Below are 63,084 nucleotides of genomic sequence, written 5' to 3'. Positions count from 1 at the left end.
TACTACGATACTTCTGGATCGTAGACTGTGAATCAATATGAAAAAAAACGAAAAAAATAGAATAAAAAAATACAAGAAATAAAATTATCACCTCTCATGGTTGCTATACCTTTCTAGAGAGGGCAGAGAGACTATCGTGCTGATAACGTGTTATAAACTATTTCTAGAGAATAACTAGAATAGAGAAGAAGAAGAGAAAGGGAGAAGAGAAAGGAATAGACTATTGTATTGTTCTATTCAAGGTGTGTGTTTTACATTGTGAGATAGTCATATATATAGGAGATTACATGGGCCAAGAATATGGGGCTAGACAAATCTCCTTTCTATCCTTTTTCTTTCTTTTCTTTTCTTGACACATATTTAAACTAGCCGATTACCCGTGCGATGCACAGGTTTTATGCATTGTTTTATACTATAACATAAAAAGATTATTTGTATAGGTAGTAAATCTAAAATCAAAAAATAAGTATTATCAAAATAATAGTAACAATAGAAGTTATCTAAATGTGATATAGATATTAAATATGTGTTTATACATTTAAAAAAAATTATTTATACACTACATTTGAAGTCACCTTGGTATATTCTTCATTAACATTAATTAGCAATATCTTTAATTCATTATTTAAAATAACTCTAGAAATACCAACATATAATTGACCATTGAAAAAAAATTGATGTTGGAACATAATAAGTTTTTTTTGTATTATAAATTTCATTGGAGGATTCCAAGTTGGATAAACTACTTCATTATCAAATCGGTCATTTATATTTATTGGAAACTTATTGACGCAAAGATAAACCAACTTAACCGCATATTCAAAATTGAATATGATAAAAATCATGAACAGCATACAAACCATCAGTAAATTTTATTTTATCTTTTTTTATTTATTAACACTTCAAATTGATTTTTATTTGGATCAACCAACAAAAGAATGTGACGATGAATTTGCGTACCAAAATCATTCGTAAATAGTCTTGACAATCGACCAACTAATTATATACACAAAGATTGAACAAAAGATTATTAGTAAAAGCATTACCTATTATGAACCAAAAATAATAAAATACACAAAATAATAAAATGAAGAAAAAAAATTAAAATGCATAGTAACCCAAAAGAATAATAATAATAATAATAATAATAATAATAATAATAATAATAATAATAATAATAATAATAAAAATAATAACATTTAGTACAACACATTAAATGAATGTAAGTGGGTGATATGGCTAAATGAAAGGTTTTCATTGGTTTAAGTGGGTGATGTGGATTAGGGTTTAGATAGTCAATTGGACAACTATCTAGGATTTATATATACTAGTCTCACACCCGTGCGATGCACAGGTGTTATGTGGTATTTTATATTATAATGTTGAAAAATTATTCGTATAAATTGTATCAATAAGTATTGTGAAAATGAAAATAATAATAATAATAATAATAATAAAAGTGATGTACTTATCACTTCCTCCAACCAATATATTTTCAACCTTATATGTTGATCCTTTCAACCAATTTTTTTATCTTTGAAACCAAACTCTTTCCCATAGTAGCAAGAATCTTATCACACCGGATGATCAAAGTAAAAAAAGGGAAAAAGTCAATAATAAAAAAACATCAATAGAGATTTTGTGAAAATGTGAGAAGTATATCAAGATAGTACACCACTTTTTCATCAATAAACAACATATTCATAGACGTAACCTCAGTTTGGTTTGTATTTGTCCGTTATATTCCACACATGAACTATTCGAACTTGCAACTTTAAATTTGCTTTTCCAGCTACTATAGCAGACACATGAGGGTAGATAGGAGCTATGGTTTGAAAGAGTGATTTTTTTTTAACTAAAAACTAAACTCAATAGAAATGTATGCATGGATAAAGAAGTAACCCTTATACTAATTATATATACCTATATGTATAGAGAATGAGTAGAGACCATCAAAATTGAATGAAATATGATAATGATAATGGTTATATATTTCAATCTCATAACCTAACTTTTGTCATAACCTTCACTCTTCTCTACAATTATAATGTAATTAAGTCAATAATGTATACACACTTCGTATTTTTTTGTGTGACAAAATTATAAACTCTTTGTTGTTTCTATGAAAACGGTTGACATTTAAATGGAATAAATGTTAAAAGAGAATTCAACTATGCTCATCTTCATTGTCACTAAGGAATGTTATAATCTATATATAATGTGTGGTACTAATTATTATTATATTTTGGATTATTATTTTTATTATTGTTGTTGTTGTTGTTTTGGGTTATTATCCATTTTAATTTTTTTTTTTTTTATTTTGTGTATTTTATTGTTTTTTGTTCACAATAGTTAATGTTTTTGCTAATAATCTTTTGTCCATTCTTTATTTTATTGTTTTTTGTTAATCAAAACTATAACATCTTGTGACATCAATTTTTGGATAATTAGAGAAGCATAATTCTTTATTATTTATTATGAGATTGATATAATATAAAAAAAAATATAGATGAGAATGATATAATATAAGGAAGTGATGTGGCATTATTGTGGGATTTAATTGGATGTAAGTGGGTGATGTGGATTAGGGTTAAGATGGATAGTAGGAGAACTATCTAGGAATTATATATATATAGATATAGATAGATAGATTAGGGTCAATTTTGTCTTTTTAAAACAAATTCTAATAAAATAAAAATAATATATTATTACATGAGTAAAAATTATATTATTACAATTTTTACTCATATATCCCCTTCCTACCCTTTTTAATTTTTTTGACACATAATTAAATTAGGGTCATTTTTGTCTTTTTAAACCAAATTCTAATAAAATAATATTATTATAATTTTTACTCATATTTATTTAAGAGGTTGATCTTTTAAATAAATGTATTTTTATATACACGTCTATGGAGTTTGACCTCTCTCACCAAATATTTTTCATATGCACTGATAAATAATCGAATTTTGAACCAAATAGTTAAGGGATAATTACACTCGCCTCCTTTTAGGTCATTGTAAATATAACTCACACCCTTCTATTTGCCTACTCAACACTAACCTCCCTTGTAGTTAATAGTGTTTATTTTTCGTTAAATATTAAGTTTATTAAAAAAAAAAAAAAATCCAAAAGACCGTAAGTTATCTCTTTCGTTCTGTCTGCTTGTTAATTTTGTGTCGCCTACTCATTATTGGTGATAGGTACAATCTGTTTTGGCACAAATGTGTATCTCTCCTTTTCGCTGTATTTTTTCGTTCTTGTAAGAGGGACAATGGAATTATTTTTCTTTGCTTACAATGACACTGAATTATTTGATATTGTCTTTCGATCATGACAATTTGGTATTGCTAATTCAAATTCTCAAATATTCACTTTCGTATTGCCAGATACATGATTAAGGTGTACAAGCTTACAACAATGGTCGGAGTCCAGTGATGGCTTAATGGAGCAAGATAGTGTGCATCGATGAAAACACGGCGACTTTTGAATTTTAACAGAAAACAAACGGTGTTAAGTAAAGAGGGGAAGTGTTATTTATTTTAAGAGAATTTAGGGGAGGTTAGTGTCTATTATTATAAAACTAGAGGGGGTGTTTGTGTTATTTTAAAAGACCTCAAGGGAGGTCAATGTAATTTTCTCAATAGTTAAAGAACAAAAATACCTATATTAATTATGCCACATATTAGTAAAATATTTTGACTTGTGAATTTGTGATTTTTATGTTTCAAATTTAAATATATTTAATATTTGATTTTTTTTTTTTATAATTGTGTTACAATCATAACATTGATATTTTTTGAAGAACATAACATTAATATTTTTTTTCAAGAGTTTCATCACAAGTTGTTAATGATGTCCATCAAAGTAGGCTTAATTAGTAGGCAAAATATTAAGAGGTCTCCAAAGATCATATGAAACAAGAGAGAAAAAAAAAATGTAAACTGGTATTAGTGCTTGGTGTGCAGACCATGTGTAGTGGTGTTGAATGAGGGGTGTTGAATGAAGGTTTTGATGTTGAAACCATTGGAGGAGGGGTGTTTAATTTGATGTGGAGGAGGGAGATGATGAATGAATTCAACATGTTGAATCTGCATAAAGGGGGACGCGTGCCGCTTCTTCATTTGCGCAGCCAGACGCGTGCGTCACACGCGCGGACAGGGCGCGTGTGTGGCAGAGGGCAGAGAGAGAATTTGTTTTTTAAGATAAAGGGTGCCACTTGTCAGTTGCTGATTGGTTCGCTGGATTTTTATGATTTTGATCCTTTGAACTCAATTATCTCATTGCAAATTAATTTTTAATTTTTTAATTTTTTTACCAAAATTCGTGATTTTTTTCTCTCTACAAATAGAGACTTGGTTCATTTCATTTGGACACAGAAAAAAATAACCAAGTTTTTCACTATCTTAATCTATTATTATCTTTCTAATTAGTCTTTCTTTTGAAGTTTTAATCTTTTTCTAGTGAAATGGATCCCAACAATTCTTCTAATTATCCCAACAATTCTCAAAATCCCAACAATTCTCAAAATCCCAACAATTATCAAAACTCCAAAAATTATCAAAATCCCAACAATTATCAAAATTCAAATCAATTTTTTAACCAACATCCTCAAAACATACCTAATTTTGGTTTAACACCAAATTTCAACCAATCATCCTTTGTTCCAAACTTTCATCCATATTATGGATCTATGCTGAGAAATCCATCTCAAACACCCCCGTTTAATGGTTACATGCCGATGGTTAATGAAAATTTTCCGAGTGGTGGTACAACTAACTTTCCCGAATTCTCAACACAAATAACTATTGCTAATTGTTCTGGTAAAAACTAAAGGGGGATATATTATTGATTAAATGGTGTGATTACACTTGGTTCAATCCCAACAACCCTGGGAGTTTTATAAGTCAGATGAAGAACCTCCTCTTACAAATGAAAGTATGAAGCTATTTATAGACCGCTTAGTCTTCTTCTCCAAGCTAAGACTCCTAAAAATCCGGTCTTTAACGTCTTCTTCGGTGATGCAGCGTAAAAGCAGGGATGGTAACTTTGGTCTCCAAGCTATGGCGGTTGCGGGAAGTTGGTTTCTTCCTTCTTAAGTCAGCTGTTAACGCAGGGAAGGAGAAGATATTTATAATAATACAGAGTCCAACCTCCGGGCGTTGTCACGTGATTGTTGATCACGCCTTGGCTATGTGTCGCCTAGTGGATGTTTTAGGGCTTACTGGATTTGGGCCTATCTTCCTTCTTATATTAATTGGGCTTGCTGGATATGTCTCTAAGCCCATTGCCCGGTCCACAGCCCCCCAAGCACGAAGTCCGTAGGAGTGAAGTGCTTGAATATGATTCAAATTTTCCCTCTAAAACTTGTGGCGCGAGATAAATCTCGTCACGTTCTTTCCCACTTTTCTGGTGCACGTTCTTATATATCTATCAACCGTCTCTCCACTTGTTGCTGCCACGATGAGATTTTCCTCTATAAAATGAAGCATTCGATGATAGGATTAACTCATCATTTCTCACCTGCTCACTTAAAAAGTCTTCTTTCTACAGTATGTCTCCCAAAAATCCTCCCTTTGAATGTGGTCAGTCCCCCGCTTCTCCCGTTATTAAGCGACTCCGGCGTATGCTGACCCTAAGTACGGAGGACCTAATGGACGATTTTGGTGAGTTCTCAGAATTCGTCAAAGAGCTGAATGATTATTTCTGGAGGTTGACCAAGGAGGAGAAGCGTTTTCTTGACAGTGTGTTGCGTCTGGAGAAAGAGTTGAAGGATAATGCATCCTTTGTGATTGTTGTGGAAAACGTCAAGGAGTGTCATACCGAAGTTACTGAAGCTGTTGATAGCCAGATAGAGATCACGAAGGAAACCATGGGCGTGCAGGAGGAGATCCTGGGAATATGCTTTAATCAGGAACGCAGAGTGGAAGATCGTTTGGCGATGCTGAACAAGGAAATGAAGCCGCTCTTGAAGAGAAAGAGGGCTCTTCAGGGTGAAATTAGGGATGATGTTACTAAGCTGATTTCCAGGTGTCACTCTTTGGTGGACCTTTTGGATAAACAGTGCGAGCTGAGAGAAGATTTGAAGCCTATCGAAGAAAACATGGTGAAGGCGAAGAGGGTGAAATGGGCATTGGAGGAAATGCACCGTATCGCTGTCGCCGATGCTGGTGAATTGGGGAGTTCTACCATGCCGTGAAGTCTTTGATTGTTCGCCTTTCCATTTATGTCTTTTTTTCCTATGCTTGTAATTTGCTTCCGTATTTTGGGACCTTCGTTGTTTTCATTTCGTACTTTTGCTTCCTTTGTATTTCCTTTACAAAATTTGAATTTTAAGCAATTTTCTTCCCTTATGTGCTGTTTTTTCGTTTCTTTTAGTATCGCCTCCCTTTGCAGTCTTCAATAACTAAAATGGGTCAAATTTTGACTCCTTGGAAACATAAGAACGACGCTTTTCGAGACAGTCAAACCAAAGTGGTTGCGACCGTCCAAGCATTAATTAGGACCATTAAAAACGATGCTAGGGTTGAACATAATCGGCTATAAATACCAAACGTTAAACTTACCCATTCGTCAACTTGTTCTGAGTCCTTACGATGGAAAGGAAAAATACGAAGAAGCCCATCGCTGAGAAGTCTCACTCTCAGCGAAGGAAGACAAAGGTGGAAATAACCACTTCGAATTCCACCCGTTCCCGAAGGGCTAAAGGGGTCAAAAAGGTGGAGATTATCGTTCTTTCCTCTGATACTTCTGATTCTGACAGCGCTGATGGGGATTACGTTTCGTTTCTGGAGACGTATGTTCCTCCCGAGCTTTCTTCTCGTGCTTCTTCGTCGGGTGAAGAAGATGGATCCCGGATCACCGTGGAATCCAAGGTGACGCTTCCTGAACCTGTGCAGAAGGATTCGGAATCTGAGTGATAGGACTTTAGGACTAGTTTTTTTTTTTTGTAACTTGGTTTCCCATCGTTGTACTTTAATTTTCCGCCATTAATAAAGATTCCTTTTCCTGTTCGGAACTGACTGTGTTGTTTCTATATTTCGCTTTTGCCTTGGCCTTGAATTCTCCCCTTTGGGCGCTGCCCCTGTTATCTTTGTTCCGCCTTAAAAGGCGAGTTTAACTTACTTTTGGCGAGATACTTGTTCCTGGCGAGACCGTTCCTTTAAAGGCGTTATTATTGATTATCTGACGATAAATCTTCTATAATTTATTCTCGAGATACGCGCTTTTGACACGTATGTGATCCGACGACGCGTGTGATATTACTTGTTCCAACTTTACAACTTCAACTTAAACTACTAGAACTTTATAAGTAGGACTTCTATTCCTTCTTTCTTCTTTATTTCTTCTGCCAAATCTTCTACTCTCGTTACGCTTTCTTCTCCATCTTTCTGACGAATCTCCTCAACAATTTTTATTTGGGACGACTCCAATTCCTTGCTCGAAGTCTTCGTCAGTTTCTTAAGGTATTTCATCTCGTACCTTTCTTCTTTTCACTAATTAGGTCTGTCTTGAGTAGGAACCCTAATTTTCTGATTAGGTTTAGAAAGATGGTTATTTTGAGGGAGTTAGATGACAATGAGGGGAGGGTTCCTGTTTCTTCTCCTAGTTATCTCGAATGGGCGCAACAAGTTCGCGCCCACTATACTAGGGCTAACGGCGTTCTTAATAGCCGAGGGTTTTACTCGGAATTATGGGGTTTTCATGTTGGGAGTAGTAGTAGTGATAGTGATAGTGATAGTAGTGATAGTGGTAATGACAGTGATTGCGTCATAATCTCCCCTTCCTCTTTCACAGGAAAGCGGAAGAATCGTTGTCGAGATCTGGTTGTTGCTGGTTATACTCCCGTCACCATGGAAGTTTCTTCAAAGTATACCAGTGTGGAAATGGTGAGGAGCTTTAGGAAAGCCGTCAAGCTTTCTGACCCCTCTCATGAAGACTACATTATAACTGAGCCGGTCAGGGAGGACGAGTTTGTATTCTCTAAAAACGACACCCCGCCAGATTATTTCTACCTTTATACTGGCGTGATCCAACCCCTCAACATTTGGCTGCCTTTTACCTCCTTTGAGGCGGAGATGTTGAAGGTTCTTAACGTCGCCCCTACCTAACTTCATCCCAATAGTTGGGCCTTTATCAAAGCCTTCGAGGTAATGTGCTTAGGTTTTGAACTGAAGCCCTCAATTGGCGTCGTTTTCTCTTTCTACCACATAAAAAACTTGAAACCTCAAACTTTGGTCTCCCTTAGCAGTCAACCTAATTGTCGTCTCCTAAGTCTATATGCCTCCAACTTCAAGAACTTTAAGAACTCTTTCTTTCGGGTTCGCTGTGGCGATCAGCTCCCGGATTTGATGTATGATGAAGTAGAAGATCCTCTATTTCCCTTCTACTGGACCGATAACCCTAGGCTTATCAAGGGAGCCGTCTTTGAGGCCTTGAGTGATTTTGAACAAGATACCGTCAACTTCCTTGATTCCTATGCTCTCATGGATACCGCTGACATTCTTAGGTGTGAGGGTAATAGTGAGGCCTTGGAAGAGTATTTGCGTAAGTAATAAATTCGTATTTTTCTTCATTTGTTTAATGTTGATCTCGCCTTATTGCTAACTTGTGTTTCTCTGCCTGCCTTGTTTTTGTAGAGAGAATGAGAACTATCTCGAATGAGGAGAGACTAGCATTTTTGGCTAAAGCTCGCCAGCAGAAAGCCAACCCCGTCGTTGCTGTGAGCAACCCGTTGAAGCAGCTACAAGTGGAGGAAGCTGTTGCAAAAGAGGGGCGAAGTAAAAAGAAACAAGATGGGCGGATCCATGTCGAGATCCCAGGGAAAACAGCTTCTGGAGCAAAGGAAACCGAGGGTGTAGCTCCTCCTTCTCCCAAAAAGCAGAAGGTTGAGAGTGCCACTCAAACTGCCAAGGATGCTACCAAAGGCAAAGGCGTGGCTTCCAGTTCTTCTCAACCTTCCTCCCAAGACGCCGATGCCGCCGCTTCCCTTTCTTGGAGCTCTTTTGATCCTCTGGAGTTTATTGAGAGAGGAGTGACCATGGTGGGTGACATGACTCGCTTCACCAACACCTCAACAGAAGACTTGAGGAAGAAGGCTCTGGAGTACGAAGTCAAAGGTACTCTTCTCAATTATTTGCTGACAAACCGCCAGGAGCAAGAGGTTCTAGAGGCGAGGCGCAAAGTGAAGACGGTTGATGATAACCTTGCTGATATTGAGAAGAGGTATTCTGAGACCAAAGCGAAGCTGGAGGATGACATTCTAAAGCTGAAAAAAGAACAGGAGGGCGAGGCAGAAAGGTTGAAGAAGGATTATGAGGAGAAATTGGCGAAAGTTAAAGAAGGTTATGTCGCCTCCGAGGCCAAGCTCAAGGAGAATGCCGCTGCTCAAGATGAGAAGATTTCTAAACTTTCCAAAGAGAGGGATGCGGCGGTATTTTCTGCAGGGACCTTGGGCGAGGAAAAGGCCAGGTTGGAGAGTGATGTCACAGAGCTTCAACTCTATGCCGCCGGCCAATATGATGAAGGCTTTTCTTTTGCCATTGAGCAGGTCAAGCTTCTTTTCCCCGATCTCGATGCTAAGCGCCTAGGCGAAGCTGATGCGATGAATCAGATTGTTGATGGGAAACTCGTCCCTTACGTTCCTCCTCAGTGAATGCTTTACTCTTTGTTGTAATGGATTTAAACTTGCCCTTCTGTGGCTTTTGTAACTATTTTGTATGCCCTTTTGTGGCCTGAACATCTTGCCCTTTATTGGGACTTTTATTAATTTCTTCATTTGTCTGATTTTCTTTCTTCATGCTTTTGCGGATGATTTTGATATTATGTTATGAGGTAAAGCCTTCTATCATTCTTGCCTTGGAAACTCTCGCCCTTACACCTGCGATGTCTTAGACACTTTAAAATTGATTATGAATTGTTTGAGAATAACTTTATACCTGTTGCCTTTTTGGCGATTGTAGCTGGTATGGCGATATGTCGCCTTGTTTCGCTGCATGACGAGCGATTTGGTTGTGTCCTTCTTGCTTTTAGAATCTTATGACTTGACGTTATGGTGAATCGCCTTGTTTTGACTGTGTGTAAGCTTTTCCTGTTGATGGTGTTGATAATCCTGCCTTTCTTCGCTGTATATTTTCTTTTTCTGGCGCCCCCTACTCGGAAGGTTTACAGGTAGCGCCAGGGCCTTTCAACCTTGTTTTATTTTCTGTTTTTGACGTACCCTACTCGTAAGGTTTACAGGTAGCGCCAGGGCCTTTCAACCTTGTTTTATTTTCTGTTTTTGACGTACCCTACTCGTAAGGTTTACAGGTAGCGCCAGGGCCTTTCAACCTTGTTTTATTTTCTGTTTTTGACGTACCCTACGGGTGACGCCAAGGCCTCTCAACCCTGATTTATTTTCTGCTTCTGACGCCCCCTACGGGTGACGCCAAGGCCTCTCAACCCTGATTTATTTTCTGTTTCTGACGCCCCCTACGGGTGACGCCAAGGCTCTTAACCTTGTTTTATTTTCTGTTTTTGACGTACCCTACTCGTAAGGTTTACAGGTAACGCCAGGGCCTTTCAACCTTGTTTTATTTTCTGTTTTTGACGTACCCTACTCGTAAGGTTTACAGGTAATGCCAGGGCCTTTCAACCTTATTTTATTTTCTGTTTCTGACGTCCCCTACTCGTAAGGTTTACAGGTAACGCCAGGGCCTTTCAACCTTGTTTTATTTTCTGTTTTTGACGTACCCTACTCGTAAGGTTTACAGGTAACGCCAGGGCCTTTCAACCTTGTTTTATTTTCTGTTTTTGACGTACCCTACTCGTAAGGTTTACAGGTAACGCTAGGGCCTTTCAACCTTGTTTTATTTTCTTTTTCTTCAGAGCCCGTAACTTAATCAGGTTGACCTTTATTCCATCACCGGTTAGCCTTTATTGGTTTAGAGACGGCTGGCTTCATTATGGTTCAGAGCCCGCAATTTAATCATGATTGCTGCAAATAAGCTTTGATACATTAAAGGTTCAACGATAATAATATATGAAAAATAAAACAAACGAAAATGATACCGCCATGGGCGGTTTGTTGCGGCGCTCCTCGCCTAGCAAGAAAAGCAATTATGTTTTGGTGTGGCGAGATCGAGTTTCATTGCGGTAGTTATCGCGGAATATGCTTCAACCTGAAATATTAGTTGGCGACTTCTATCTCGCCGAGTGGCATTAATGACCAATTGCTTGTGTTTTATGATCACCTCTTGAAAAAGTGTTGCTGTCAAAGTACTTTGAACATATGTAAGAAAGACACAAACAACATTATGAAAAATGGAGTTAGAGATAGTTCAGTATCAAGTAATATAACTGCTAAATTATATGTCAATTTATCTTTAGAATGACGGAATAAAAATGTGGTCACCCGAGAAGAATCATATAGAAATGAAGGTGAAAGGTACTTGTCATCATTAAATATATTGGTTAAATTAAAACATGACAACAAGAAAATCAACCTTATCATGGTGGAAGAATTTAATTTATAGTGGATCATGGATTTAGGCAAAGGGTTCTTAGACCATTATTTATGCTCAGAAACTAAAAGAGTTATAATGAGTATTGTTCTCACTTTTTGAACATAACACATAGTCAGGGCGATATTGATGTTATAATGACAATCACCAATAGTTACAGTCTCATTAATGTTTACTCATAATCGAGAAAAGTGGACCAAATAAAAGTGGAAAGTTTAACCTGATTCCAAGCATAGTCTCTGAGACCTGAGTTGTCCATTCCGCCATGGAACAATGAAGAAGTCGACCAACTTGTTTCTTGACTCGATTAGCAGCATGACACGCCTTAGACATCGGTCTTGATCTGATTTGAAATGTCTTACGGTTGCTCGTTGATAGCTTTTTCCTTCTTAACAGCATCCACCTCAAGATGATCATTGGTAACGGGGCACTCCACCCTTAACATAGTGCTTTGTACTGGACTATGGTTATTCAAGCTTAACAAATGATCCGATAATGTTTGTGTGCTTGGTTTCATGACTTTGACGGCAATGATGTCGACGTTTGAAATGGTTACATGAGTGATTTCCTCGTAAGCATACATATTTCGTCAAATGTCAATGAATATGTAAACAAATAAATATGTAGATTCAAATATATCTAATTTCAAATAAAATTGGGGATGTACATATGAATTAACTAAATGTGCTATTCATTCATTGAAATAGGTAAGCACTATATCTTTAGTCTTGAGTTTTTAAACTGAACACTACTTAGGTGCTCTATCACCTAAGATTATCTTTCAATTGTTACCTTAAATATAAATATTATCTCACACCGCCAATTATTAGTAAAGCGAAAAAGAGAGGTTACAATCTTTTACATAATTTTATTGCTCTTGATGTATAAGCTACTGAAACAGTTCTGCTATACAGATCAAGTATTATATGAAGTGTCTTTTGCTATCACTCAAAAGTCAGCTATGATTTATACAAAAATATTCTTTCTATACACTCTTACATGCCTTGCTCACAATATGCTAGCACCAGGAAAAATGATTATTGCTATCAACCAACGATACTGAAAACTCAATTTATTGAGAAGCACAAAAACAGTTTATAAATATAAACAGAATGATGAAAAACAGGCATGCCTCTTAAACATAAATAAAATGCCCTTGATTGCTTTATGTGCTAACAACCTTTATTTATCCATTTTAACGAAAGACTATTTTCCAATTAACAAAATTGTATTGATGACTAAGCCTGATTTAGCAAAACTAAGCAAAACTTGCAAGTAGTAAAATACTATCAACTCAGTAGCACGACTGAGCCTGATTTAGCAATATAGAAATTAATAAAAGAAAGCTAGCACCTGATTCATCCATCCTCAAGGACGGCGTCTCCGATTCAGCCGGCGAAGCCTTCCACCTGCCCGATTAACACCCTGGCTGACTCAGGTGTCGCTGTCGCCGAGTCGCTTTCCTTTCTCTCTGCATCGCTAACACTGATTTACTCTTTTCCGCAGCATATTTTCTTTTCTTTTCCGCGTGTTCTTTCAGCCTCAATGGCCGCGATCTGAGTCTGCAAACGCCGTATTTCCACGACGGCCACTTGCAAAGTACTGACACTAGAATTATCGTTATTTCCGTGTTCTCCAGCCATGTGGAGATGTTTAATTTCTGTCTAGTTTGATGTGGTAGGCTGGGATCAAATGTTTTTACCGCAGCCCCACGGTGGGCGCCAAAATGTTCTGGTAAAAACTAAAGGGGGATATATTATTGATTAAATGGTGTGATTACACTTGGTTCAATCCCAACAACCCTGGGAGTTTTATAAGTCAGATGAAGAACCTCCTCTTACAAATGAAAGTATGAAGCTATTTATAGACCGCTTAGTCTTCTTCTCCAAGCTAAGACTCCTAAAAATCCGGTCTTTAACGTCTTCTTCGGTGATGTAGCGTAAAAGCAGGGATGGTAACCTTGGTCTCCAAGCTATGGCGGTTGCGGGAAGTTGGTTTCTTCCTTCTCAAGTCAGCTGTTAACGCAGGGAAGGAGAAGATATTTATAATAATACAGAGTCCAACCTCCGGGCGTTGTCACGTGATTGTTGATCACGCCTTGGCTATGTGTCGCCTAGTGGATGTTTTAGGGCTTACTGGATTTGGGCCTATCTTCCTTCTTATATTAATTGGGCTTACTGGATATGTCTCTAAGCCCATTGCCCGGTCCACTAATGAAGATTCAACTCCTAAGAGCAAGAAAAACCAGCAACCATCATGGAGCACTGAACAAAATTTGGTGCTAATTAGTGGGTGGATCAAATTTGGAACAAGCAGTGTTGTCGGGAGAAACCAGAAAGGTGAAACATATTGGGGTCAAATTGCTGACTATTGTAATGAGCATTGCTCATTCGATCCTTCGCGTGATGGAGTTGCATGCCGAAACCGTTTTAATTATATGAACAAAATACTGGGTAAATGGATTGGCGCTTATGATGGTGCTAAGCGTTAAGTGTTAAGTGTTAATTATTTTAATTTAATTTTAATCGATAATTGTAATTTTATGTAATCATAAAAACAAAAATATAAATTTAAATAAGAATATGAAATAAAAAGTGGTGGGGTAGAGAAAGTGGTGGGGTATGATGTTGAATAGAAAAACCATTGGAGAGGGTAAAAGTTGAATGTGTGTTGAATGATTAGGTGGAAGAAAGAGAAAATGATGTGGAGTGAAAAAGTGGGTGTTGAATGTATTTTGGTGTTGAGACCATTGTACATGGTCTTAGGTGAAAATGAAGTTTGCACTGTTTGGCCATGTGACAAGAATCAGATATAACATTTTTATTGGTTAAAATATAGGGAAAATATTTGCATATTTGTTGTAAAACAGAAATTCAGGATGCGTTTAGCATGGTCAAAAACTTGAATTTGTCCATACTAGACCCATGAAAATGACTGGCTATAGCAAGTTTGATCCGGTAAGAATATTTCCTAAGATTCTCTTCCACAATACACAATGCAACATCATAGCTTTTACAATTAATAATTTTTTCCTAAGAAAGATGAACGAACCCTAACCTCACCATTGTTTCTCTTCTCTCGAATCAACGGTCACCGTCGCCGTCTCTTCTCTTCACCACCGTCTCTCTCGTTTCTTGTCTCATATCAACACTTAATCGGTAAGAAATTTCTCACCCTCTTCTCCATTTCATGAAATTTCTCGACCCCTTTATCTATTAAACTGGGAATTTGTCACTTTTAGTTGTCCTTGACTATGTATATATCTTGTTAGTTATCACTTCACACTGTTATTTTTACTCTATTATGCAGTCTTATTTACCCACTTTATATGTATATGTAGTTCACACTTCCTTTTATTATTATGTCATGTTGTTGTTTAGATTCAATTGCTCTATATGATTTAGTAACTAGGGTGGAATCAGGATGAGTGGTTGAAATGATGTTTGAACATGTTGTTTTTTAATTCTTTCATTTGTCTTGAAACATATTTGGTATTTAGGCCATGGACGTGCCTGCAAATAGAGAATGGATGTATAATAGGGTTCTACCTGATGGAGTGGGACTAACAAATACCTTTTATGAGGGTGTTGAATTTTTTATTTTGCATGCTTGTGGATTAGATCAATTTAAGAATGAAGGAACAATTAGATGCCCATGTTTGATATGTGATTGTAGAAGAAGTAAAACTCCAAATGAAGTGATGAATCACTTATATAAGAAAGGATTTAGGAAAAATTATTTTTATTGGACATCACATGGGGAAGAAAGACCTGCATCGATTCCTATAACACATCCTCCACCATCTGTTTATGGGCGAAGTGGTTGTGGAGAAAACTTAAGATCATATGAGAGGATGGTAATGGATGCAGCAGGTCCAAGTTTTGCTGACAATCATGAACAAAGTATGGAGGAGACACCTAATGACAAGACTCAAGCTTTCTTTGACCTTTTGTCTGCAGCTCAATCACCTTTGTTTGAGGGGTGCACTAGTCACTCGGAGTTGTCTGCTTCGTTACAATTGCTTACGATTAAAGCGGAGCATAATATATCTCAAGAAGCTTTTAATAAAATTGTAGATTTTTGTAAGGAAGCTTTGCCCTCTGATAATTGTATGCCACCAAATTATTATAGACAAAAGAAGATGGTTGAAAGATTGAGTTTGAATTATGAAAAAATTGATTGTTGTGTGAACGGGTGTATGTTATTTTACAATCATGACATTAATGAGAAAAGTTGTAGATTTTGTAAAGAAGAACGATATACGTTGAAGAAAACTAGTTGTAATAAGGTGAAGGAGGTGGCAAGGAAACGAATGTGGTACTTGCCTCTTGCACCGAGGTTGCAAAGATTGAATGCTTCTCCAGCCACATCTAGTAATATGAGATGGCATGCAGAAAATGTTCCTGAGGATGGTGTCTTAATTCATCCATCTGATGGCGAAGCATGGAAACATTTTGATCGAACATATCCAAACTTTGCTGCAGAAACACGAAATGTAAGACTTGGTTTATGTTCAGATGGATTTAGTCCATTCAATATTTCAGGTAAGCCTTATTCATGTTGGCCTGTGATTGTTACTCCTTACAACTTGCCTCCTTCAATGTGTATGAAAGAAGAGTATCTATTTTTGACGTTGATCATTCCTGGGCCTAAGAATCCTAAGGGAAAAATAGACGTCTTCTTGCAACCATTGATAGATGAGCTTAAACTGTTGTGGCATACGGGTGTAACCACATATGATGTCTCGCTGTCCCAAAATTTCCAAATGAAAGCTGCCTTGATGTGGACCATCAATGATTTTCCAACTTATGGCATGTTGTCAGGATGGTCTACGGCGGGTAAGTTATCATGTCCTTACTGTATGGAACAAACAAAGGGTAAGATTCTTACTTATGGTAAAAAGGCATCATTTTTCGATTGTCATCGACGATTTTTGCCAATGGATCACCCATATAGAAGGAATAAGAATAACTTTACCAAAAATAAGCAAGAATATGCACCCCCACCACAATTTAGGTGTGGTGATGAAGTTTGGGAACGAGTATCTGTGATACCTAAGGCTCCTGAAAGTGAACTTAGACGCCCAGATGATTATGGAGAAAAACACCATTGGACCAAGCAAAGCATATTTTGGGATTTGCCATATTGGCGAACAAACCTCATCCGACACAATTTAGATGTCATGCATGTTGAGAAGAATGTCTTTGATAATGTGTTCTATACTGTTATGGACATAAAGGAAAAAACAAAAGATAATGTAAAAGCAAGAAGAGATATTCACGATCTTTGTAGGCGTCCAGAGTTGGAGCTTGTTGATTTGGGAAATGGTAAAGTCAAAAAGCCTACAGCGCTATACACTTTGAGTGCATCTCAAAGAAAATGTGTGTGTGAGTGGGTTTTGCAATTGAAATTTCCTGACGGCTATGCTTCAAACATTCGAAAATGTGTGGATTTAAGAACAGGAAAGCTACTCGGGATGAAGAGCCATGACTGTCACATTTTCATGGAGCGATTGCTTCTCGTTGCATTCAGCTCATTACCAGAAAAGATTTGGAATCCTCTAGTTGAGTTGAGCCATTTCTTTAGAGAGCTTTGTTCAACTACATTAAAGGCTGATCACTTGGAGCAAATGGAAAAAAAATATGCCAATCATATTGTGCAAGTTAGAACGAATATTTCCCCCGGGTTTCTTCAACTCAATGGAACACGTACCAATTCACTTAGCATTAGAAGCAAAACTGGGCGGGCCTGTGCACTATCGCTGGATGTATCCGTTTGAAAGGTAAAAAAATAAATTTAGTTTGTCATTATTTATATTTTAAAAATGTTTAATAAGCATGCTAACTTTAAATTCAATATTGTGTTGAAAAAGGTTCCTCCATACTTTAAAGGATAAAGTTGGAAATAAAGCACGTCCAGAAGGAAGCATTTGTGAAGCTTATATTTTACAAGAGACAGCTACATTTAGTTCATACTATTTTGAGTCTCATATTCGGTCAAGAAGAACTAGAGTGCCAAGAAATGATGAAGGTTGTGAAGATCAATTGGTTCAGCCTATATCCATTTTTAATCAACATGGCCGAGCAGCAGGGCTACAAAGGCGCAAAATTATTGAAGAGAAAGAAAAGAATGCAGCTCATTTGCATGTACTTTTAAATTGTGAAGAGGTTGAGCCATATCAAGAGTAAGGAAAAACTATTCTAGTAGCTTCATTATATTAACTTATGTTATAATATAACATATACATATTGTTTATTTTGCAGTTTATTTGTGGAAAATTTAAAGTTAGTTAGGCCAAACATTAGTGATGTAGATGTTGATCGGTATATTGAAAATGAATTTCCAGAGTGGTTCAAACATCATGTAAGTCTACTGTGATTCCAAATATTTTTTTTATTTTGTTTAGAGTATTGATGTACTTAAGTTAACCTTCACTTTTTATCAAATAGGTGCATCAATCAAACAACACAACTCATAGTCAATTTATACACGACATTGCTTGGGGGCCATTGAATATAGTTTACACATGGCCTATTTATTTTGTCAATGGCTTTAAGTTTCACACAACATCAAGTGATGCATATGTGAGTATCAAGTTTTCTGCACTATTATTTTTTCTTGATTTGTGAAAGTAGAAAAAAGCCTAGACTTATAGAAAAAAAAAATTGACTTTATTTTCTGCAATTATGGCCTTCTGTTTGCTGTGATTGTGTCCTTAATAATAAGAGATTGTTGCACATGTATGTTTAGAGATAGCTTTGACCTTAATAATAAGAGATTGTTGCACATGTATGTTTAGAGATTGTGTCCTTAATAATTTGTCCTGTGTTTCTGTTCTTGCCAGAAAGTGTTATGCTTATTGTAGAAAACATTTTATGTTATGGTGCGATTTTTTCTGATCGATCCAGCCGTGCCCTGTTTTTGCTGTGTTTCGGTGGGGTTGTTTAGTGGGGGAAGCGATCTCTCTTTCTGCTACTGGGGGCTGTTTCTTGTACTGGTTTGTGCCTATTGTTTGGGTCTCTAGCTGTTTGTTTATTTTGTGCTTTGGTGCTGTTGCTTTTTCCTGCATTTGGGTCTGTTTTTTCTTGACCTTATTGTACTCTTTTGCCTCCTTCTTGTACATGATTTATGTTTGTTTATGTTGTTGTTCTTGCTGTTCTATTTGTTGTTGTTCTTGTTGTTCTGAATGTTTATCTTTGTTTATTTTTTCCTAGGATAACTTTGTAAATCTATGTTCACAAGCTGAGTCTCAACCTCAACCTTCTGAATCTGGTAATAATGAGAGTGGTACTCAACCGAAGCCAATTGATTATGATACACTAATGATTGAAGCTGTTGGAGGAAGAAATGCAAAGGGCATAGTATATGGACTTAGTTTGGATGGACGTAACCTCACCCGTGGCTCAACATCTACATCAAATAGATATTCAAATTATGCTGATATTGCTCGTGGTATGAGTGGAGAGGTTGATGCGCGATTAAGGCAGAAAATTGCAGACCAACAACAAACAATCAATTGCATCCTTGCACGTCAAAATAAAATGTTGGCCGCATTTGCTAATTATGCAAATATAGATTTGGACATGATGGATTTAGATGAAGATGATCCTTCCGTTGGTAATGGAACTCGTGGAAACAATGGAAATGATGATACAAATGCCGATGAATAATATTAATGACTTTGGAATGTAGAACTTAAATTATGGAGTTTGATATTTTGTAGACAATTTTAAGTTATTAGAACTTTAGCCTTTTAGATGTAGTGATAAAAATGTGATATTTTGTTGTTATTTGGAGATACTTTATATGTTATGTTTATGATGGATCAAATGCTTGCAGATATGAATTTCAATGTGCACTATTTATATGATTGTATTTGTAAAAAAAAAACAATAGGGACAGAAAGGAAATATTCTGTCACAATATGTGGGGACGGAATGTGAATATTCAGTCACTTTATTGAGACGGAATTAAACCATTCTGTCGCAGTTTTGGGACGGAATAAATATAGCTAGACAAATAATTTATTATATTCCGTCCCTGATTCCGTCCCTAAATTGTGACAGAACATAATTTTCCGTCCCAATGAATTTGCGACGCGCGAATTGCGACGAAATAATTTTGTCACAAATTCCGTCCCAGATATGAATTGGGACGGAAATTTCAACTGTTACGCGACGGAAATTTCCGTCCCAGATTGATTTTTTTCTAGTAGTGAAATATAGAATAAAAGTTGTACACAATTAATAATGGGTTTCTTTTAGTCAGATAAAACAAAATTACTTAATCTAGAAACACCACCATTTGTTCTATCTGTGCTTTCTTAAAACACTACCACCGAAATCGTTTAGCTTAACCTTGTCAACAATTTCTGTAAGTTCGTTCGATGGGTGTGGTTGTGAGCAGAAGGTCAAGCACTTGCACTCTCTGATTTCTTTTTACTGGTATATTGCAGACAAGCATTTGTTGAAACTAGATCTGGTTTTTTGGTTTTCTGAGTTCGTGCAATAGGCGTGGTTGTGAAGAGGGCCAAGCATTTGTTCTGCAAGCAAATCTGAATCTGAGCAAAGGCAAAGAACTAACCCTTTTTTTTTTGTTGATGAATTTTATACAACATAATTTCACTTTCAACTCAACCTTTTTTATTTATAACCCTTGTAACCCTTTTTTAAATACAAATAATACTATAAAACCATTAATCAAATAACTTAACTATTTACTTATTCAAAAAAAAAAATTTAACTATTTACCGTAAAAAAAAAAACTTAACTATTTACCAAAAAAAAAAATTAATTGATTCAAAAAAAAAAATATATAGATTAACGCTATTTATAATTTTTTTAAAGTTAACTAAGATTCTTATTAGTCATTCATTGCTCGGCCTAACCGCAACTAACGTGACCTAATAGCTAGTAACGTTAATTCAACTTCTTTTAAACTAATTAATAAGAATAATCCACTAATCAGTTAAACTTTTAGAAATTTTACTTATGAATCATTCATTGCAAAGCTTAATCGGAACCACCGTGACCTAATTCCTTTTTCGGCAAAAACGTAACTCGCCTGACCTAATACCTAGTAACACTAATTCATTTTTTTAAAAATCGCATCACTTAACATTCCGAGTTTAGTTAATCATAAATCTAAAATAGTATGTATATGAATACTAACATTACTAATTAACCTTCGTTATTAACTCATGTACATGTACTAACACAAAATCTAAAATAGTATCAACAAAATTAAAACTCATAAATAAATACTTCATCGATTGAATTAAACTACTACAAACATAAATCAACTCCTTAAAATGTTTGACATCATTAAACGTACAAAATAGCAACGATAACAACAATTTTTAAAAAAAAAAACCCAAATAAGAAAGACTCAACAGACATCTTACTCAATCGTTACATAATCAATGACATTCACAATTTGTACGAACAAACAAACGCATCGGTCCTTCATCAAATTCTGCTTGTAAAAACATGCTTCGTACTTGACTCTTGTCCATAACCACCTCCCAACTACGTTTAACCGGTTCATTTTCGTCATCGTCTGTCAACGAGATATAAGGAGAACAATATGCTGAATACGATACTCTCACATTTTCATTAGCTAAATCTAAATACGAGATATAAACATCTTCACTGATTTCTTCATATGATCAAATTTGATTATAGCTTCTTGGAAATCCATGGTTGAATTTTTAAGAAATTTTAGAAGAACTAAGGGAAAAAAAATCTTGAGAATGATTTTTCCTTTATAATTTGGGACAAAAAAAATAGAGTTTTTTCCCTTATAATTTGAGACGGAGGGAGTATATATTAACTACTTTATTTGCTGGTGTAATAAATTTTCCCCTACCAATATTAATGAACATAATAAATATGCCACCAATCTCTTAAATCAAAATTAAATTATTTATTCAAACATTTTTATTTAACCCTATCTTTATGTTACGGTAGACCAAAAAATTCATTGGCCCAACATATAATCTTCAATTATGGTCCAATTCATGGTCCAATTCATCGGCCCGGTTCAATAAAAAAAAAAAAGAGCCAAATATCAGGTGAGGCAGTTTTACATAGACCCTATGTACTTGCGAAACTATCCTTGCAGGTAAGTAACTTTAAATCCCAGCCGTCCGAATATATTAATACTATATCTACGGTCAATAAGCTAATTGGTCCAATATGGACCAAAAGAGTGGTTGGTCCAAATTAAACGAATCCAGAAATTGATGGATGATCCAAGCTAGAATGACAAACATCTAAGGTAGTAGCAACAATAGAAACATAATTTGCAGCATAAATCCAAAACAATACTAGACTTAAAGTCAACGGCAAAGTGATGGAGGATGTAGAGAATTATATGTGAGAAAAGTGATTGACAATACAAATTTTGAGTTAAGTTGGACATATAATGAGATTAAATTGAAATTAAGGAATGTAGAGAGAGTTTAATTTGACAAATTGTCAATGTGTATAATGTTTTAAACTAACAATATATAGGTTGTCAAAAAAAAAAACTAACAATATATAGACTCATTAGTTGGAAGCTCCTCCGGAGGGATGCGTAAGGTTGAATACCAATGGTTCTTGTAGAGCTGTCAAAACGGGCGGCCCGGACAATTTCGGGCTGGCCCAGTCGGGCTCCGAGTTTTGTCGGGCCGGGCTAAAAAACCTGGATAAAAAACGGGCTACCAAAATTAGTGCCCGAGCCCGGCCCGGTACGGGTAGTCGGGCTTTCGGGCCGGCCCGGTTTGGTTTATTTTTTATTTATTTTTTATTTTTTACTTTTAGTGTTCAAACTCAACCATGTAAATAGCATTAATAATTCTCGCGCGTCCTATTTTTTACTCATCCGCTATATATATATATATAATAATTCTCGCGTGCCGTATTTTTACTCATCCCCTATCTATGAGTTTCTCGCGCGCCATATTTTTACTCATCCACTACCTACGAGTTTCTCGCGCGTCATATTTTTACTCATCCGCTACCTACGACTTTCTTGCGCGCCCTATTTTTATTCATCCACTACGTACGAGTTTCTCGCGCGCCCTATTTTTACTCATCCACTATCTACGAGTTTCTCGCGCCCTATTTTTACGCATCTGCTACTTACGAGTTTCTCGTGCGTCATATTTTTACTTATCCGCTACCTACGACTTTCTCGCGCGCCCTATTTTTACTCATCCGCTACGTACGAGTTTCTCGCGCGCCCTATTTTTTTTCATCCACTACGTACGAGTTTTTCGCGCGTCATATTTTTACTCATCCGCTACCTACGAGTTTCTTGGGTGCCCTATTTTTACTCGTCTGCTACTTAAGTAACGGACGGTGTTTTATAATTTATATTACAAACTAATTTCAAATCATCCAAAACAAATTATTTATATTTATATTTTATTTTTTTAATTTTAATTTTTTCGGGCTTGCGGGCCGCCCGCGGCCCATTCGGGCTAGCCCATATTTTAATCGGGCTTTGTCGAGCTGGGCTAAAAAGCCCGGAAATAATTCGGGTTAGGATTTTCAATGCCCGAGCCCGGGAAAAAACCGGGCTTGACGGCCGGCCCATTCGGGCCAGCCCATTTTGACAGCTCTAGGTTCTTGTAGGGAGAATGGATATATTGGGTAGTGAGGGAGAATGGTTGGGTGATTTTTTATTGAAGGTAATGGTTTTTTTAGTGGAATTGTGGGGAGTCTTTAAAGGGTTCAAGTATGCTAGACAATTGATTATTGTGTGGAGCTTCATGTCGATTCCATGGTAGTGGGGAAGGCCATTAGCCCATTACTTCACATGGATATAGAATTGTATAAGTTGGAGGTCTCTTATCGAAAAGATTTGCCGCTTAATTGATTTGGATTGGAAAGTTGTGGTTCATCACTCGTATTGTGAAGCAAACCAATGTGTTGATGCCTTAGCCAACATTGAGTGTAACATGAGGGATGGATATATTTTCCTTTATGTGTGTCCTAGTAACATTAGCCATGTATTCTTAGCGGATGTGTTGGGATTACGACCCCTCGGTTAATTACCTTGTAATCTTTCTTTCCTTCAGCTTAGACCATCTTTTTTACCAAAAACAAAATATAGACTCATTATGATTGAGTTTAATCTCACGATTAGAATAAATTGACAATGTACTGAAAATAAACTCTTCGATCTTCAAGTGAATATTTGTCTTGCATTTCTAAAAACAATGAAAACGTCAACAATATATTTTCATTATCTTGAATGAAGGTTGATTTTTGTAAAAAAAAAAATGAAGGTTAATTTTAAGCTCTACGTACACACAATTGTGATAAACACGTGTTATTTCTAAAAAGGGCTATGGTTAGTTAGGTTAGAGCATGACAAATTAAAAATTGATGGTATCACTATAAAGTCAGGTGGAAGACTACCTAATACATGAAAAATAAGGTGAACAAACAATCAATTAATAAAGTTTTGACATTTACAAGGGAAATATGGTGAATAAAACGAATCAAACCTGCTTCATTGAAGATATATAAATCAGAGCCTTGATTGATGATTAGTACTATACAATAATAACTAGTTTCGTTGAAGAAAATGGGCCGTATCCGTACTAAGCTGTTTTATTCCTTTTGTACTAAGCTGTTTTACTTTTCAGCCAATTAAGAATTAAGATATGTTCGACCGATAATGAATTGGTTTAAGTAGTAAGAGTTTTTGTCCCTTTAAGCATGTGGCCTGGAGTATGAAGAAATTTGGGTTGGAAGGGGATAACACGTACCTTGTGTTGTGTGCTTCACAGATTCCCCGACGGAGATTAATCATTGTTAACGGCGGTGAAAACTTCGTACCAATATTATGGTAATAAAAAAAATTTAAAATCATGCTCCGTGTCTCCCGTTCATATAAAATTAACGAAATTTGATTTTTGCCCCTATAAGATGAAAACATGTGATTTTTTATAGGGACAAAAAATAAATTTTGTTAATTTTGTAGAGACAAAAAATATATTTTACCTTTAATTAAATTACTTTCATATAGCTGAATAAAAATGCACACCAAAGGTAGATTTTGTTGCCAAATTGAAATTATCTCCGTAAACGTATTTCAATCGGTAGAAATATCACATTTTTATATGCAAAGTTGATGTTCGAACGGGGTTCTCTCACTTATTCACTTCAAGAGGTGACATATATACAATTGAACGTTCGACTTATATATATTGGCTCGGTTTGGGAAGGTCAATAAGCATGTTTATAGCTTATAACTTATAAGCTAAACGCTCTGTTTAGTAACAGTTTTTAAAAAAGAGCTTATAGCTTATTTCAATAGTTTATTTTACTTACTTATTTTTCACCAAACAGACCCATTAGAAATTGGATTTAAGTTTAAAATTTTGCAATGTAAAGGGATGTTTTCTCTAATCTACATAGGAGTATGCATAAAAACCTAATTATAGGGAGAAAAAAAGTATCAAAATTGTGCTTACCATGAATAAAGTCCCATTTGAATTAGCTTACTTTCGAGCTTATAAAAATAGCTTATGTAAATAAATAAATTTTTATGTTAGTTAAAAATTTCTCGCTAGTAAAAGTTCAAACTTCATAAGTTATAATCTCATAAAATACTTTAACAAACTTATAAATAATAGATAAAAATTTATTTATTTATATAAATTAGTATTTTGCATAAACTCATAAATAAATTAATCCAAACAGCCTTAAAACTACTAAGCACCAATGATGTTCTTACAAATAAGAGCAAGAAAGATGAAAATGACAAAACAAAGAATTTCGTTCACTGTGTCCCTTGTTAAAATTCAATGCTGAATCTGTTTGTCAAATTTCAACCCGATTCTTTAAAGAATATAAAAATTCAACATGATGATTAAATGATAAATAACTCACAATTATCAATTTTGATGCGACAATTTCACTTAAAAGAACGAATTATTTGAAAGAATTTAAATTTAACTTTTTTTAAAACAATTATTAAATTTTGTTTATCTCTCATTTGAACTCTAGATTATTATGACCCAATCGTTCTAAAACGGATGATTCATCTACACAAACAAAATTAGGTGAATAAGCAAGTTGAATTGTCCTTTTCTCTTCTATTTTGCTTTATGTTGTTCTCACAACATCATAGTAACCCTCCGACAAATCCAATGTCTTTGCTTAAATCCAATGGCTTCAAACAAGACATTATATTCAAGTAGTTAATGAGCCACAACGGATTGTTCGGAAAAACTCAAGTTTGATTTATGATGAAAATAACTATTGATTAGACTTTTCCTAATGTCTAAAATAGCTAGTTTGATCAAATCAACACTCTTAATATTTTTTTAAAAAAGATTAACTCACTCATAAAAAATAGCTAGTTTCCCAGTGCTGAATATCATGTTACTGTCACATTTTTATTTTCCAAAACACATTTATACATTTGGATAGTTCTACTTAGAAAGGGAACCGAAAGTCCAACTACATTGTTGGTGAGTGAATGTGTTAAATCCACTTTTTTGTTCCCTATTTTTTGTAAACAATTCCATCTTCACATTGCGCAAAAGTAGGTTTAATAATGAAAGGCACTAACAATATTTTTCATCTACTAACTTTAGAGGTCAACTAAACTTGAAACTACTACTCTCATGTCTACCGAACCAAACCAACATCGAATCCGACGTTAACTGCTCTATTATTATTTTAATTTATTTTCTGTTTTGGTTCCATCCTAGTTGGAAAAGTTTCTCATATGTTTCAGCAAAATATATCTGTATTAATGAACAATGATGTGGTTTCAAAAATGCATAATCATATGTGGGATCATTTTGCCGTTTGAATTGTTGACCGGAAAATAGTTTGTGCAATAGTCCTTAATATATGGTTTAGAAGTTTGATTCCAGGCTCATGCGTACCGAAAAAATTCGGTTGGGAGAGGAGAGCCCGCCTTACATGTCTCACATGTTATTCGACGGAGAATAATGATTGCTAGCAACCGTGGAAACTTTATACTCCTAAAAAAAATAATCACATGTATATTATGGTGGGGATGTAACTAATACTATAGTTAAATTCGAGTTTTTATATCAACTTATTTTGTTTAGTTGAAATTGACTCGTAAATTTTTTGAATTTATTTTTTATATACTACTACCTCCGTTCTTAATTATAAGATCCTGTTTGACCACTGCACGTATGTCAATGCACAATTTTCATCACTAATATTTTTAATTGTCTATTAGTAAAAATTATAAAAATTTAATATTTTGAAAATACTCATCAAAACAAATTGAACAAAATCTTATATGCTAATATTTACATTTATATATTATTAAAAAAATACGGTGAAAACAAGATAAAACAAAGAGATAGTAGTACATATTTGGTTGGGATTCGCTGTCTCATTTCCTCGGAATGCTTATTTCCAGGATTAGTGTTATTTTGTTTTTCTTTTACTTTTATCGGTTATTTTTTGGAAGTAAGGTCTAGTTCCTATGTATATATATTTTTTCTTTCTATTTTGATTTATATTATTATCAGCTATAGGTATAAGATGAGAGTATTTAGAAATAGTGACGGAGCCAGAAGTTTTGAAAAGAGGGGGCACTATATGTATAAATTTGTAGCATTAAATATATATTTCATTTTTAGAGCATAAATATACATTTCAAATGTTCTCCATTGCCATATTTTAGGGAATATTGAATCATTTCCTCATTTTCAATCTCAATAAAAACATCTCAACCTCTGTTTTCCTGAGCATAACTCAGTTCGTATGGACATCACATCCTATATGTAGAAGTCGATATTCGAACTCCGGACACTCCACTTAGTCACCTTATGAGTTGAATTTTATCCACTAGGCTATGTGACAAAGAAAACATAAAAATGTATTTGCCACCTGAAATATAGTTCAATTAGTAGGGACATTGCACTATGCAGGTGATGGAGTTCGAACTCTGAACACCCCAATTATATATTCACCTTAAGGTGTGAAATTCTAGTCATTAAACTACTTGATATAAAAAAAAATCTCTCTCAAAAAAATGTATTGAAAATAAAATTATTTATATTTTTAAATAGTTGACTATACAAATTTTAAGATAACTTTATCATATTTAGTTCTTTAGCTAGTGTCACATAGATACTATTTATAATTTTCCTTTGTTAAATTATTGTATATGTTCAAAATATACAAAAATAAATTTACCATCAATTCTTAACACTAAATCATATGGCTAACTACATTTATCAAAAGATAAATTTACCACTGAATTGTTACAAGGAAACATTCTTTAAGCTATATACATTCTTAGCTTACTAAAAAGTTCAATTTAAGACTTAGGTATATGATTAGTATTTTTTTTTTTTTTTTTGGGGGGGGGGGTTGCACTGCCATACATCATCTAAATCACAAAATCTAACATTTGTTACAAAATTGATTGTGCTAGTGGGTGCACCAAATCCTCTGAATGGTTAGACTAATAATCCTAAAATATCATTGCACCCTGTTTGTTTGACTAATTAAATAATCCCCAAAACCAAAACAATTATCTATTCATTCCAATTCAACTTAATTTATAACATTATAAATAGCTTCATTCTAGACCAAATGTAACATAACTCAAGTAACTAACATTCAACAATGAAGACTATCTTATGCTATTTACTTGGCTTACTTGCTATCATTGTTTCCTTTGCTTCTGCTTCAGAGAATCATTACCATCAATTTGTTGTAAGTGTTTTTTTTTATGTTCACATTCATATATATGTTTGTACCAATTTGTAACTGTATTAACTAACTTCAATGTTTGATGGAAATAGGTTCGAACCGCGACAGTGAAGAGGCTGTGCAAAACACGAAACATACTTACTGTAAATGGACAGTTTCCTGGTCCAACAATCTATGCTAGAGACGGAGATAATATGGTGATCAAAGTAACAAATGCTGGACCTTACAACATCTCCATCCACTGGTAACCATCATTGTGATTATCATCATCCTTGACATGGTTTTAAATTGCAGTCTGTAACTCAACTATGGCCGCTATCTAAAGGTTTTGGAAGTCTCCGTAACCATGTCACAATTACAATTGCGACCTGTCAGGTTGCATTTGTCTGCAATTTGCTACAATATCAAAGATTGCAACGTTACTGCAATTACAATTTAAAATTATTCCTTACGTAATTAAATTTCATGCTAAAATGTTTTACTCTTACGTAATTACAATTTAAAATTATTCCTTACGTTATTATGAGCCTGTACGGATTGACTTATTTGAGCCTATCTAATGACATAAGCAATTTTCAGGCTATTTATAATAGCTTATAAAAACAATATATGACATGTTCACAAGTTGTTTTCACAGCTTATTTTCATAAGCACTCTAAGATAACTAATGAAAACAGCTTACAGTTTATATGACTTGCATACTTATATAATAAGCGTTTAGCGTTTAATTAACTAGTTTATCAAAACATTCACTATGTCAATGCTATTATATACTCGAATTCGAATTTCATGTTTCTCACAATCTTCTTATGTGTCTTGTGCAACAGGCATGGTTTTAGGATGTTGAGAAATCCATGGGCAGATGGCCCTAGTTATGTGACTCAATGTCCAATTCAACCAGGAGGAAGTTACACATATCGCTTTACAATCCAAAACCAAGAAGGAACACTATGGTGGCATGCTCACACCGGTTTCCTAAGAGCCACCGTCTATGGAGCTTTCATTGTTTATCCAAAATTGGGTTCTCCTTATCCTTTCTCTACGCCAAGGAGAGAATTTCCCATCCTTCTTGGTAATTATAATTGAATAGCATAAAGATGATTTTACATTATCAGTCAATTATAACCATCGATCATTAAACAAGTTTGAATTTCATGATATCTAACTTACACACACAAGGTATAAGGATCGAGATTCAAATCTTGGTCATAGCGCCCGACCTAACAATTTCGACATTTCTGCCTGTTGAGCTACTTATTAGAGTTTGATTAACCTCTCAAAAGAACCTTACAATATTTATGAACTTTGGAAACAATAGCTTCTTGTATAAGTAAAAAAAATAGCTTCTATATCTAAGCAACTTTTTGTAAATAAAGAATTATTGATATAGAAGAAGCTAGCTAATCCAAACTTTAACTCAAATATATAATTTATTCTGCACTTCAAAAGTTGCTATGCTATTAAATTTCTATCCAACAAAGACAGAGCCATATTGACATATTGTATTGTGATGATGTATAGGGGAATGGTTTGATAGAGATCCAATGGCTCTCTTAAGACAAACACAGTTCACAGGAGCACCACCAAATGTATCTGTTGCATACACCATGAATGGTCAACCAGGAGATCTCTACAGATGTTCTAGTCAAGGTTTGAACTCATTCTAATTAGCCATTACTTCCAAGTTACATACATAGTTTTAAATTGCCGTTGCGGTCTCAGATGCGTTTACACTGCAAATTACCTTTATATTGCGGTTGCAGACTGAAATTTAAAATCATGCTTCCATACTCATTTTCCTTACTCTAATGATTGAATAATGAAAAGAATATAAAAGTTACTAATAAAGGTTTGAAATCATTCTAATTAGTCACTACCAAGTTACATACATTTTAAATTATGGTTGCTGTCACATTGCGTTTACGCTGCAAACCTTTATATCGTGGTTGCAGACCAAAACTGATATAAAAGTGACTAAAGCTATAAAAAAATTGCAATGCAGGAACCGTCCGTTTTCAAGTCTATGCAGGAGAGACGATTCTCTTGAGAATCATCAACAGTGGACTCAATCAAGAACTCTTCTTTTCGATAGCTAACCACAGAATGACAGTTGTTGCTATGGATGCTGCTTACACAAAACCTTCCAACACTAGAGTCCTGATGATAGGACCAGGTCAAACAATCAATGTCCTTGTCACAGCCGATCAACCTCCTGGCCGATACTACATGGCGGCACGCGCTTACCAAACAGCCATGAATGCTGCATTTGACAACACAACAACAACTGCAATTCTTGAATACAAAAACAGACCATTTTCAAGACCTATTTTACCGGTTTTACCGGCTTTTAACGACACAGCTACTTCAACTGCATTCACATCAAGGATTAGAGGACTTTCAAAAATTAAAGTCTTTCAAAACTTTGATGTGAGCTTATTGTTCACTGTAGGGTTAGGATTAATAAACTGCACAAACCCTAATAGTCCTAGGTGTCAAGGACCAAATGGAACAAGATTTGCAGCTAGCATAAACAACAACTCTTTGGTTCTTCCTAGAACAACTTCATTAATGCAAGCTTATTATCAAGGTGTTCCTGGTGTTTTTACAACAGATTTTCCTCCTGTTCCTCCTATACAGTTCAATTATACAGGAAATGTTCCTAGGGGTTTATGGACACCTATAAAAGGAACTAAGTTGTTTAAGTTGAAATATGGTTCAAATGTTCAGATTGTTTTGCAGGATACTAGTATAGTAACTATTGAGGATCACCCTATGCATGTTCATGGGTTTCATTTCTTTGTAGTTGGATCAGGTTTTGGAAATTTTAATCCAAGAACTGATCCTGCTCGGTTCAATCTTGTGGATCCACCTGTTAGGAATACTATTGGTACACCTCCCGGTGGATGGGTTGCCATTCGTTTCAAGGCTGACAATCCAGGTATTATGCATTTATGTTACACATATACAAATATGTCTTGTACTATGCAGCACCGACATTTCTGATCAAAGGCGTGTACGATGTCCAATACTAACATGACACTAACACATGTGATAACTTTTAAATATTTCATTTTCTTAAATTATTATCAATATCAACGTGTCAGTGTCATGTCAGTATCCATATCTATGTCCAAAATTGCAGCCAAAATTTCTTAAACCTTGACGTTGCGGCCAAAATTGCAGCCGTACCTGCATACTCTTTTTTTAAGGGATTTTTCTGTGTTGCATAGTTTATATTAGGCTCTTAACATTGCATACTAACCAACTGTATGATTTTTCATTCATTGTTGTAAATCAGGAATTTGGTTCTTGCATTGTCACATAGATTCACATCTAAATTGGGGTTTGGCAACAGCACTTTTGGTAGAAAATGGAGTTGGCCCATCACAATCAGTGATTCCTCCACCACCAGATCTTCCCCAATGTTGAGATCAAAGAAAGCATCATTAGTCCTAAAATTTATGTTACTCAAATATTATCTTTTCTACTATTTTACAAGGTCTTTTAAATAGTTGCCATATAGTATGTATTTGTTTTTGTTCTGTTTCATTTCAAGGTCCATAATTGTACCAAGTTCAATGAATAGTTTATCTATCTTTCTTGATTGGGTGTAAGTTTTAAAGCATTTTGAAGGAAAAAAGAATGCATGGTTTCTCATTAGTATATGAAGAGTTTGTCCTTTTATGCTACAATTTCTATACAAAATTTAAAGGTATTTGAATCAAGGTCTGCTTTACCTGGCTGTAGGCCATTAGAGTTAAGAGTTTATCCAACGAACATCACTGGTAAAAACTAACCAACAACTCCGCTGTAGAAATTGCTCATGACGAATGACCATGAACTAGACTATATTGCAATGCTTTGGAATCTCTCGCCTTGCCACTAACTTCTCTTGGGCACCTGAAGCTGATCTAGCTTCTGACCTGAGAATACCGGACAAGACCTTTTGAGATACAACCAAAACGGCAAGATAGGCTAGTTATTGCATTCACTGCACCAACGCCAAACCAAACAAAACCTGCACAACTCAAGCAGCAACTACAATCTACAGAATCGACTGATAATTGATAAGAAACGGCTATTGTAGAACAAGAAAAAGTGAAAACCAGACCAACAACTGCTCACAAAACAGCAAAACATAAACCTGAACCAAACAGAAATTAAACGCGACAAAAACATCCAAAGCTAATGCCATATGATCCTAGATTTCAATTGTCCACACCACTATATCATAAGGCCAATCTTTTCAAGCTATATCCCATATAACACATCCTAATCGAAGTATTCGTTAAGCCTTGTAACAAATATAATATTTGTCCAACATTCTTTAGTTATATGAATGATTGTAACCCATGTATAATCATGAGAATACTCTAGAGATGCATAAAATTGAAACATCAACTCCCAATTAACTTCATTAAACTTTAGAGATGGATAAAAATATGCTTACAACTTTCTTTCAATTCAACAAAACAAACTTCACACATGACAAGTTTTCTTCATTTAAAAGTAAAAATAAAAAGCATAAAAGACAAAAATGAATGCTCAAATTGGTACTGGATCAACAAGTAATGCTTTAATAAATGTCTTCAATTCTCCTTCAGTGTTTGTGAAGTTATCTTTATCTTTGTAAATCACTTCCATAACACGACAGATGTTTAGAATACGCGTCAGAAAAGGCATTGGAACTTTAGTTGGCCTAAGACATTCTTCATTCATATCTTTCCAAGCATCAACGATTCTCCTTTGTCCTTCTTGAATGGCTGCTTGTCTAGATATTTCGTATTGTTCCATATAGCATTCCACGAATGACGAAACATGTCCTCTTTTCTGTTCAAACTATATAACAAGTAATATTTCATATAAATGTTTACATCATAGAGATAATGTAAATAGAAGGGTGCTAGGAAGTAGGAACACTCTCTTATCAATACTCTCTACCACTCACTTTTTAATTGGTTGAAGTCAATGTGGAGTGTGGACTCACTTTAGAAATATATGTCCCACATAAAGCGGATTGGATAATACACGGTTACTGCGTCAACGCAATAACTGTTGAGTGTTCGATCAAAAAACGAATGGATGAGATCAAAAATTGTGTTAAAGTGTTAATTACGGTTGAAATTTCCTATTATCTCCGTGAAGCAGCCACAACATGAATTCAGATCCCACATAAAGTAGTGTGACTCACAAGTGTTTTACTCAATTAGAGAGCGAATGTTAGAGAGTGTGTTGCTAACATTTTTCAAGTAAATATATTGTAGATAAGATTCTTTAAAAATTCATATTATATATACCTCGCTGGTCATAATGTCATCCTTTATCCTGCAAATTGCAGCTGCAGCATTTACAATTTTTGGCCAACTTGATACCCATTTGAAGATGTCCTCTATTGCTGAGTCACCCATACCAATGTAACAAATTATATTAAGCAGTGCATAACCAGCTGAATCCCTCGAAACGCAAATGTACTCTTCTAGTGTTGGTTTATGTTTACTAGTTAACCATCTAGCTTCACTCATATAACCTTGAATGTATATTTTGAACTGCCACCATTGAAAAAATCGAAAGCCCATATTAAAAAGAGTTAAGTTGGACTCAATATACATCCATCTGAAAGGGATAAAAATACTGTTTTTTTGTTTTTTCTTGCTTTGCTAAAAAAAAATTATAGAAACAAATTGTACGTAATTATTTGCTAATAATTAATAATAAAAAAAACCTCATACTTCTTTTTTGTAGTAGTTTAAGACGTATCCTCTTCCTTCATTTCTCATATCCACCTCAATTTCTTCGTAAAAATCTAATATTGTTCTATAAAGAAACTTCATATAATCCGGAAGACTATCCAAACAACTATTATCCCACCTGAAAATTATTTTCATTAGTTTATTTAAAACATTATATATATATATATATATATATATATATATATAGTGAGAGACATTAACTGACCTCTCAATTGCCATAGTAAAAAGTTCTAATTCATCTATAGTTCCATATGCATCATATGTATCATCGGTTAGGGTTGCAATGACGAAAAGTTTTGACACCATTTTTCTTGCTTGAGAATATTGGGGCTCAAAAAATATACCCAAACCCCAAAAGCAACATTCTACTATCCTATCTCGTGCATACGGTAGTTTATTCGGCACATCCAACTCCTTCCACCATCTTCAAAAACCAATAACAACAACAACAATAATAAGAATAATAATAAAAATAATAATAATAGTCTACAAAATCACTTTTTTTTCCTTTTGTTACTAATTAAAGGAGTGTAAAATTGAAGTCATTACTTGCAAAGGTTACCAAATTCCTTTTGATGTAGGCTTTGGAGCATGTTGAAATCTAGTTTTGCCAAAATTAATAAGTTTTCATCATGTAAAGGATTGTGCTCGTATATGGAAATGTAGCTTCGTGCCTCAAGTCTAGGCACGTTCTTATGGAGAGTCTGCCTTAAGCTTTGTTTGACTTGTATTGCATAAGAACAGCTTAGTTGGTTGGCAATGGACTCAAGGTGAGTGGTAGTGAAAACCAAAGCCTCTTCCAAAATGTCCTCTCCATGAACCATCATATGTGTGGCTTCATACAAACTTAACATCCCCTCAACATCACTAAGTAGTCTTTCACTAAAATTTCCTTTCTCATCCTTGTATTTGTTGAATACATCTAGTGTTTTTTTCAATCAACCACAATATCAAAACAAATTGTTAGAGTCAACAATTAGAGTTGTAAAATGAGTCGGTCAGATACGCTCTGATCCGGCAATCTCAACTAAATAAATTGACTAGATTAGTCCAATCAATTTATTATTGTACTACACATTATTTACTTCGGTTTGAGTTAGTCCTTCTGTGACATTTTATAAGCAAAAATCCACTTTTTATATGCTAACATTGTTTTTATAAATCAATAAAAAAATATGATCAAAGTAGATTATACTACCTCCGTCCCTAATTATAAGACCCTGTTTGACCACTACACGTACGTCAATGCACAATTTTGATCGTTAATATCTTTAATTGTCTATTAGTAAAAATTATAAAAACTTAATATTTTGCAAATACTCATCAAAACAAATTGAACAAGATCTTATATGCTAGTATTTACATTTATATATTATTAAAAAAATACGGTCAAAATAAGATAAATGAATAGTACATTTTTATCAAACAGAGTCTTATAATTAGGAACGGAGGTAGAATGAATAGTGTGCATGATTCTCAAATTACACTTAAAACTATATATGTATTATGTAAGATGAATTAAAGGCTAATAATATAAAATTTTCATTATAGAAAATTACAGTATTTAATAAAAAAAAAAAAGTAAAATTTCAATATGATAAGTTGATTACTAACCCAGTCAAATAAAAAGTTGATAACAATAAAGAAATAAAAAGAATGTCCCCATGAGCTTAGTTCAATTGGTTGGGACATCAGCATTTTATATGCAGGAGCCAGGGTTCGAACCCTGGACACTCCACTTATCCATCTTTAAAGGTGGAATTTCAAGCCACTAGGCTACCTGACCAAAAAAAAAAAAATATAAAAAAGAATAAAAGTAAACAAGTTGAGGATATATATATACTTGGTGAAACGTAAAGTCCTTGTTGCCTCAACAACCTAAATAGCACAGCAAGAGAGCACAAGTTCTCTTCAAAATTAGTTAATTCTCCATTTTCAGCATAATCATTGTAAACATGTTGTAAAATCTCTTCAATCTCATCTTCAAAATGATAGCTCAGACCTAATCTGATTATTGAATCAATCAAATGAACTTTTGCCAAGGGCTTCTCAATCTTTGAGACAAGCATGTTCCTAACATCATTTTTTCGAGTTTCAATTTGTGCCACAATATTTTGATCAAATTCCTGCAAGGTGTACTTGTTCAACATATAGACTTATATATTCAAGTAATCAAAACTTGATTTTAAATAAAATTTATATGACACAATAATCGTTGTTTGAAATGGAAGTACTTTATTTTTGTTAACCATGAATCAAACTTAACAATACAGATAATTTCAAGAGCTGACCAATCATATCATATATATTATGGTTCAACATCAGCATATAGTGCTATAAAATTAAAATTGTTAGATAATTGGGCTTATATTATTAATGTTTTTCAAAGATATATATTATATATAGGATAAAATAATTATTAGTCCGTAAAAAAAAAAAAGACTTTTATATATTAGTCAAAATCAAGTGAATATATATAACTTACACAACCATACATACACTCTAATTAATTTTTTTATTCATGTTTTATATGAGTTGGAGTATCCTTTTATTAGTCTTTCTTTTAAAATGACATTTCTATTTTTCTGTAAAAAAAAAAAAAAGAAGCAAGATATATGTTTACTTACCATAGATTCCGAAGCATGTTGAACGAAATAATCACCCCAAACACTTGGTTTAAAATCTGCAACATTTCTATGCAACTCAAATTTGGCATCAGAATTTAAACTAGCTATAGAAGACATAGAACAATTAGTTAGAAGTAAATTTTGTGAAACAGCCTTTTCTGTATGATAGAAAAGGAGAATCCCACGATCCTGAATCGATCTTATCTGAGGTCTAAAATTCCAAGTTTGTCTATGAAAAGCGGATCTAATTATATTAGTGTCTAGAATGGATTTCTTTTGTACATTAGAACACAAACTTATGGACCCGAATCTATTAGTATGGAGCATTTTCTTTTCAAGTGAAATTCCTTAGTATGAAAGAGAACAAAAGTGTTTTCTTTGTTGTAGAATTTGAAGCCTTGGTATCACTACTCTCGACTCTTTCTTCAACTCTAAGGTTTTTGAGTTAAGGAAAAATGTGTACTTTGTCTAAATAAGTAGATAACTAGATATTTATAATAAATTTCAATGAATTAAAAAAAAAAAAAAAAAGGTAAGTGGCGCAAATTTCCAATTCTTAAATCAACCACATTTGTTTCCTTACTATTTTAAGAATGGAAAATGTTATTTTTTGTTATCAACTATTTCTAAAGAATAACAAGAATAGAGAAGAATGAGAGACAGGGAGAAGATAAAAGAATAGACTCTTGTATTATTATATTCAAGGTGTGCATTACATTGTAACAAAAGGGTCCTATTTATAGGACACATTTAGGGGACAAGAAAACCTACACAATAATGGACATTCATTACATATTATTATTCATAACACCCCTCCTTGAATGTCCATTAAGGATATGCCTCGTTAAAACCTTACTAGAGAAAAAATCATTAGAAAAAAAAATTCTGGTGAAGTAAAAAGAGTACATATCATCCTTTATATGTGAACTGCCTCGTTAAAAATCTTATCAGGAAAACTCAGTGGGACAAAACCACGGTGAAGGGAAAAAGAGTGCAGAACAGATATATTTATGTCTCCCCCTCATAAAAACAGTTATATATGAGATGAAAAAACCAAATAATCTTCGGTGCTAGTTCCTCAAAAGATTTGTTTGAAGTTGATTTTGTAGAAAGATTTGACATATTTTCTTTATTATGTTCTTCTCCAAATTAGCAATGTGTCTGATATTATCTTCATATTGAATTGTTGCATGAACCATCCTTTTGTAATAAAAACATCAAGTTTCTTGTATGTGTTGATTACAGACCTCGACAAAAACGCCTTCTCAACTTGTTTGATGTAGTGCTGAAATCTTCACATTATTGGATGATATTGGTGTTTTAAGGTATAAATATTATGCTTGACTTTGTTCTAATATCTGTGTTAGCTGAATAAAATACCACGACATGTATAACTATATATAGTCAAATATATCAGTGTCCTTAATTGAATTAAGATATGGTACTTCAGGACCAATTCAAATTGTTCATCATTTTTCTTGAGGCATTACACGATCTTTGCTTAGATCAAATGACATCACAACCATGACCACAATTTTTTTTCATGGTAATCGTGTGTTACTTGAGGCATTTCTTGAGTTGGAGTATCCTTTTATTAGCCTTTCTTTTAAAATTAATACAGCCATGACTATTACCACGACCATGACCACAATTGTTTTTCATGGTAATCGTGTGTTACTACATTCACTTCTAGGAATAGAGTAACATCAATGGATCGGATTTCATTCACTTCTGAGAATGATTTTTCATTCATTTTATCATTGATATATACTATCATCAAATAATAAAATTAAGCAAATAATTAGATAAGCATAGTAAACACAGTCTAATAAAAGATAATTCCAATTATTTTTATTAATACTAATATAATGTAACATACTAAAATTTTATAATGAAAATTAAATAGTAACAAAATGAAATTAATAATAATTATAATGTAACATAGGCTATGAATGAAATTAATTAGTAACTTAATGAAAATAAATTGGAATATTTTTATGCTTTACAATATGATGATACGTATCAAATTATTATTATTATTATTTTTATTATTTATTTATTTTTAATCAACATGATATGCATAGATGATGCATTAGTATTATTATAGTTATTATTATTATTATTATTATTATTATTATTATTATTATTATTATTATTATAACAGTAAATAAAAATAAATTCAATAAAAATTATAAATAGCCAAAACTCTAAAAAAATGATAAAGTTATCCTTCAGGGATGCATGTATATGTATATTGAATTCTTCTGGAATTCATAAGAAATAATTCATAGGAAGTTCTTCAAGAACTATATAACATCGTTATAATGTAAAAATAGTCATTTATGTAATTCTTCAGGAATGCATACAACATTGAGTTATTCAGGAACTGTATAACATATATTATAATGTAAGAGGAATATATATTGGTGCAATCCTTCAGGGATGCATATAGATTGAATTCTTATGGAATTCAAAAAAAATAATATTATATAAAAATGTGCAATCTTTATTCTTCTATAACACACCCTGAAGAGAATATACAAACTCTAATCTTTCTCTCTTCTCTTTTATAATTAAAGGTAAGTGGCACAAATTGCATATTCTTAAATCAATCCACATCTTGTTTCCATACTATTTTAAGAATAAATTCTTTTTTTTATTGTTGTTTTCTTCTGTTTGGTATCTTTTAACCATACGTAATGAGTTGCAATACTCATTATATCTAGTTATTCTATATAATTGATTTTTTTAAAAAAAAAATATTCCATACACATCAAATTTTTCCTACACACTCGTGTGTTTGATTACATGCAAAATTATACTTCTTTCAATCGATGGTTAATATTGACCATGTTCAAAATTATAACATTTTGTTTAATTATATAGTTGAATTAACCATAATTTTAATCGTAAATTGAATTAATGATTTAATTGAATGAATCAATCATAATTTTCATTGTGATGAACCAAATATCTTATATTGTCAAATTTTTTTTTATCAAATATCCTATTGGTACCGTAGAAACAATTAAATGTATGAATATTATTGCTATTTTATAACTTAAAACATACAAATTTGTCAAAACAAAAAGAAAAAAACTTAAAACATACATATACGTAAATTAAAATGTAAAGAAATAGACTATACACATAATGTTATAAGGAAATGAAAATGTACGTGACACGTAAAACAAACCAAAGATGCCTTTCTTTTGGGCACACAACCTTTTATGGCCACCAAAGATGCTTCTTGTCCTCATCGGCGGATGTAGATCATCTTCCGTAAATTAATTTTTCGGTAGGAGAGGAAACCATAATTTTTTTTTATTATAAAAGACTAGTGGAGTGTAAAAATATCATGACATTTTAAATTAGGTTGGTATCAATAATTGGCCTGTTTGTTATAGATTTTTTTAAAATAGATTTTTTTAAAATAGATTTTTATACTACTGTTACATAATTTTGTGTAAAATAATTTTTCAAATAAACTTTTTATAAAAGCTTCAAATGAAAATTTGGTTTGAATAATTATTCTTAAAATGTTATTTTAGGTATTTGATCATTTTATTGAAAAAAAAATTGGATATCAAAATTTCGAAAAATCACTTTATTTTAAAGCTATTTCAAATAGATTTTCATAAAAATCATTTTTGAAATACAACTTTTTGTAAAAAATTGTGATTTTAACTATGTTTTGATCTTCAATAATGTATGTTTATGTTATATGATGTCAAAAATTAGTGTTTCAATTTAGAAAAAACAAATATAAAAAAACTTGTAATATTTTGGAAAACGGTTTTAGAAAATCTATTTTTAAAAATACAAAGAAAAAATCCATTTTTTTAAAGCTAAAACAAACAGAAGCCACTAGGTTTGGTCTAGTGGTGAGGGATTTGGGTAGTATGCAGGAGGTCCTAGGTTCGATCCTCTCCGACTCCATTATAACCAAAAAAAGCTAAAACAAACAGGCCCAATAGTGGTTGGAATATAGAGCACAGTAGTGTGTGAATTAATGATAAAAATTAGGGGTGATCGCGGTGTGGTTTGGTTCGGTTTTGATCTATTTTTTATTAGTATGTCTAAATCCCAACCATTTTTGTAGGTGTTTAAACTTATAATTGAGTTTTGAACAAAGAAAAAGAAGTTTGGTTTTTATGATCTCGCTCAGCGAGCCAACAGCGAAAATTGGCAAAAATTAGATAGGGAGTACTCTCCATCATCTCGCCAGCTGCGAGGAGGAAGCGAGAGATCTGGCTCAGCGAGACATACCTGCCTCAGCGAGAGACTGGCGGTCAGTGGCCACGTGTCAGAAAACCCAACGGTGAAGCAAGGCTATCTTGCTCAGCAAGACACCTCTGGCTCAGCGAGACTCTAATTTTCTGACTTATATAAATACCCATCAGCTGCTGCAAAAGGGGATCTGATCACTTGTAATACTTCTGAAAACAGAGAAAAACATCTTAGGAGCTAGGTTTAAGTAACTTGAAGGTGGATTTGCTCATCTTTATTGAGGAATCAACTCATGACGTTTGTTTATATCAATTCCTTTCATCTATATAAAGTTACCATGACTATGGGTAACTAATTTCTCTTATTGTTGGGATTGAATTTAAATTACTCTATTAGTATGTGTTTATCTTGATCATGGTGTTATATATATTCTAGTTAAAAATCAATATATTGATGTTATCCTTGTTGTTATTCTTTTTATCTTTTGATTTGAAATGGTATAGGAATATATGTTTTGAATCTTGCTCTAGGATAACATCTATTAAAAGCTAATTAAGATCTAGGAATAGACTTAGATTTAATATTCACTTAAAGTATTGGAACTTAATGCTATTGGATCGATTAAGCACCTGAGGGATCGACGTTATCTGGGGACGAAAACGTTCAATGAGTAAATACGTGATAAATTTGATAAGTAGCTTGAACATTTTTAACTGATCAAGGAAATATGTACGAATGAGTAGTTGAAGTTTAATCCCATCAATTTCATTTCTCTCATATTAAAATCATCTTTTAACTGCACTTTTATGTTCGCAATCAAGTTTACATTACAAAATATCTTTGAAACTCTAACTTAAAATCATGGTAATTGTTGAAAGGCATTTGATATAACTCTAGTCCCTGCAGATACGATATACCAAACAGAAGCCACTAGGTTTGGTCTAGTGGTGAGGGATTTGGGTAGTATGCAGGAGGTCCTAGGTTCGATCCTCTCCGACTCCATTATAACCAAAAAAAGCTAAAACAAACAGGCCCAATAGTGGTTGGAATATAGAGCACAGTAGTGTGTGAATTAATGATAAAAATTAGGGGTGATCGCATAAGAATTGATGATTTCATTTCTAGAATTTTATTTGTGCTCTCATTTCTTTGTTTAATTTAACATGAAATGCAATATGAAAAATGTCAGTATTTAATTCGGCCACATATAACATTGTTGGGAAATCGTTTCATAAAACACTTTTATAAACGCAGCGGAATTTTAAATTAAAATTTCCCATCAATGGATTCTTGTGAATGAGCATGATCAGGTCTAGAATATTACCTTTGAAGAACAAATTTGTGGTCGCCTTTCTTGATCACAAGCACCGCACTTGCAGCACCTCCACTTAGTCCACACGAACAGGAACCTTCGATCTCACAGTGCTAGCTGTTCTTGGATGAAGGCTGAGGGAATTTTGTGCGGTTTAGGGTTTAGAGAAATTCAGAATTTCTCTAAATTCAGTTAGGGTTTTAAAACGTAACTTCTGAACTTCATAAGACTCTATTTATAGAGTTTCTTATGAGGTCTTTAGTTTACACGAAATTGGGCTTCTCAAGCCCAATAACCGTTTGTCACTAACTGCACCCCCGCAATAAGTCTTACTTATTTTTCCCTTCTTAACTGTCCTTATGTGTGTGACCTTGTAGGTTCTTATGACGTTGGCAATAATATTAATCGTAATATTATAAACAGTGAGCGGTATCTAGCAACACATCACTGTTACCCAAGTCATAGGAATGTCACGTGATCTGACTAACCTTTTCGTGATAAATATCTTGTGCACAATTACCCTTTTGCCCTCATGTCTATATTGAACACAAGGCATAGTATGTCATCCTTGTCTAGTTCAATATTGGGCCCATAGACATATCTCCCGTTATGTAGGAGGCACTACCACAAAAAAGGGCCTTTAATAGCGCTTGTTTTGGCTTTTAATAGCGCTTAAAAGCGCTAAGCGCTATTACTGCTACCGCTATTATATGTCTGAGTGCCTATAACAGCGCTTTAAAACGCTATCATATATGGACATTTAATAGCGCTTCCATTGAAAAGCGCTGTCATATGTAAACTGGCGTTGCCTGAGATTGCTTCGGGAGTGGGATTTAATAGCGCTTTATTTTGAAAACGCTATTATAGTCATATCTTTAATAGCGCCCGTGCTCTAAAACGCTATTATAGGTCTATGTTTAATAGCGCTTTTTCAAACAAGCGCTATTAAAGCTCTTTTATTTCAAAAAAAAATCTTTTTTTATCCAATCGTTTTTAATTCAAATGAGCTACACAAATTTTATTAATCAGAAATTTTAGTTAAAATTCAAACACACTACATAAGTCATTTAAACAATATACCATACAAAATTTTGGTTAAAATTCTCAAACAATATAAATTAATATATATTACAACACTTGTATGATGACACAAGTTAAGTAGCATGCCACTAATCTGACACAATTACACCACCCAATCTACTAAAATCAAGCACTTAACAACACAAGAAAAAAACATTAAGAGAAAAAATTGATTGAACACCGTATGGACTTTTCAGCATCACAAATTCATCATATACAAGATATCTGCTTCTCCTCTATGTTCATGTCTAAATAACAGGCGTACTTGTTCTTTAATTTTCTTGTCCATTTGACTATATCATCCCTGGGAGCATCACAAAAACATCTCAAAATATAAACATTTCAATTGATTCAAGCAGAAACTTGCAATAACGGGAACCAAAGAAGAAACAAGGCAGGAATCTTAGCTAAAGCAATTAAAAGACTAAAAAACAATAGCATAAGCCTTTCGCCTTACACCTCAAACCATACACAAGATCTCCGCTACGGTGCTGAATGAACCTGTAAGAGAAACAAATATTAAAAGACAGATCTAGCGCCTAAAACAGAGGCCAACAACTCAAATACCTATGTCCATTAGACCATGATTTATTATTGATAGCCACAACTCCATCAAAACACCTGCGGAAATTACAGTCAAACAGAGAATAAAATTGCAGAGAAAAAAGAACAAACTGAAGGGGAGCAACTTCGCTGAGAGGGTTTGAACTTTGAAGGGTGCGGTCTCGCAATCGAGAACAAAAATAATTAACTATAATAGCATTAAAAGGAAAGGGGAAAAACATAAAGTAACTAACAACCAAAAGCTCTAATATCAATTAAGAGACGATACAGAGAAGAATCTATGAACACCCTTAAAGTAAATTAAAATCACTTGAAACAACCTATAACATAATTGAAATTACTAACTTGATTCAAGGAAATTAAACTCTATTTTAAGTCAGGACTATATATATGAATAGAAAATATACCAAAATACTAACACAAACAAGCTCGTATAAGATAACAATGAAAGATAGAGGGTTCATAAAATCAAATTTCAGTTAGTGAGTGTAACTTACTTCTTAGAGAAATCGGGTCCGAGATTATCTTTTAACACTTTCTCAATGACTTTAAAAGGAAGAGGAGAAACCTAAATCATCAAGATGTTCTAATTAGAAAGATAACTAGCAAAAAACAAAAACTAATTAGACAATCTAGAACCGTCAGAATACATTGCAGAAAGGATTGCAGGCAAACAAAAATACAACAACAAAACTACCTTGACAAAATATCCCCGGGATCGCACAGTAAAATGAATCTTTTATTTCTTCATTTGCTTTGAGCCATGACTACAATTCATTTATACGAAAGCTTTGACGAAAATTGGAGTGTTTTCCTTGCCAACATTGCTACAGCCGTGGTTCTTCATGTTTTCCATTTCATTTGGTTGGCAAGAAATGGCATTTGCTTCAGCAATGCAAAGAGGACTATGCATGCTGCACAATCGAAAATTTTAACGGCAAGCAATCTGAGCGCGACATTGGCTCCCGGGCTGTCAAACGCAGCAGAAAATGCGATTCTGCAGAAGTTCCAGCTTGCGCCCAGGCCAGCAGCTGCATCATCGAATAAATTGGTGCTTTGGCGGTCTCCAATCTTCAGATGGATGAAGGCAAATACAGATGCATCGGTAACGAATGACTCGGCTGCTTGTGGCGGACTATTTTGCGACCACACGACAAGGTTTAGGGGCTGTTTTGCACAAAAATTAATTGAAAACCATGGCCTCTCTGTCATTCACACGAAGATCATGACATTGATAATTGCTATAGAAATTGCACACAACAAGAATTGGAACTGTCCGTGGCTCGAAAGTGATTCAAAAGTTGCAGCCAAACAAAGTACCCCCTTTAAAGCTACAAAACCAAATCCAATACAAAGCTCTAATGCATTCAGTATAGCAAAAAAACACACATGCAGAAGCACAACCACATCAAAAAATGGTAGCAACACAAAAATATAGAACATCAGTAGCTAAAACACTAAGCCTCACAGCTTGAAGATTTTGTTTGCCAAATTCACAACTTGTAAAGCATGATAAGAAATCAAACATGGTAGGCGTAGTCTTATCCTCCATTCAATTTGATTTCAAAGTATCTTTTTCTAAAGTTTTAATTCTAATATATATGAAATATATTCTTTGTGAACTTCACTCATCCAAATATGAAAAATAACCAAGTAACAAACCACAAATACAAAAACATTGCTTTAAACCCTAAATTAATTGTACTAACAAACCGCAAACACAAACCAAACACCTAAAACCCTAAATCAATTGTAGTAACATACCACAAAGCAAGCAAAAGTGAAGGAAGAAGAGGCAACCTACAGTAATTGAACATAGGGCTCAACATCAAATTTCTACAACTCAGGTAAAATTGAAAAGTGAAAACAAGAATGGTCATAAACAAAAGCAGAAAGAAATTGATCAAAGGAATGACCTGTTTCGTATAATTGTTCGCAGTGAGGGAGAAGGGAGGCTTGATAACGAAAACATAGTAGATGAAAATTTGAGTACTGTGTTGCTATTTTTAGAATTTATGGTTCAATTGATTTTTCTTTTAGGGTTCAAGGAGGTAAACGATGGAGACAAGGAGGTTTCTAGGGTTCAGGTGAGTTTAACTGAGAAAAGACAGTTTATGAGTGTGACGGAGAGAAGAACGGACAGGACAAAGGTTTCTAGGGTTCAAGTGAACTGCTGGGGAGAGAAGAAGAAAGATGAGTTCGATAGAGAGAAGAAGATGACTTAACTTTGATGAAACGCGTGATGGGTTTGTGAATTTTGCGTTTTTTTTGTTACATTATTTATTTTTATTTGATAAAGAATCCTATAATAACGCTTAACAAAAAGCGCTAACAAAGGACTACCCCTTTAATAGCGTTTATTCACAAAGTGCTATCAAATGGTTCCGTTATTTTTTAATTAGCACCTTATAATAGCGTCTCTTCAAAAAGCGATATTATAAGCAGTATCTATAATAGCGCCCGACCAAAAAGCGCTGTTATAGGTCATTGGGTGTAATTTTTAATAGCGTTTTACATAAAAGCGCTATTAAATTGGCGCTATTATATGTCAAAATTGTAGTAGTGAGGGACAAATTCCATCTAGGTCACTCATGTCCCTCAGCATGATTCGTGGGATACCCATCAACCAACTTTATAATTATCCAGTTACGGATAACGTTTGAATGGCAACAAGGTATTACACTCCTGCATCTAGGGTACATAGTGGTTTCAGGTCGAAGGGTGGAATACACCTTTTATCACTATGAGAAAACTTATGACATTTCATAACACTCTATGTAGTATTCTCATGGTGGGTCAATCCGATATAAAGTTACCCTTAACATTTATATCTATGTGAAGACTTGATAACTCATTATCCATGATCAGTGAGATATGATCATCAGTCTACCAACATAATAGTCTTTATGCTTTAACGTTATCCCATTTCACAATAAAGCTTGACTATGGATATGTTTAAGAATAGTGTTCTTATATTTAATGGAATCTCACGATTAAGTCATACTTAACGTTCCATACAATGAACTTACTATTCTAGGGACTCTATTATTATTTAACACATAAACATAATAAAGAAAAGCCTTTATTTAATAAGTAAATTATCCAATACAGGTATCATGCAATTATAAATAATTGGCCTCTAGGGCTTACACCAACAATTTAAATATCCAAAAAAAGAACTTGAAGTTCCAAAATAACATCATGATAAGTGCCAAAAAGTAGTTAATTTATATATTAACTTAAGGCACTTAGTAACTTATTTTGCAAGTTATCCTTATGAAAATTCCCAATTTAATGTACATATTTGTTTTGATCTATTTTTTATTAGTATGTCTAAATCCCAACCATTTTTGTAGGTGTTTAAACTTATAATTGAGTTTTGAACAAAGAAAAAGGAAGTTTGGTTTTTATGATCTCGCTCGGCGAGCCAACAAACAAAATGGCAAAATTAGGCAGGGAGTACTCGCCAGCAGCGAGGAGGAAGCGAGAGATCTTGCTCAGCGAGACATACCTGGCTTAGCGAGAGACTTGCGGTCAGTGGCTACGTGTCAGAAAATCCAATGGTGAAGAAAGGCTATCTTGCTCAGCAAGACACCTCTGGCTCAACGAGACTCTAATTTTCTGACTTATATAAATACCCAACAGCTGCTGCAAAAGGGGATATGATCACTTGTAATACTTCTGAAAACAGAGAAAAACATCTCAGGATCTAGGTTTAAGTAACTTGAAGGTGGATTTGCTAATCTTTGTTGAGGAATATCATGATGTTTGTTCATATCAATTCCTTTCATCTTTATAAAGTTACCATGACTATGGGTAACTATTTTCTCTTATTGTTGGATTGAATGTAAATTACTCTATTAGTATGTGTTTATCTTGATCATGGTGTTATATATATTCTAGTTACAAATCAATATATTGATGTTATCGTTGTTGTTATTCTTTTTATCCTTTGATTTGAAATGGTATAGGAATATATGTTTTGAATCTTGCTCTAGGATAACATCTATTAAAAGCTAAGATCTAGGAATAGACTTAGATTTAATATTCACTTAAAGTATTGGAACTTAATGGTATTTGATGGAATAAGCACCCGAGGGATCGACGTTATCGGGAGACGGAAACGTCCGATGAGTAAATACGTGATAATATTGATAAGTAGCTTGAACATGTATAACTGATCAAGGAAATATGTACGAATGAGTAGTTGAAGTTTAATCCCAGCAATTTCATTTCTCTGATATTAAAATCATCTTTTAACTGCACTTTTATGTTCGCAAGCAAGTTTACATTACAAAATATCTTTGAAACTCTAACTTAAAATCATGGTAATTGTTGAAAGGCATTTGATATCACTCTAGTCCCTACGGATACGATATAACCAAAAAAAATGTTGATTTAAATTGCATATAATATAAAAAAAAAAATCATTCTTATACATATAAATTATCTATATTAAATCAATTGCATTAAATTAAATGGAACAAGAAATACAAAATAATTCTCTTTGTATATAACGTCAAAAAGGAACATCCTAATCTAAGATCAAATTGTATGCATTAAAATGGATTAGAACTATATTTACGATTATAGATAACTAATCTATTGATACATATGATATTTTATGAACATTAACAATATATAACTATTATTTTATGGCCTAAAAATTAATCTATTAATACACATTTGATATTTTTTAAGTATAAATAATATATAAGTAATATTATAGAACCTCAAAATTTTGAGTTGAGACCCTCAAAATTTTGAGGTCCAATGCCATCGCACACCTCGCATATTTATAATTAAAGGTAAGTGGCGCAAATTGCATATTCTTAAATCAATCCACATCTTGTTTCCATACTATTTTAAGAATAAATTCTTTTTTTTATTGTTGTTTTCTTCTGTTTGGTATCTTTTAACCATACGTAATGAGTTGCAATACTCATTATATCTAGTTATTCTATATAATTGATTTTTTAAAAAAAAAAAAATTCCATACACATCAAATTTTTCCTACACACTCGTGTGTTTGATTACATGCAAAATTATACTTCTTTCAATCGATGGTTAATATTGACCATGTTCAAAATTATAACATTTTGTTTAATTATATAGTTGAATTAACCATAATTTTAATCGTAAATTGAATTAATGATTTAATTGAATGAATCAATCATAATTTTCATTGTGATGAACCAAATATCTTATATTGTCAAATTTTTTTTTATCAAATATCCTATTGGTACCGTAGAAACAATTAAATGTATGAATATTATTGCTATTTTATAACTTAAAACATACAAATTTGTCAAAACAAAAAGAAAAAAACTTAAAACATACATATACGTAAATTAAAATGTAAAGAAATAGACTATACACATAATGTTATAAGGAAATGAAAATGTACGTGACACGTAAAACAAACCAAAGATGCCTTTCTTTTGGGCACACAACCTTTTATGGCCACCAAAGATGCTTCTTGTCCTCATCGGCGGATGTAGATCATCTTCCGTAAATTAATTTTTCGGTAGGAGAGGAAACCATAATTTTTTTTAGTATAAAAGACTAGTGGAGTGTAAAAATATCATGCCTGTTTGATATAGGTTTTTTTAAAATAGATTTTTATAGTACTGTTACATAATTTTGTGTAAAATAATTTTTTAAAGAAATTTTTTATAAAAGCTTCAAATAAAAATTTAGTTTGAATAGTTATTCTTAAAATGTTATTTTAGGTATTTGAACATTTTATTGAAAAAAAATTTGGATATCAAAATTTCGAAAAATCAATTAATTTTAAAGCTATTTCAAATAGATTTTCATAAAAATCATGTTTGAAATACAACTTTTTGTAAAAAATTGTGATTTTGACTATGTTTTGATCTTCAATAATGTGTGTTTATGTTATATGATGTCAAAAATTAATGTTTCAATTTAGAAAAAACAAATATAAAAAAACTTGTAATATTTTGGAAAACAATTTTAGAAAATCTATTTTTAAAAATACAAGAAAAAAATCCATTTTTTTTAAAGCTAAAACAAACATAAGCCACTATGTTTGGTCAAGTGGTGAGAGATTTGGGTAGTATGCAGGAGGTCCTAGGTTCGATCCTCTCTGACTCCATTATAACCAAAAAAAGGTAAAACAAACAGGCCCAATAGTGGTTGGAATATAGAGCACAGTACGTAGTGTGTGAATTAATGATAAAAATTAAGGGTCATCGCAGTGCGGTTTGGTTCGGTTTTGAGCATAAAAATCATTTTAACCGTGAGATAAAAATGCATGCGGTTCGATTTGGTTGGTTTTTAAAAAGTCATCTAAACCAAACCAATGCGGCTTGGATTGGTTCGGTTGGTGCGGTTTACAACATAAGATTTCAGTACCAAACAATTTTAAACGTTCAAAAAACAACTTGAAATTCCAAAATAACATTATAGTACCTTACAATTTTAGATATACAAAAAAAGAACTTGAAGTTCCAAAATAACATCATGATAAGTGCCAAAAAGTAGTTAATTTATATATTGAATTAAGGCACTTAGTAACTTATTTTGCAAGTTATCCTTATGAAAATTCCCAATTTAATGTACATATTTGTTTTGATCTATTTTTTATTAGTATGTCTAAATCCCAACCATTTTTGTAGTGTTTAAACTTATAATTGAGTTTTGAACAAAGAAAAAGGAAGTTTGGTTTTTATGATCTCGCTCAGCGAGCCAGCAACAAAAAATGGCAAAAATTAGGCAGGGAGTACTCGCCATCATCTCGCCAGCAGCGAGGAGGAAGCGAGAGATCTTGCTCAGCGAGAAATACTTGGCTTAGCGAGAGACTGGCGGTCAGTGGTCACGTGTCTGAAAACTCAATGGTGAAGAAAGGCTATCTTGCTCAGCAAGACACCTCTGGCTTAGCGAGACTCTAATTTTCTGACTTATATAAATACCCATCAGCTGCTGCAAAAGGGGATATGATCACTTGTAATACTTCTGAAAACAGAGAAAAACATCTTAGGAGCTAGGTTTAAGTAACTTGAAGGTGGATTTGCTCATCTTTGTTGAGGAATCAACTCATGATGTTTATTCATATCAATTCCTTGCATCTTTGTAAAGTTACCAGGACTATGGGTAACCAATTTCTCTTATTGTTGGATTGAATGTAAATTACTCTATTAGTATGTGTTTATCTTGATCATGGTGTTATATATATGCTAGTTACAAATCAATAAATTGATGTTATCCTTGTTGTTATTCTTTTTATCTTTTGATTTGAAATGGTATAGGAATATATGTTTTGAATCTTGCTCTGGGATAACATCTATTAAAAGCTAAGATATAGGAATATATGTTTTGAACATGTATAACTGATCAATGAAATATGTACGAATGAGTAGTTGAAGTTTAATCCCAGCAATTTCATTTCTCTGAAATTAAAATCATCTTTTAACTACACTTTTATGTTCGCAAGCAAGTTTACATTACAAAATATCTTTGAAACTCTAACTTAAATCATGGTAATTGTTGAAACACATTTGATATCACTCTAGTCCCTGCGGATACGATATAACCAAAATACTTATTTTTGTACTTTAACACATCACAGTACTAATAAAAGTTGTTTATCTATGATAACATTACAACACCAAAGTAACAGTACCTAAAAAAAAAGAACAACTTGAAGTTCCAAAGTAACACATCATTATGACTCTAAAATATAACACATTGCGGTTTGGTTCAGTTTTATGAAATGAAAACTGCCAACCAAACCAAACCGTGCAGTTAAGTAAAAATACCATCCGAATTCATCCAACCAAATGCGGTTTTTGCGGTTTTCGGTTTGGATTGGTTCGATTTGCGGTTTTGCTTTTGGATTGGTTCGGATACGATCCCCCTAATAAAAATTATAGTCTTATCTATATATATAAATCTTAGATAGTTGTGGAATTGCCTATCTAAACCCTAATCCACAAACCAATGAAAACCTTTCATTTAGCCACATCATCCACTTATATATATTTAATATGGGGTACTAATTGTAATTATTATTATTATTGTTGTTGTTGTTGTTTTGGGTTATTATTATTTTTTTTTTGTTCATTTTATTATTTTGTGTATTTTATTTTTTTTTCAAAATAATTAATGTTTTTGTTAATAATCTTTTGTCCAATCTTTGTGTATATAAGAAGTTGGTCGATTGTCAGGACTACTTCCTAATGTTAGTAAAAAAAATAGATAAAATAAAATTTACTAATGATTGTTATGCCCGGTATGATTTTTATCATATTCGATATTTGAGTATGATCAGTTAAGTTGGTTTACCTTTGCTCTAATAAGTTTCAAATTAATATAAATGTCAAATTCAATAATGATGTAGTTTTTTGGTAAGGGATAATGAAGACTCCAATAAGTTTCAAATTAATACAAATGTTAAATTCGATAATGAAGTAGTTTATCCAACTCAGAATCCTCCAATGAGATTTATAATATAAAAATAAAAAACTTATGTTTCAACATCAATTGTTTTCCATGGTCAGTTATATGTTGTCATTTCTAGAGTTATTTTAAAGTATGAGTTAAAGATATTGCTAACCAATGTTAACGAAGAAGATACCAAAGTAACTTCAAATGTGATGTATAAATAAGTTTTTTAAATGTATAAACACATATTTAACATCTATATCACATTTAGATAACTTCTATTGTTACTATTATTTTGATAATACCTATTGTTTCAATTTTAAATTTACTACTTATACAAATAATGTTTTGACGTTATAGTATAAATTAGCGCATAAGACCCGTGCATCGCACGAGTAAGTGTCTAGTAATGGGTAGTAGAGAATATTAGTATGTATAATTCGAAACAGATAAGTATTAAGTTTACATAAGTTAAATTAGAGTCTGATCAAAGGCGTGTACGATGTCCAATACTAACATGACACTGACACATTTGATAACTTTTAATTATTTCATTTTCTAAAGTTATTATCAATATAATCAAGTCATTGGGCTCAAGTGGTTAATGAGCTTCATCAAAAAGAACGGATTTTAGGAGAACCCGGGTTCGATTCATGGGTGGAACAATTTCTTGGCCAGACTATACTTACCTCGCGGCCGAACTCTGGACTACTAGGGCTCATTTCCCCTAGGAACCAGAGGGTTATAAACCAAAAAAAAAAATAAAGTTATTATCAATATCTACGTGTCAGTGGTGTGTCGGTATCCACTTGTGAAGGTGGTCCACTGTAGCATTAACCATCCATATCTATGTCCAAAATTGCAGCCAAAATTTCTTAAACCTTGACGTTGCGGCCAAAATTGCAGCCGTGCCCCCGCATACTCTTTTTTTAAGGGATTTTTCTATATGTGTTGCATAGTATATTTTAGGCTCTTAGCATTGTATACTAACCAACTGTATGATTTTTCATTCATTGTTGTAAATCAGGAATATGGTTCTTGCATTGTCACATAGATTCACATCTAAATTGGGGTTTGGCAACAACACTTTTGGTAGAAAATGGAATTGGCCCATTACAGTCAGTGATTCCTCCGCCACCTGATCTTCCCCAATGTTGAGATCAAGAAAGCATCATTAGTCTTAAATTTTATGTAACTCAATTATCTTTGCTACTATCTTACAAGGTCTTTTAAATAGTTTGCCACATAGTATGTATTTGTTTTTGTCCTGTTTCATTTCAAGGTCCATAATTGTACCCAGTTCAATTGAGTAGTTTGTCTTTCTTGATTGAGTGCAAGTTTTAAAGCATTTTAAAGGAAAAAAGAATGCATGGTTTCTCGTTAGTATATTAAGAGTTTGTCCTTTTATGCTACAATTTCAATACAAAATTTTAAGGAATTTGAATCACGGTCGGCTTTACCTGAATGTAGATCATTAGATTTAAGAGTTTGTCCTTTTATGCTACAATTTCAATACAAAATTTTAAGGAATTTGAATCACGGTCGGCTTTACCTGAATGTAAATCATTAGATTTAAGAGTTTGTCCAACGAACATCGCGGGTAAAAACTAACCAAAAACTCCGCTGTAGCAATTTTTCATCCGAAGAATGACCATGAACTAGACTATATTGCAATGCTTTGGAATCTCTCGCCTTGCCACTAACTTCTCTTGGGCACCTGAAGCTGATCTAGCTTCCGACCTGAGAATACCGGATAAACCTTTTGAGCTACAACCAAAACGGCAAGATAGGCTAGTTATTGCACCAACGCCAAACCAAACAAAACTTGCACAACACAAGCAGCAACAACAATCTACGGAATCGACTGATAATGATTAGAAATGCCTATTGTAGAACAAGAAAAAGCTAAAACCAAACCAACAACTGCTCACAAAACAGCAAAACAGAAACCTGAACCAAACAGAAATTAAACGCGACAAAAACATCCAAAGCCAATACCATATGATTCTTGATTCCAATTGTCCATACCACTATATCATAAGGCCAACCATTTCAATCGAAGTATATGTTAAACCTTGTAACAAATGTTAAATTTGTCCAACATACTATAATCATGAAAATACTCTAGAGATGCATAAAATTGAAACATCAACTCCCAATTAACTTCATTAAACTTTAGAGATGGATAAAAATATGCTTACAACTTTTTTTGAATTCAACAAACGGAACTTCACACAAGACATGTTTTCTTTATTTAAAAGTAAATATATACAATGCATAAAAGACTAAATGAATGCTCAAATTTGTATTGGATCAACAAGTAAAGCTTTAATAAATGTCTTTAATTCTCCTTCAGTGTTTGTGAAGTTATCTTTATCTTTGTAAATCACTTCCATAACACGACAGATGTTTAGAATACGCGTCAGAAAAGGCATTGGAACTTTAGTTGGCCTAAGACATTCTTCATTCATATCTTTCCAAGCATCAACAATTCTCCTCTGTCCTTCTTCAATGGCAGCTTGTCTAGATATTTCGTATTGTCTCATATAGCATTCTACGAATGACGAATTATGTCCTCTTTTCTGTTCAAACTATGCAACAAGTAATATTTCATGTAAATCATAGAGATAACGTAAATAGAAGGGTGCTAGGAACACTCTCTAACGCTCACTTTTTAATTGGTTGAAGTCAATGTGGAGTGTGGACTCAATTTAGAAATATGTTCCACATAAAGCGGATTGGATAATAGACATTTACTGCATCAACGCAGTAACTGTTGTATACCGTCCGATAAAAAACGAATGGATGAGATCAAGAATTGTGTTAAAGTGTTGATGAACAGTGGATTAATTTGATCCATCCGATCATAAATTTACGGTTGAGATTTCCTATTAACTGTGTGAAGCAGCTACAACATGAATCCAAATCCCAAATAAGTAGTGAGACTCACATGTGTTTTACACAATTAGAGAGCGAATGTTAGAGAGAGTGTTGCCAGCACTTTTCAAGTAAATATAATATTGCAGATAAGATTCATTGAAATGTTATATTATGAGAGCTGGTATTCGAACAACTTTTTTCCAGACAACGTATAGACACTATACACCTCATGAGTCTATGCACGCAGCCCGAAACATGTGGCAAAAAGGTATAGTTGTCGTATTTTTGTCTAAATTTTTTGTTCAAATACCTTTTTTCTTATAGTATATATACCTCACTGGTCACAATGTCATCCTTTATCCTGCAAAGGACATTTGCAGCAGTTACAATTTTTGGCCAATTTGATACCCATTTGAAGATGTCCTCTATTGCTGAGTCTCCCATACCAATGTAACAAGTTATATTAAGCAGTACATAACCAGATGCCTCCCTCGAAACACAAATGTACTCTTCTGGTGTTGGTTTATAGTTATTAGTTAACCATCTAGCTTCAGTCATCATACCTTGAATGTATTTTATGAACTGCACCATTGTGACATATAATAAGTACTGTAGTTGTCTTTACGTTTTAGGGTATATTGAAAAAATCAAAAGCCCATATTAAAAAGAGATGAGTTGGACTCAATATATCCTTAAAAAAAAAAGTTGGACTCAATATAGATCCATCTGAAAGGGATAAAAATACTGTTTTATTTTCTTCTTGCTTTGCTAAAAAATTAATATTATAGAAACAAATTGTATTGATTTGCTAATTAATAATTAACGATGAAAAAAATAAAATCTCATACTTCTTTTTTGTAGTAGTTTGAGATATATACTCTTCCTTCGTTTTTCATATCCTCCTCAATTTCTTCGTAAAGATCTAATATTGTTCTATAAAGAAACTTCATATAATCGGGAAGACTATCCAAACAACTATTATCCCACCTGAAAATCATTTTCATTAGTTTATTGAAAATATATATATATATATATATATATATATATATATATATATATATATTTATATATATATATATATATATAGGGAGTGTATCCGGTGAGAACTGATAATTATTATGAGAAATGAGAACTATTAATTATATATATAAACAAAAATACAACACCCTATACTACTATTCCTTTATACATACATTGTGAAACTCTCACACAGTATGGTGTTGTATTTTTGTCTATATAGATGCCCATTATCATATATAGTGAGAAAGTGAGAAACATTAACTAACCTTTCAATTGCCATAGTAAAAAGTTCTAATTCATCAATAGTTCCATATGCATCATAGGTATCATCAATTAATGTTGCAATGACGAAAAATTTGGTCACCATTTTTCTTGCTTGAGAATATTGGGGCTCAAAATATACACCCAAACCCCAAAAGCAACATTCCACTATCCTATCTCGTGCATACGGTAATTTATTAGGCACATCCAACTCCTTCCACCATCTTCAAAGACCAATAATAATAATAATAATAATAATAATAATAATAATAATAATAATTGCAAGGATATATTAGTCTATAAAATCACTGTTTTTAAAGTTGAAGTCCTTACTTGCAAAGGTTACCAAATTCCTTTTGATATAGGCTTTGGAGCATGTTGAAATCTAGTTTTGCCAAAATTAGTAAGTTTTTATCATGTGAAGGATCGTGCTCGTATATGGAAATGTAGTTTCGTGCCTCAAGTCTAGGTAAATTCTTATGGAGAGTCTGCCTTAAGCTATGCTTAACTTGTATTGCATAAGAATAGCTTAATTGGTTGACAATAGATTCAAGGTGAGTGGTAGTGAAAGCCAATGCCTCTTCCAAAATGTCCTCTCCATGAACCATGATATGTGTGGCTTCATACAAACTTAACATCCCTTCGACATCACTACTAAGTAGTCTTTCACTAAAATTTCCTTTCTCATCCTTGAATTTGTTGAATACATCTAGTGTTTTTTATCAATCAACCACAATATAAAAACAAATAGTTAGCGTCGACGATTAGAGTTGTAAAATGGACTGGTCAAATACACTCTGATTTGATAATCTTAACTAAATAAACCGACTAGATCAACTCAATCTATTTATCTATTATTGTACTACACATCATTTAGTTCGGTCTGACTTATTTCTTTTTCAATTTCCTTTTTAAAATTTATTCACTCATTTACTCTCTCCATTATAATATATAAGTAACGTATCTCAATATAGAAATTTTGTATTTAATAATGTAAAAAATTTAATGCTAAAAAGTAAAAATGCACAAGTTCCAAGATATTTATAAAATCATTGATGTGGCTCTATCCTAACAGATTAAGCTAACAGGTTAAACTTTTGGTATAATCGGTTATTTGTTATGGTATCAGAGCCTCTAAGACTAAGTGGTATAGAGTTCGATCCCCGCTTCCCTGACTTTCTAATTAAAATGTGGAATTTAAGCATATGGTAGGTGGGCCTAAGCACATTATCCACGCTTCAAGTCCAAGTGGCCTCTTACGTGAGGGAACGTGTTAAAAATAATATAAAACCATTGATGTGATTCTATTCAAACAAGTTAAACTTTTGGGATAATCAGTTATTTGTCAATAAACTATTAATTTAATTCAATTGAAGGAATAAAACTTTAGTTTATGATATCCCGTGTTAATGGTAAAAAAGGAAAAATTACACTTGAAACAAATTACTTATTACCAAATATATAATTTTGAGAAACTAATAAGTTATAGTGTGACCTAAATTATATTCCCTTCGTGAGAATATATAAACAAAAATTAACTTTTTAGGTTCATAACATATTTAATGTATTTGTCCTAAAATATAGACCAGATACATTAAATATACAATGAACATATATTAATTACTCCCTCTGTGACAATATATAAGCAAAAATTGACTTTTTAAGTTCATTGCATTTTTAATGTATTTGTCCTATAATATAGACTAGATACATTTAATATACAATGAACCTAGAAAGATGATTTTTGCTTATATATTTGTCACAGGAGGAGTATTATGTAAGATGAATTAAAGGCTAATAATATAAAAAAGAAGGGTAAATGCATATTTATCCGCCCGCAAAATTAGCGATTTTTCGTTTACCATCCTGCACGTTGAGAGAATCTGCACATTGCAGGGGGTAAACAAAAAATATTTTAGCATAGGGGATAAACGAAAAATCGCTAATTTTGCAGGGGGTAAATAGGCATTTTACCCAAAAAAGAATAAAAGTTAACAAGTTGAGGATATATATACTTTGTGAAACGTAAAGTCCTTGTTGCCTCAACAACCTAAATAGCACAGCAAGAGAGCACAAGTTGTCTTCAAAATTAGTTATTTCTCCATTTTCAACATAATCATTGTAAACATGTTGTAAAACCTCTTCAATCTCATCTTCAAAATAATAGCTTAGACCTAATCGAGTTATTGAATCAATCAACTGAACTTTTGCCAAGGGCTTCTCATTCTTTGAGACAAGTATGTTCCTAACATCATTTTTTCGTGTTTCAATTTGTGCCACAATATTTTGATCAAATTCCTGCAAGGTGTACTTGTTGAACAAATAGACTTATATATTCAAAGTAATCAAAACTTGATTTTAAAATAAAATTTATAAGACAAACTAATCATTGTTTGAAATGGTAGTACTTACACTGTAATTAATTTTTTTTTTTTAAAATCTCTAATAAATTTCGTTATTCATGTTTTATACGATGAGTTGGATTATCCCTTTTAGTCTTTCTTTTAAAATGAGATTTCTATTTTTCTGTAAAAAAAAATGAAGATATATGTTTACTTACCTTAGATTCTGAAGCATATTGAACGAAATAATCACCCCAAACACTAGGTTTAAAATCAGCAACATTTCTATGCAACTCTGATTTGGCATCAGAATTTAAACTAGCAGACATAGAACAATTACTTAGAAGTAGATTTTGTGAAACAGCTCCTCCTGTATGATAGAAAAGGATCCCATGATCCTGAACTGATCTTATCTGAGATTTAAAATTCCAAGTTTGTCTATGAAGAGCGGATCTAATTATATTAGTGTCTAAAAAGGATTTCTTTTGTACATTAGAACCCAAAGTGACGGACCCGAATCTATTAGTATGGAACATTTTTTTTTTCAAGTGAAATTTCTTAGTATATATATGAAAGTGTGAAAATTTGTTTTCTTTGTAGTAGAATAAGAAACCTTGGTATCACTACTCTTTCTTCAACTCTAAGGATTTGAGTTAGGAAAAAGATGTCTAATTTGTCTATATGTAGATAATTATAATAAACTTCAATGAATTAAAAAACAAGGTAAGTGACGCAAATTGCCAATATTCTTAAATCAACCACATCTTGTTTCCTTACTATTTTAACTATGTAATGGGTTCGAATACTCATTGTATCTATCTATGTAATACGTTAAAATAAATAGATAGATTGTATATATCTATGTAATAGGTTAAAATAGATAGATTGTATCTATATATTCTATACACCTAACTTTTCCTACACAATGTTTGATTAAATGCAAAAATTATACTTCTTTCATTAGATGGTTAATTTTGATTACGTTTAAAACTATATTCAATTTTGGTTAATGATGTAGTTGAATTAACTACAATTTTAACCATAAATTTGAATTAGTCATCTAATTAATTGATTTAATCATAATTATTTATTGATTAACAAAATATCACAGTATTGATCTTAACTGTTGATCAGAACAGGTAGAAGGCCAGCTGGAAGTCCGTTGAGCAGGTGGTAGGCAGCAATCCGAGCAGATGGTCCACGGAGGGGGGGGTTGTACCTGCAGGTGCTCCGATGCCAAAGTCAGACAAGGAATAGAGAGCAAAAGAGATACTAGAGAGAAGTTAGAGAGAGAGAGAGTAATTGTGATAATGAATAGTGTTCTACCTTGCTCTCCCAAGAGGGAGAGTATTTATAGCCCCCAGCTCTGGGCCAAAGGTCCTCTTAGTGGGCTGGACTAGCCAAGGCCCATTAAGAGGGACTGCCAAGATATTACCCTTAGATAGTGGGTAGAGTAGTAATTTTACCCTATCTTGGTGGAGAGGTTGTGCCATGCTGACATGGAGGTGGTTGGGCAAGCCATGTGGACTTTGTGAGGGTCTAGGTGGACTAGCATTAGCCTAGTCCAGAACAGGAGCCCCCCAAGTCGTTGCTCCTAGGCGTAGGAGTGATGACTTTAGATGTGTGCCCAAGTGCAAAAGGAAATTTCCTTGCAACCTCTCTTGAACAAATGTGGACGAGGAACTTGCTCGTCATGGCCTTGCTCGTAGCAAGTATCTGCAATGTTTTGCTCGAAGTGGTTTTTCGAGGATATTTAATATCTTGCTCGTAAGTATGGTTACGAGGAAATATGTGTTGCTCGTATCTCCTCCGAGGAGATGTTGCACAAGATGGAATAGTTGCTCGTTGTTATAACAACGAGATGTATTGTTGCTCGCATCGATGACGAGGATATGATTTTCAAGAAAGAATCTTTACTTGTTGGTATGTTACTCGTTGCTATGACGAGGAAGTTAGTAACGAGGGGGTTTTATTGCTCGTTGCTATGACGAAGAAGTTAGCAACGAGGAGGTTTTCTGTAAAGCGCAACCTTTTGCTTGAGGACTTGCTCGAGTGAAATTCGAGCATCCTTTTTCATTGGGGATGTGAAAGGGTGCATTTACTGCTTTGATTTTTACGAGGGAGTGTAAGGACCATTGGAGCAAAGCGTCTCTTCACCTTTCTGGCTTGGTCTATATAATAGAGGAGAGTGAATTTCATTTTTACTTTTCACTCTCTCTCTTCAATTGTGAATCTCTCTGAAGTTCCAATTTACTAGTCAAATCGTTCTTCAGATTTTCTTCATATTCAAGGTAATTCTTTCAAATTTTGTTCTCTAGATCCATTTTTTGTTGTTCCTGCCCAGCTTTGGGCGTTTTTTTCATGAAGATTGTATGAATGTATGAATATTAAGATGAATGTGCCGGGCACCATATGAATTTAGTGCCGAGGAGCTTTCCTCCCCTTTAAAACTTTAGGTTAGACGACTAGTGACGGGGAGCTTATCTCCCCGTTTCAAGTTTTGGATAGTTTATCAAGTGACGGGGAGCCTATCTCCCCCTTTTTTAACTTGGAGAATTTTGCTGAGAATTTGTTGTTAAAATTTCAACCGGGGAGCTTACCTCCCCGTCCTCGATTTAAGAATTCTCATGAAATTTGTTGTTTAAATTTCATGCCAGGGAGCTTACCTCCCCGTCTTTAACTTAGAAGTTTTGAGGGAATTTCGTTATACCACCTTAGTGCCGGGGAGCTTACCTCCCCGTTTTTGCCTGCCTTACCCTCCTCGGTTTGCTTTTGATTGCCATTTGAAAAGGGCTTTGGTCGGGGACAGCGTCCTCGTCCTATCTTGCGCCCTTTCACTTGAATTGCGGTGAAAGGGTGGATTTGGTCATCGAATTCACTTTGTTTTTACTGCATTTCAGGTTTTAAAATGTCAGAATCCGAGGAGGTTGTGGAAATCCAGGGTGCGGAGAAGTATACGCTGGTCGACTGTATAACTGATCCTGCATTGGATTGGGTTGCTCCTGAGCCCCGTGGAATAGCTTCGGCGCTTACTCCCAAGGATCCTAGATTATATACCACGGTCGAGCAGAGGAGAGCGAACGAGCCCCAACACTGGTCGATCCGTTTACCCGGGGAGGATGAACGGGTGTGCTCGTCTTTTGCCGGGCATGATTTCGCTATGTATGAGTTCGTTTTCAAGGAGATGGGGCTTAGGCTGCCGTTCAGCCCTTTTGCGGCCAGTGTTCTTAAAGCTTTGCAAGTGGCTCCGTCACAGCTGCACCCGAACTCTTGGTCATTTATAATGGCGTTCGAGCACCTCTGCGTATATAAAGGTGTTCGTCCCAGCCTTCCCCTTTTCTTTAGGATCTTCAAGATTCAGCGCAAGCCGACGAAGGAAGTAGGACGAGCACCTCGTCAAAATTGGGTTTCGTTGAAGCATCACAAGGATGTTAAACTTTTCAAAATGTTTGTGGATTCCGTTAAGGATTTCAAGGAGAGGTACTATGTCGTCCGGCCAGAGTCTACATCTGCCCGGGAGAGTTTAATGGAGTTAGAGGAAGATAGGGACGAGCAAGGAATATACAACCGGGGACGCAGATTTGTCTCCCGAGGACATGGCTGCTTTCGAGGATTTGAAGGCCTTTGTGGCCGGTTTTACTCCCGGGGTCTGGACGACTCGTAAGGGAGTTACAATAAGAGATGAACACGGGGTGCCTAAGGCCTCTCCTCGTCTTATTAATACTAGGACCCTCCTCAAGTGCAGAAATGCGGGGGAGGTCAAATTGTGTTTGGGTATTGTTTCCTTTCTTTTTAACTTAGAAAAATTTCTGTTGTTATTGTATGTATTCTTCGTCTTTTACTAACTTGCTCGTCACTTGTTTGCAGACGAAATGGAAACTATTGCCGAGCGCATGTTGAAGGCCAAGCAGGATGAGAAGGCGAGCAGGTCTGGCCGAGGAAAAAAGAAAATTGTTACCAGAGCTTCCCAGGAGGTGAGGCCGGGGACCCCTTCCGTGCAGGTTATTGGGTCCTCGGGGGGTGGTTCGGGCACTCCTTCATCAGCTCCCCGGCCTCCTCCAGCGAAGAGGACAAGAGAAGACGATCCCCCGGTTGAGGAAGCGGGCATGGGTGCATGCAGCAAGTTTCCTGTTCCTCGGTGCTTTACCGTGGACAGATTTTTTGAGAAGTATCCTCCGGAGGTCTTTGAAGCTGAAAGGACTGCTATTCTTGACCAGGAACCAGAGGTCCGTAGGCAGCAGCATGCTCGGGACATGGCTGCTATGGTGCGAATGGTCTCGAGCTCCCTTGTCCTTGGTGACGAGCGGGAATCCTTACTCGAGCAGCTGAACACTGCCCAGGCCAAGCACGAGCGGGCCAAAGGTCGGATCAACCAGCTGAAAATTGTTGTGGATGA

General features: G+C 33.9%; 5 protein-coding genes across 5 annotated transcripts; 3 read left to right on the top strand and 2 right to left on the bottom strand.

Annotated features, from left to right (window-relative positions):
• Positions 1–14,535: 14,535 nt before the first annotated feature.
• LOC123924740 lies at positions 14,536–18,073 on the top strand. The gene is made up of 5 exons (XM_045977706.1): positions 14,536–14,659; positions 15,001–17,283; positions 17,374–17,685; positions 17,765–17,864; positions 17,951–18,073. The coding sequence occupies exon 2, from the start codon at positions 15,004–15,006 to the stop codon at positions 17,278–17,280; it is 2,277 nt and encodes a 758-aa protein (XP_045833662.1). The 5' UTR covers positions 14,536–14,659; positions 15,001–15,003; the 3' UTR covers positions 17,281–17,283; positions 17,374–17,685; positions 17,765–17,864; positions 17,951–18,073.
• Positions 18,074–18,185: 112 nt separating this feature from the next.
• LOC123924741 lies at positions 18,186–19,331 on the top strand. The gene is made up of 2 exons (XM_045977707.1): positions 18,186–18,498; positions 18,716–19,331. Exons 1-2 carry the CDS (start codon positions 18,382–18,384, stop codon positions 19,169–19,171), a joined length of 573 nt encoding a protein of 190 aa, XP_045833663.1. The 5' UTR covers positions 18,186–18,381; the 3' UTR covers positions 19,172–19,331.
• An 8,766-nt stretch (positions 19,332–28,097) lies between these two features.
• LOC123881951 (laccase-3-like) lies at positions 28,098–31,902 on the top strand. Its single transcript, XM_045930726.1, has 6 exons — positions 28,098–28,216; positions 28,306–28,457; positions 29,041–29,285; positions 29,735–29,863; positions 30,216–31,151; positions 31,512–31,902. Exons 1-6 carry the CDS (start codon positions 28,127–28,129, stop codon positions 31,640–31,642), a joined length of 1,683 nt encoding a protein of 560 aa, XP_045786682.1. The 5' UTR covers positions 28,098–28,126; the 3' UTR covers positions 31,643–31,902.
• A 649-nt stretch (positions 31,903–32,551) lies between these two features.
• On the bottom strand, positions 32,552–37,067 carry LOC123923258 ((-)-germacrene D synthase-like). The gene is made up of 7 exons (XM_045975945.1): positions 36,591–37,067; positions 35,807–36,089; positions 34,513–34,885; positions 34,169–34,387; positions 33,943–34,081; positions 33,511–33,759; positions 32,552–33,052 (listed from the first exon to the last, which is right to left on the bottom strand). Exons 1-7 carry the CDS (start codon positions 36,915–36,917, stop codon positions 32,759–32,761), a joined length of 1,884 nt encoding a protein of 627 aa, XP_045831901.1. The 5' UTR covers positions 36,918–37,067; the 3' UTR covers positions 32,552–32,758.
• A 17,415-nt stretch (positions 37,068–54,482) lies between these two features.
• Positions 54,483–59,017, bottom strand: LOC123924355 (probable terpene synthase 2). The gene is made up of 7 exons (XM_045977218.1): positions 58,907–59,017; positions 58,362–58,644; positions 56,680–57,055; positions 56,352–56,570; positions 55,914–56,052; positions 55,399–55,647; positions 54,483–54,776 (listed from the first exon to the last, which is right to left on the bottom strand). Exons 1-7 carry the CDS (start codon positions 59,015–59,017, stop codon positions 54,483–54,485), a joined length of 1,671 nt encoding a protein of 556 aa, XP_045833174.1.
• Positions 59,018–63,084: the final 4,067 nt, after the last annotated feature.

The sequence above is a fragment of the Trifolium pratense genome, linkage group LG4 (genome assembly GCF_020283565.1).
Source record: "Trifolium pratense cultivar HEN17-A07 linkage group LG4, ARS_RC_1.1, whole genome shotgun sequence".
NCBI classification, from domain to species: Eukaryota; Viridiplantae; Streptophyta; class Magnoliopsida; order Fabales; family Fabaceae; genus Trifolium; species Trifolium pratense.
Note: the sequence above shows the minus strand (reverse complement) of the source record. Positions and strands in the feature narration are given on the sequence as shown.

Bases quoted from the DNA above. Each gene is read 5' to 3' on its own strand.
- LOC123881951 (XM_045930726.1), top strand. From the start codon at position 28,127: ATGAAGACTATCTTATGCTATTTACTTGGCTTACTTGCTATCATTGTT. The intron at 29,286-29,734 runs GTAATTATAATT...GATGATGTATAG, and splicing joins AGAATTTCCCATCCTTCTTG to GGGAATGGTTTGATAGAGAT. The intron at 31,152-31,511 runs GTATTATGCATT...GTTGTAAATCAG, and splicing joins TTTCAAGGCTGACAATCCAG to GAATTTGGTTCTTGCATTGT.
- LOC123924355 (XM_045977218.1), bottom strand. From the start codon at position 59,017: ATGTCTGCTAGTTTAAATTCTGATGCCAAATCAGAGTTGCATAGAAAT. The intron at 58,645-58,906 runs GTAAGTAAACAT...TACACCTTGCAG, and splicing joins AATATGCTTCAGAATCTAAG to GAATTTGATCAAAATATTGT. The intron at 56,053-56,351 runs GTTAGTTAATGT...AATGATTTTCAG, and splicing joins TTTACTATGGCAATTGAAAG to GTGGGATAATAGTTGTTTGG.
- LOC123924740 (XM_045977706.1), top strand. From the start codon at position 15,004: ATGGACGTGCCTGCAAATAGAGAATGGATGTATAATAGGGTTCTACCT.
- LOC123923258 (XM_045975945.1), bottom strand. From the start codon at position 36,917: ATGCTCCATACTAATAGATTCGGGTCCATAAGTTTGTGTTCTAATGTA. The intron at 36,090-36,590 runs GTAAGTAAACAT...TACACCTTGCAG, and splicing joins AACATGCTTCGGAATCTATG to GAATTTGATCAAAATATTGT. The intron at 34,388-34,512 runs GTAATGACTTCA...TGGTTTTTGAAG, and splicing joins GAATTTGGTAACCTTTGCAA to ATGGTGGAAGGAGTTGGATG.
- LOC123924741 (XM_045977707.1), top strand. From the start codon at position 18,382: ATGGTGCGATTTTTTCTGATCGATCCAGCCGTGCCCTGTTTTTGCTGT. The intron at 18,499-18,715 runs GTTTGTGCCTAT...ATTTTTTCCTAG, and splicing joins GGGGGCTGTTTCTTGTACTG to GATAACTTTGTAAATCTATG.